At 41.2% G+C, this 72089-nt stretch overlaps 7 protein-coding genes and 1 pseudogene across 7 annotated transcripts; all 8 read left to right on the top strand.

The window, feature by feature from the left end:
- The first annotated feature begins 1027 nt into the window (after positions 1 to 1027).
- On the top strand, positions 1028 to 2005 carry LOC129339394 (olfactory receptor 14A16-like; annotated as a pseudogene).
- Positions 2006 to 10138: 8133 nt separating this feature from the next.
- Positions 10139 to 11134, top strand: LOC129339393 (olfactory receptor 14A16-like). Its single transcript, XM_054993976.1, has one exon. It carries the CDS (start codon positions 10151 to 10153, stop codon positions 11132 to 11134), a length of 984 nt encoding a protein of 327 aa, XP_054849951.1. The 5' UTR covers positions 10139 to 10150.
- Positions 11135 to 18676: 7542 nt separating this feature from the next.
- LOC129339392 (olfactory receptor 14A16-like) lies at positions 18677 to 19630 on the top strand. The gene has a single exon (XM_054993975.1). The coding sequence runs from the start codon at positions 18677 to 18679 to the stop codon at positions 19628 to 19630; it is 954 nt and encodes a 317-aa protein (XP_054849950.1).
- Positions 19631 to 28782: 9152 nt separating this feature from the next.
- On the top strand, positions 28783 to 29670 carry LOC129338883 (olfactory receptor 14A16-like). Its single transcript, XM_054993418.1, has one exon. The coding sequence runs from the start codon at positions 28783 to 28785 to the stop codon at positions 29668 to 29670; it is 888 nt and encodes a 295-aa protein (XP_054849393.1).
- An 8101-nt stretch (positions 29671 to 37771) lies between these two features.
- On the top strand, positions 37772 to 38755 carry LOC129339391 (olfactory receptor 14A16-like). The gene has a single exon (XM_054993974.1). It carries the CDS (start codon positions 37772 to 37774, stop codon positions 38753 to 38755), a length of 984 nt encoding a protein of 327 aa, XP_054849949.1.
- Positions 38756 to 43887: 5132 nt separating this feature from the next.
- On the top strand, positions 43888 to 44847 carry LOC129339390 (olfactory receptor 14A16-like). Its single transcript, XM_054993973.1, has one exon. It carries the CDS (start codon positions 43897 to 43899, stop codon positions 44845 to 44847), a length of 951 nt encoding a protein of 316 aa, XP_054849948.1. The 5' UTR covers positions 43888 to 43896.
- An 8264-nt stretch (positions 44848 to 53111) lies between these two features.
- LOC129339389 (olfactory receptor 14I1-like) lies at positions 53112 to 54059 on the top strand. Its single transcript, XM_054993971.1, has one exon. The coding sequence runs from the start codon at positions 53112 to 53114 to the stop codon at positions 54057 to 54059; it is 948 nt and encodes a 315-aa protein (XP_054849946.1).
- Positions 54060 to 65701: 11642 nt separating this feature from the next.
- LOC129339388 (olfactory receptor 14I1-like) lies at positions 65702 to 66649 on the top strand. Its single transcript, XM_054993970.1, has one exon. It carries the CDS (start codon positions 65702 to 65704, stop codon positions 66647 to 66649), a length of 948 nt encoding a protein of 315 aa, XP_054849945.1.
- Positions 66650 to 72089: the final 5440 nt, after the last annotated feature.

The raw sequence follows: 72089 nt of genomic DNA, 5'->3' as shown, positions 1-72089 counted from the left end.
AGTTTTGCTGATTTTTTTGCTCTGTCTAGCTGCTCCCAGAACTCTCTCCTAGCTTGAATTTTGTGTTAGTAATGAATGCTGCTTCTCAATCTGACTATATGAACACCTAGAATGAATATTAGCAACTCAACTTTACAATCTGAGCAGAAATTGAAACAGGAGATTCCAAGATGGAAAGGGGTAGAGAAGAAAACAACTACTTGAAAAATGGCCTTCTCCCAGGTATTCAATAAGTTATCATATCAGATAATCAGTCTGTGTTTCTCTCTCTCTTTCTCTCTCTGTGTGTGCATAGAATTATTGCAGAATACTGTTAAAGTTACGCCGTTCCATCCGTCATAAACTTTTACTTAGCTATCTGAAAGTGTTGTACTGCACCTAAATCCTGATTGATAATTAAAGTTACTACACAGCCTGTAAGCAAAGATTAGCAGTGTGGATTAAATCAGGAAGGTATCCACTGGCCTTTCATCAGTTTCCATGCAATTTTCATTACACAACATTAATATATGTACAAGCTACAAAACCTCTGTGAGGTTTGGTATAGTTCCAGATCAAGTGGGCAGAATCTACAAGTATGGAACGTATATGAGCTTAGGTGAGTCTAGGATGAATGATTTCATATGAGGAGATAGTGATTGAGGACAGCAGAGAAATCTTGATCCCTCTCCGTTTTGTCCCTGATGCAGAATGTCTCATTTTCAATGCAAGGCTTCTTGCAGACCGAGATGAGGAAATGGAAACGCCAGTCTAATTTTAAACTGATATCAGTAGAAGAAAGGAAGGTAGCGTGGTACAGCCTGCTCTCATCAGATCTCAGAAGCTAAGAAGGGTCAGTACTTGGATGGGTGATCACTAAGGAAGACTCTGCAAAGAAGAAGCTGGCAAACCACCTCTGCTTCTCTTTTGCCTTGAAAGCCCCTTGCGGGAGTCTCCATGAGTCAATTGGAAATTCAGCACACACAAACGCACACAGTAGAATAAAATGGTTGCTCTGATGTATCCTACAGGCAGACTACAGCTGGATGCGGTGGCCATAATGCCCAATCTTACCACTACATCTGAGTTTCTGCTCCTGGAATTCTCAGACATCTGAGAACTACAGATTTTACACTTCTTTGTGTTCCTCACAGTATACTTGATGGCAGTGACTGGCAATCTTCTTATCATCATTGCTGTGGCCCTTGATCATCGCCTGCACACCCCCATGTACTTCTTCCTCTTGAACTTGGCCATTCTGGATCTTGGCTCAATTTCTGTCATGGTACCCAAAGCCATGGCCAATTCACTCATGAACACCAGATCAATTTCTTATTCTGCTTGTGTAGCTCAAGTTTTCTTTCTCTTCTTTCTTGGAGGGTCAGATTTTGCCATCCTAACAATAATGGCACATGATCGGTATGTTGCAATCTGTAACCCGTTGCAATATGAGACAATTATGCACAGAGGAGCCTGCATTCAGATGGCAGTCAGTGCATGGATTACTGGGATACTCAATGGTATATTACACACTGGAGGAACTTTTGCCATCAGCTTCTGTTCCAATGTGGTCAATCAGTTCTTCTGTGAAGTTCCACAGATTCTAAAACTCTCCTGTTCTGACATGTATCTAGTTGAAGTTGGCATTATTATGTTTGGCTCTTTCCTTGGACTAGGATGCTTCATCTTCATTATTATCACTTACATGCAGATTTTTGGAACAGTGCTCAGAATTCCTTCTGTGCAGAGTCAGAAGAAAGCCCTCTCCACTTGCCTTCCCCACCTCACTGTGGTGTGTCTGCTGATATTTACTGGTATCTTCGCCTATGTGAGACCTCACAGTAACACTTCATCTGAACTGAATGTGCTTTTTGCAATAATGTATGCTATACTCCCTCCCTTGTTCAATCCATTCATCTATAGCATGAGAAACAAAGAAGTTAAGACTGCGTTGCTGAAGCTCTCCAATTTAGGGCATTTTTCTAAATTCCTTGCTAGCAGACCTTTTCTGCAAAAATGGAGTTGAATGTGCAGAGAATTGTTTTTATACCTCACATGTTGGATGCAAGGATGATTTGGTTGTATTCTTTGAAGCTTACCAGAAGATGCTGAAAGAGGCAGAAGTGTTGAGTTTCCCCTTCTCCCTAGGATGCATCTGTGAAGATGACGATGTGATGGTGGATTAGGGGGGTTTCACATGGAACCAAATCCATCCCAAATACATAACCACAGTAAGAAAGAAAACATCAAAACCAATCCATCTGCTCATGGTTCCATTGGCACATCTAGCTCTTTTGGAAGGTTTCCTGTGTTGGCAACAAGAAATCCTAAATCCGGTCTAATAATTCCATTTGTGACACAGATAGCTATCTTGCCCTTCTAGCATATTCCACATTGTTATTTCATATTTCCCTTGCAGTCCTCTAAGTCAGCCTCAAACTGGACTTTCTCCCCTACCAGCCAGGTGAGTGGCAGAAGGGGGCAGATGCTGGGAGCAGGGGATCCCCCACCCCCTCCAGGGAACCAGGCAGTCTTATGATGATTAAATCCTAGCTTATATTCATGACGGGATCTACTTCAACAGTTATGACTCTTTTAATCATGATCCATTTTCTGTTGTTGTTTCAGACTAGGATATGGTAGGCCTTGGTTCAAATCCCTCTTCTGCCATATAGCATATTCGATGACTTTGGGCCAATTACTGTTTCTTAGCTTAGCCTACCTCACAGTGTTGTTGGTGGGACAGAGTGGAGAAGAGAGAAAGAATGCAAACAACCTGGGCTCCCTGGAGCAAAGGCAGGATAAAACTGTACTCAGCAATGTAATACAAATTAACAGTATTTTACTATTTCTGGTAAAATGAAACTTTGCGCAATATATATCTCCAACTTTTTAATGGTGTATATATGCATAGTACTCTTTCAAACCCCAAATAAAGAAATCATATGAATTTACAGGACAAAGAGAGGGAACATGGCAAAAAGCCTATTGCTTGGTCTAACCCAATGTTCTGGACTGGAGAAGATTCCATCTTCTTTTCTCCAATAAGATCAATAAGATTCAAACAGGCTGAACGGAATGCCGAAGAGGGATCAAATCTGAGGGGAGTTTACCATCAACAACCAGAAGAGTGGGGTTTGGAGGGAAATAGGACAGCAGGTATCCTGGCTAGGCAGGGAGTCCAGTGTATGGTTTTAGACAGGCCGGGTTTGTATGCTCTTCTCAGTTAAAAACAGTGAATTATGAAAACTGTTTAGTTATCATCTTTAAGTCTGAACTGCTGAAGGAACCAGAATGGTAACTATAATGTATGTCATGTAATATTTTTTAATGTGTGTTTTATTTCTGCTTGCTTATGTGGAGTTTTTATAGTTGTTACTGTGCATTTAAATGCATGCATCTGAGGAAAGAAAGAGGGGGTGGATGGGTGAGTGGAGTGTGCTCTGATCAGACAGCAGCTGTACCCAAGGGGACAAAAGGAACTGTAGTTTTTAGTCAGTGCTGAGGGAAGAAGTTTGCAGTCATCCTTTGTATATCTCAGAGAGGGTATTCTGGCCAAATCAGGCCACTTGTGTGGATCCAGTTCAATTTGTGTATTTATTCTGCCAAGTTCAATGAAACTGTAAGTGCCTGAGAGAGTCTGTATGTTTCTCAGAGAAAGGATTCTAGCTAACAATCTTTCTACACAAGGCTACACAACACATCTGACACGAGGATGCTCAAGTGTAGGGAAATGCAAAGTTAGCCAGGAAGCATAGTTTAAAAAGACTGAGCCGGCAGAGTTTGCTCCTAAGAGGGTTTGTTAATTTCATCTTTGCCTTCCCGAAGGCTCTGTCAATTTCACCTCTCTACAGAAGGGTAGTTTAAAAAGACAGACCCTGCAGAGATTGCTCCACAGAGCAAAGGGGAGGTGAAATTGACAGACCCTTTGGAGAGGAGTGAAGCATTCCTGTAGTTCTAGTTAAGCAGAAGAGATCTAAGGAGAAGCCTTTGGTGGCAGCAAAAACTTTTTCAGGAGGCAGCAATATATAGGTTATACAAACAAGATGTTCTTAAGGTATAAGCCTGAGTAAATTAAATAACACCTGAAACTCTGTGTGAATGGAAATAAAGGGAGTGTTGATTGGGACCAGCGTCCTCCTGAGGTACAAGTTGAAGGTAATGTAAGGAGGTGCAAAGCCAAAGGTTTAAAAGACTAAAAGCTAAGCAAAGTATTACATGGTGGTACCAAAAATATGCAAAATGTTATAGTAACCACATGTATAGTGCACCTACCAAGTTTGGTAACTCCACCAGTTAGAGTGGGAAGGCATTATTTATAGGTCATACATAAATATATGCATTTTGTTATATGTCACTCCTATGTTATTTTCACTCCTAATAAAACACTTCACATTCTGTAAGATCTGGAGGAAAGGGTCTGGATTTGTAGTTGATATGCTCTCTGGGACAGGATTAAATAAATCTGTTTAAGTTTGAAAGAAACCACACTAAACATACAACTTTATCTGTTGATGGATGGCCAGCTCGGTGCTGCCCCTGATACCTTGGCCAGGATCTTGGAGGCTGTTACTGGATGGTTAAAGCAGAATCGACTGAAACAGAATCCTTCTAAGACGGAGGTCCTGCACCTGGGCCGCGGGTTGTCAGGTTCTTGGATCCAGCTCCCAGAACTGTGCACCTGTGCCGGTGGTGGATGCTTAGGTGTGGTCCTGGATGCTATGGAGGCCGAGGTCACAGCAGTTGCCAGATTGGCATTTTTCCACGTCCGCTCTTTGGCCACTTTCCCCCTACCTCTTGACTCATGACTTAGCTACAATGATCCATGTATTTGTCACCTTCAGATTGGAGTATTGTAACTCGCTCTATTCTGGGCTACCCTGGGGCTTGCTCCAGAAGTTACAGCTGGTCCAGAATGCAGTGTCATGTGTTTTGACCAGGACTCCGTTCCAGTCACATATAACACCAGTATTGCTCCAGCTGCACTAGCTCCCAGTGGAATTCCAGATCAGGTTCAAGGCCTTGGTCTTAACCTTTAAATCCCTTAGCAGACTGGGACCAGCGTATCTATGGGAACGCCTCTAACCCTATGTTTTCCGGACGGCACTCAGATCAACAAACAAAAAATCCCCCGTGAGGCCAGTGGAATTCCGGATCAGGTTCAAGGCCTTGGTCTTTAAAGCCCTTAGCTTTAAAGGTTGAACCTCTGTTCTGTTAACATCTAATAGTTGGCCATCCGACCCCATGGATTGCTGTTTGGGTTGTGCAATATGTGTGCTGCTGTCTTTTAGAAACTGTATTATATATTTATTGATATTTTCATCTGGTTTTAAATTAACATGCTTATGTATTTTATATATGCTGTATTCCACTATGGGCCTGTTTGTGGGGAGAGCAGATTAGAAATAATGAGGATGAGGATGAGGATGTGGATGAGGATGATGGTAAGAACAAAAACTCCACTTACCTCATACACTTTATTTCATAAGGTTGACAAGCAGCCCTTCTGTAGTAACTATAATGGGAGGGTGCGGTTGCTGAGGTGGTTGCAACTTCTCGTCCTGATGGACTTCGTATTAGTAAAGTGTTTTAAAATAACAAGAGAAAGGCCTAGATCAGGGTTGTGACACCCAACGCACTATGTTCCATGTACAAATTACATACATTGTATGCTAGGAAGTTTCTTTGCCACAAAAAAATGCTGGGAGTGCCATTTTTAATTTCAGAAATGTAGTGTCTTTACCAGTTTTAAAAGTTTCCTGTTTTCAGTGGATATGTTAGGACACTGTTGTGAGGAACCTAACTGGCATACACAAATGAAAAATCACAGATCTTTTGCCTGGGATGTTTTTAGGAACTACAGGCCTTCAGCTCACAGAGCCAGAACTAGAAGTTCTGCATTAGAGTCTGAATATGTCTAAATCTCAGTAACTAGCCTTGTTTTCATAGATTAATAAGAAATCTGGCCACAATAAGGTGTACCTGTCTAGGTCTCACTGTGTCTCTATTCCCAACATTTCCATACTAAATCTAAGTATTTTCCAATATGACAGAGTCCAAAGGGCTTTCCCACAGCTCTGAAATATATCTGAAATATTCTTCCTGAGGCATCAGTTTGGGTTGCCAGTCCCACAGTGGGGGTGGTTGTTCCCTTGCTGCCACCCACCATCCCCCTCTACTAGTCACCAGGTTGGCAGGAGGAAAAGGTGCGGGAATGGGTCTTCTGGGTTGTGCTCCAAGCACAGTGCAACTATATCACTTTCAGGAGTGACATCATTAATCAGGCCGCGGGAGTATTCCTGTGGTTTGCACCTGGCCAATTTGGACCACAATTGGGCCGATTCTTTAAGAACTGGCCAGGCGCGAAGCACTGGAGCACTCCTATGGCCTGTGCAATGATGCCACTCCTGGAAGTAACATCATCACACTGCCCTGGGACTTTCAACCGGTGAATTCCAGGTCTTCACTCCCCCAGGAAGATACGAGGACCTGGCAACCCTGGCATCAGTGGATGGGGAGACCCAGCAGATCCAAGCATTGCTGACTGACCAGTCCACATGCCTGTTGAGGTGTTTTCAACAATATCCCTTGAACACGTGCCGAGTACGGGGCAAAGCGGTTCATGAACATCTCTCTGAACAGGCTTAATGTAAACCTCCTAAATGGCTCCCATCAGTTTTGCCAATGGTTGGGCACTCATGTTCGCCCATTGGCAAAACTGTTGGGAGCCATTTACAAGGGCCACAGAAACCCTAACCCTAATCTCAAAACTGTTCTAGGATCTTTCTTCTGGATGTGTGGTAGCAAAACAGAAGAAATGTAATACATTGATAGACAGTCATGGACATAGATATTGGTTGGTCTTACTTCATGTGCTCAGAAAAACAAACTGTGCTAATTATCTCTTGAGGTTAGTTACAAAAATAGGGGGGGGGGAATTATAGCAGAGAGAAAAAAAACTTCCCTATCAATTGGCAGTTAAATGAGTTGAGATCTTGGGAGTAAGGCACCAAGAACAGAACATAAATGGACCTTTGTCTCATTCACATAGCCTTGTTGATCATGATGGGGCAGAAATTAGCAGTGTACATTGTAGCAAGCCTCACAGCAGTCTATAAGGAATGACACAGGCATTTTAACTGCTGAAGAAGAAACAGAATCTATCTGACCTTCTCTAATTTGTCACGCACCATAATTAATGTTATTTATCCGTTAGGCCACATCTGCATAAATAATGAAGACCTAATACTCAACAACACTTCTACATCAGAAAATGAGACAGGGAACCTAAGATAAAAACTGCAGGAGAAGAAACACCATTCGTTGGAAAATTCTCTCTCTAAGGTATTTGGTAATTTTTGATACTGGAAAATCAGTATGTGAATGTAGAATGAGTGCCACACGGTGCTAAAGATATTCCTTCCAGTCTTCTGTAACATTTTACTATGGTATCTGGGAGTGTTTCATTAAACCCAAAACCATTTTAAAAAATTAAAGTTATATTACAAAGTTACAGGGTCTGCAATAGGCACTTACAAACTCATGTCTGTATGGGAACTTTAGCCTATGAATACAGGGGTGAAGCTTGATACCATATCTCTCATGTTTCTGAGAAATGGAAAGAAGCAATGAGTATGCAAAACATACACTTTTACTTAGAACAAGAAAGCTGGAGAGACAGAACATATTCAAACATTAATAGCTAAACAGGAGAGTACACACTAAAGGAGTGGTTGTTTCTGTCTAAATGGGACAAAAGGGAGAATACAAAATATGCTTTTCTTGTGTAACTAGGAGGAGGGCACTGAGGGAGAAAGATGGTCCTTGGGGAAGGCGGAGTCTGCTTTAGCTTTCTAAGGGTGTCTAAATCAGAACTGCTGGGTGAAATCATCCTTTTAATATTATTAGTCCTTTGGATCACTGGAGTTAGAATTTGAGGTTGGCAAAAAATCCAGTTTGGGTAGAATTAACAGGCGGGCTGCTGAGTGACTGGCTGGATGTGGGGAACCAGGGTGAGTTACCATTAAAAAGACTAAGGACGAGATTGGCCCATGGTGACATGATTCATGTCCTGCTTCTCTGGGTGACTCAGGGTACCTGCTTTCATTTGGGGTCAAATTCATTAGCTGAATATGGTTCTAGTGTAGAAACAGATTAAGTCCACCGACTTCACCATTGACATCACAACAGATGCCTATTACAATGTTACTACAAGAAATAAAACAGACCATGTGAATGATAAATATATGATTGATAAAAAGGTAAAGGTAAAGGTAGTCCCCTGTGCAAGCACCGAGTCATTACTGACCCAGGGGGGTATGTCGCATCATGGCATTTTCTTGGCAGATTTTTTACGGGGTGGTTTGCCATTGCCTTCCCCAGTCATCTACACTTTACCCCCAGGAAACTGGGTACTTACTCATTTTACCAACCTCAGAAAGATGGAAGGCTGAGTCAACCTTGAGCTGGCTACCTGAACCCAGCTTCCGCCGGGATCGAACTCAGGTCGTGAGCAGAGCTTGGACTGCAGTACTGCAGCTCACCAATCTGCACCACGGGGCTCCTCCTCCTATGATTGATAAGCAAGGAAAAATAAAAATATTACAAGTAATTCAATCACAAGGAAAAATATCTCTTAGCTGATGTATTATTAATTGGTATCCAAACTTAAAGAACAACTATCCAAAGAAGGTGGTCGATTATGAGAGAAAACAATGTTTGAACAACTAATTAGTGGAGAGTCAAAACATCTCTTGGGAAAAATATACAAAATTCTACTGCAGTATGCCACAGAATCGGAACAAGTCAAAAATTGTACAATAAAATGGATGCAAATCTTTTGGAGAAAATATTTCTGTGAGTCAATGGGAAAATTAAATTACAGGTTGTCAGTTGTTAAGACAGAATTGGGATAAAATGTTTTTAGATAGTATAAAATGTTTTTAAATGGTATATTACCCCTAAAGACATTGCAGAAGCTAATAATGATTATAGTGGAAGGTGTTGGAAATGTCAATATATAGACATAACATTCTGTCATATGTGGTGGACATGTAAGAAGGCAATAAAATATTGGACAAAATATATGAAGAGATGCAAAAGATATTAAAGTTTTGCTTTGAGCTGAATCCCAAAATATTTTACCTAGTAGTATTATGAAAACACACAGTGTTTTATCTTGTTTTTGTGGATTGTTTTTGTGGATTGCTTATATTATTTTATCCATTGTTTATTGTCTTTGCTGTTAATTGTTTTTCTTCACTTTCAATTTAAAACAATTTTTTTTAAAAAAAGACTAAGGACGAGATTGGCCCATGGTGACATGATTCATGCCCTGTTTCTCTGGGTGACTCAGGGTACCTGCTTTCATTTGGGGTGACATTCATTAGTTGAAAGCCCTAAGAGGGAAATGTAGCCTGCACAGACACCAGCCAGATAGAGTCCAGATAATTACCATGCATCCCTTTGCAATGCTGTCTCAAGGCTTTTCAGGGCTGTGTCGGCATATCATTTCCATGTACAAGATGGCTAGCCTTAACCCTTTAGGGATAGAGAAAGTACTCCGAAGTGGGGGGAACTTAGAGGCCAGTTTGCCAGGTCCAGTCCGTCTGATGCACAGGACTCCAAGGTCGGGGCCTCCCAAATGAGTCAACCCTGTCTGTGAAATTTCATCTATGCAGCAACAGCTTTACATGTGGAACTGAAGTGTGGATGGCAGATCAGAAAACTGTACACTGCACACTGTAATTGAGAAAGTCCATCTGTGCGCAAGTTGAATAAATTTAAAGTCCTTCTCTGAGATTCAGTATACTTACAGATCAAATATGCAGAGTCTATGTACATGCAACTTTTATAAGCTATAAGAGAAATATTGTGGAGGGCGGGGCTGGGAAAAGCCACTGTGATGTTGATCACCCCTCCAGCTTACAGACGTGCAACCTGTATTATTCCTTGCTCATTCAGCACAGGGCTATCTTCTAGGCTGGGCTGGTCAAACAAGGAAGCCTGATTCACTGTTCACTGATATAAGAAGTTTCACGATGCAATGAGAAGAACACTGAGAGAAAGCCCCACTGAACAGATCACGGTAGGATTCTGAGCAGATATGCTGAAGAGTGTTCTCTAAAACATTTCCTCCATAGGCAACCTGCAACTGGATATTGGGAGAAAAATGTCCAATCTTACCTCCACATCTGAATTTCTGCTGCTGGAATTTTCAGACATCCGAGAACTACAGATCTTATATTTCTTTGTATTTCTAGCATTATACCTGACTGCAGTGACTGGCAATCTTCTCATCATCATTGCTGTAGCCCTTGATCATCACCTGCATACCCCAATGTACTTCTTCCTAATGAACTTGGCTATTCTGGACCTTGGTTCAGCTTCTTTCCTAATACCCAAAGCCATGGCCAATTCCCTCATGAACAGCAGGTCAATTTCTTATTCAGGATGTGTAGCTCAAGTTTTCTGCCTCTTCTTCTTTGAAGGGTCAGATTTTGCCATCCTAACAGTAATGGCGCATGATCGGTATGTCGCTATCTGCAAACCATTGCAATATGAGACAATTATGCATAAAGGAGCCTGCATTCAGATGGCACTAAGTGCATGGATTAGTGGCATAGTTTATGCCATTTTACACACAGCTGGCACTTTTGCCATCACTTTCTGCTCCAATGTGGTCAATCAGTTCTTCTGTGAAGTTCCACAGATTCTAAAACTCTCCTGTTCAGACCTATATCTAGTTGAAGTTGGTATTATTATATTTGGCTCTGGCATAACAGCAGGAGGTTTTATCTACATCGTTATAACTTATCTGCAGATTTTTGCAACACTGCTCAGAATGCCTTCCTTGCATGGTCGTAAAAAAGCTCTTTCCACTTGCCTTCCCCACCTCACTGTTGTGTTTCTGCTTGTATGTAGTGGACTCTTTGCCTACGTGAGGCCTCCTGGTAACTCTTCTTCTGAGATGAATGTCATTTTTGCTGTGTTTTATGCCATATTACCTCCCTTGCTCAATCCATTCATCTATAGCATGAGAAACAAAGAAATCAAGACTGCATTGCTGAAGCTCACTGCTTTTGGACATTTTCCCAAAACCATCTCTGGCAAAAGTATTTCAATAAAACTGAGTTGGACAGTGTTCTCTAGATGATTTTATTTATTCATTTTGTGCCTTTGGGTATACCAGATATAATATACAGAAATATTTGGTTGGATTCTGTGCAGGACCAGCAGAAAGTGGTGGGGCAAGTTGAGATTTTTTGCTTCTTGTTTCTTCCAGTGCCCAACTGTGAGGATTGAAAATGTGATGCTGGGAATTAAGGGTTCCACATGGAACAACAATCATTTGATGCACATAACTGCAATTAGGAGTAGGAAGATTTCAGAACCACCTGCCCTTTTTTTGATGCCATGAGGTCTTCTAGTTCCAGTGGAAGGCATCTTACATTATAGATTCAACTCAGTAATTTCACCGGTGCCAGAGATTGGGATTTCGCCATTCCAAATAATAAGTTCCTAGTTTCCTAGGTTTTGCTATTTTGCATTCCTCAAGACTGGCACAAAACAAGTTGGGAACATATATTGTGAAGATCACACATTCTTGTGCATTTTCCTTGGAAACAATAACAGGAGAGAAGACATTAATTTCCTGCATGAAAAGCTGAATGTAAATTGGAATGCATTGTTATACTTTGTCTTAGGGTGTTTTTGGGGGGGGTGGGGGATATTTTCTATATTATTTTTTCTCTTGGTATTAATCACTGTAAATAAATAAATAAATAAATAAATATATAGGTTTTTTCCATTGGGAAGTGTAACATTTTAGACGCTTTGATCTACCAGGATGACTTGAAATGGTGCTTGCTTGATGGTTCTCTTTGAATGCCTTATTCTTATTTCTTTGATGGTATCATAATCCATGGCCAACTCACTGTTAAACTGCAGGTCGTTTTCTTATATTGGATGATTTACTCAGGTTTTTTCCGGGGGTAGCCTTTGAGTAGCAAATTATCTTTGCTTTGTGAAAACATTGTCTACATTATGAAACATTCAGATAACACAGCAAGGAATAGTTGAAAACAAGCTCTTCTGGCAGGCATTCTCCCACTGGCTGGGTCTACCCACTTGCTCTTGCATCTGTGCTGGTAGGAGAACAGCACGGGTGGATATGACATAATGTGATATGTTTACATCACATGTGATGTGTTTACATCACATACTACGGAATTTCCAGAGTATTGGCTGATGCACTGACATCACATGAATACATGTGATGGTTTACACTGAATCGTACTATTGGTCCATCAAGGTTAGTATTGTCTATTTAGATTGGCAACAGCTCTCCAGGGTCTCAGGTAGAGATTTTTCATTTCACCTACAACTTGATCTTTTTAACTGGAGATGTCACACATTGAATCTGGAACCAAGCATGTCCTCTAATACTCAGCCACAGTTCCCTAACCACATAATGTAACATAACTGGCAGCAGCTCTCCAGGATCTCAGGTGGAGATCTTCCATATCACCTAAAACTTTATCTTTTTAACTGGAGATACCACAGATTGAAGCAGGTGCTCTTCCACTCAGACATAGCCCCACAGCCCTTCCCCATCTTTGGGATTTGTCTGGACATGACATCAGCACATCATTTGATGTCATACCTACCCCCTTGCCCCCACCCCTAAAACTTCATGGATGCAAGACACACAGCCCTGAACTCCTTGGGGGGTGATGGGATACAATGCACCAAACAAAAGATAAATAAATAAGTATAGTACTTGTGGTTATAGGAGAAAGTCTTGGTAGAAACTGCTCATCTATTTCTTTATGCTTTTATTAGCCTTTTATGTATACCACACTCCCAATTTTAAAAAATGCTGTTCATACCAATGAAATATACAACCATTAAACATTCATCATAAAAGCAATCCATATTCCCGTAAGTGCAACATATGCTAAAATGTGTACCAACATGTGAACTATGTTCAACATAAATGCAGGAGATGAAGAGCGATGCATGCCCTGAAACGAAGCGTTAGGAAGTTAATGGGCTTTAGGTGCTACCTGGATCCAGGGCTACCCTTCTCCAACAGATGGGGAACCCCTACCATGTCCAGCCTTAGTTACACATGGAAACCTGTAGCTGAAACCCCACTCCACAATGATAGAGACTTGGCATGGCGGAAGGTTGCCAAGTACAAACGTAAAGAGCAATTCTAAGCAGGTCTACAAAGAATCTTGCTACACATCTGTTCAATGGAGCAGGAAAGTGATCTTAGGATTTCACTGTCAGTGATATCATTGGGATTGTGTCAATGTACAAAAGCTTCCCACCCCACTATCTGTGTGAACATTAGGTTCTCCTTGCCACATACCCAATGAGAGCTTCCTTTGTGCCTGAAGGAATGCAACATGTTCTAAGCCCTAATGCACCCTCACATTTCTAACCCTGCATCTAGCATGTCTTGGGGCCTACAGGCCAACTCTCAGGGCTGGTTCTGAACAAATCTTGTAGAGTTGCATTCAATAAATGTTTGAAAGAATGAAACCATAACTAGAGATGGGCACGAACCGAAATATGAACCAAAATTAAGCATGAACCAGGACAGTCCGTGGTTCACAAACCACGGTTAGTCAGATCCCATTTCTGACGAACCGCCATGAACTTTTAGGCTGGTTCATTTGGTTCATTTTTTGGTTCGTCACTGCAGACAGCCTGGTGCCCATCAATCAGTTTCCTAGGCAACAAGGAATGGACTTCCCGCAGACCTTCTGCTGACCCGGAAGTAAACTTCTACTGGCCTGGAAGTGACCTTCTGCTGACCTGGAAGTGACAATTTTCTGACCCGGAAGTGACGTTTTCATGAACCAAATGAACTGGTTTGCGAACCAGGGGCAGATTCATGAAAGTTCATGGTTCATGGTTCGTGAAATTTGATGAACCACGAACCATATGGTTTGGGTTTTTTCCAGTTCTTGCCCATATCTAACCATAACTCTGCAGGATATCAATTCAAGCTGCCATAATGTAATTCCCCTAGTTTAATTACAATGCCAAAACGCTACTGAGGATGCATGTATTACACTCAGGCAAGTGTTTTCCCCTTAACTACATATCAAGCTGCATTAAGAAGCCTAGCATGTTCCTGCAGAAGCCCAAAAGATTTCTTGCTGAGTTACTGGGTTACATTCAGCCAGCAAAAGGAAGGAAAGGTCCCTTTAAGCACCCAGGAGAAGCATGGCTGGAAATCATGGAACCTGCATGGACAAAAGTCTTATACAACTGAGAGCTACAGAAGGGAGAGGCATTGCATGACCCTGAGAGAAAAAGCTGACTGGATTCAACCTCTTTCTTCAATTGCATTTTTGACCTCCTTTTTGTATACCTGTCTTCACATTCCAACCCATTGTTTGTCATCATTTCCCAACATTACCTGGATATAATGAAAGTAATCTGCATGAGTGATCAACTTTCCACATTTAAGTCTCGTCTTATGTCATGTATTCAAACATTTAGAATACAGCAAATAATTTTTCCGTTTGTTATATATAAAAAAGAAGTAACAGATTTGTGGGAGTGGAAGCAACCCTAAATGGGATTAAAACTTTGATAGTAGGAATTTATGCACCAAATGAAGAAAAAGTCGCATATTTTAACTATCGTTTGGAGAAATTGGCTGAAAACGCCCTTATGAAAACTGCTGTTTAATGGGTGATTGAAATGGTGTGGTCTCTCTGCAAATAAATAAATGTTCTGAGAAAAATATTAAAAATACAGGAGGCAAATTACCAAAGGGTTTTTTCTAATATAACTGACAATATGACCTTGGAGGATATAAGGAGATAGAAAATGGAGATTCAGCAGAGTATACTTTTTATTCTGAAACACAAATCTTTTTCATGTATTGACATGTTCTAGGAATCGAGAATCTTAGTGGCCAAAATTTCTAAAGCTGAGATACTGCCAAAGGCTTTTTTGGATGACAATCCTGTAAGTATGAATTATAGAAATAAAACTAACATCTTTAGGTGGAAATTAAATGAAACTTTACTACAGAAAGTGGAAATTGTGGAAGATTGTAAAAAAAAGGTTAAAATTTTTTTTGAATTAAATATGAATACAGATTGACAAAAATGCTGATAAAAATATGGATCTAAAAATCAGGAAGAACTGCTGAAGTAAACAGCTTCTAAGGTTGAAAAAACAAAATATTTAGGTATTACGCTGACAGGGATTAATTGTATGTTATTTCAAAATAATTACAATAAGACAAGAAAAGAAATTAAAAAGGATATGTTAAGATGGGATAGGTTACAATTGTCTCTGTTGCAGAGGTTATCTATGATTAAGATGAATGTTTTACCTAGAATGTTGTTTTTACTTTGGACAATTTTTAACATCACAATGGTAAATGGATATTTCTAAATTTATATGGCAAGGGAAAAAAGCAAGAATCAAATATAAAATATTACAAGATATAAAGGAGAGAGGTGGACTGGGTTTACTGGATTTGAAGCTTTATTTTTCCTTCTCTTGTCTAATGTCGATGCACGAATAATTTCTGTTTATATTGCTTTGACAAAATGAACTTAAGTGCCAATCCCGATCCTTCACAGTTGGAAGATCATCAGTTCCCCTATTTTGCCTTGCCATCTTTGACAAAGATCTGAAATGGGACTCTGAAATAAGAACTGGTCTACCTGTTAGATGGCTTTGCTCTGTTTGGACTCATCTAATTCCTTCCAAGCACCCTTGAGCTGGTTTTGAGAGTGGACTTCCTTTAGACTGAATGGACTAAATATATCCATGAATGATGCCAATTTGTCTGTGTTAATAAGTATTTAGAGGGTTCCCTGCTGCTTTTGTACATAGTAATTCAGAGGATTATTGCCATACTAATACTGTACTGGCATTGGATATTGTCCATAGGAACCTTGTACTACTATATGTATTTTGCACTAGCACTTTATACAGCCCTGGGTGTTATTGATGTCTGTCTAATTGTAAGAAGAAGCATATACAGGATTGTATGAATTATGATTAAATGAGATATTGTATATATTATATCATGTTTAATGTATAGTAGTACACTGATATTCTTCTTAGTTTTCACGATTCATTGCTGGCAATTGTATTTTTTTCGTGATACTCTCTGGTTGGTTGGTGAATGTTACTGAGGGCTGGGCTGGTGAGCTGAAAAGCTGCTGGCGAGTCCAGGAAGACCAAGTGGTTGGGTCACTGCAATGAAAGTGACCACATACCACGCTTACGCTGGGCCGAGTGTTGCTGAGGGCTGGTGTCAATCTGAGAACAGGCAGCTAAAAGCTGCTTGGCTTTTCTTGAGGAGGGTACACAGACTAAAAAACCCCTTGCTGCGGTGCTCCCACTACTCACAAACCATCTGGCATGCAAACACTGTACTCTTGTAGGAACAAAGCTGAGACCCAGGCTGTGTGAAGGAACAAAGCCTAGCTACCGAGCCACTCACCACTGCACCAGGTGGCATGAAGGAGCTGAGGCTGCGAAAACCCCTCTGCTCCTTTCAGCTCACAAGGCAGCAACAGGCAGCTGGCTGAATGGAGCGGCCTTATTAGGTCTCTGTCTCCATCCCCACAGCATACTTGGATGCCCAGGAAAGCCCTGTCAGCCTCTGCCTCCTCTGGGGAGGCATATCCTAGCCCCCACCCCCAGCCAAGCAGTTGTTGCCGAGGCTGGGGAGTGCCGCATTGTCTACATTTATAATGAATTGGAAATCCCTTATTGACTTTCTGCATGAAACAGAAAAAAAATGAACTGATGATTTGTGGATTTGACTTATAAGAGGATACATTTGGGAAAAAATGTGGGGACATATAGGAAAGGACAGTATCACAATTTTAATGGAAGGTTACTAGATAGAAATTTACAGTGTAATGCTGGCAAGACTTACATCCTTGTAATTTCATTCAGTGGGTTTAGAAGACTATATAACTCAGGACAGGATTGCAAAGTGATCTATCTTTATGTTCTCTTAGAAGAGGGAAGCAATTTCCATTGATTTCCCTCAGAACACCAGATGAAGGGAGCACTATGGGATGACAGTAAGCGGGGATGTAGATGGGTGTACACCTCTGCATGTTTCCCCTGTCACCAGGGAGAGGGCACACCCCTAACAGCTGCTGAGCTGGGCTTGTCATTGCCCTGCTCCTCTCTCAAGATCACATAAGGAGATTCTCCGCTATGGGGAAATGGAGTCCATGTTAACCCCAAACAAATCCATGGTGAATGTCAAACTGCCAGCAAGAGTTGTAACAGGGTTAACAACCAAAAAACGAGGTAAAACCCCAGACCTCGGGTGGGAATCACAGACATGCAGTGAACCTTAAGGTGGTCTGGGCTGCTGCGCACTGAGAAAGTGCCGGGCATGCCTACTGGCCTGGCCAGCCACCCCTGACATTTGTGGGGGAACAAAGTCCACTGCAGATGTTTTGGCACTTTAAAAGGTATGGGCGGGGGGAGGGGGGAGGGAACAGCTCCCAGCCCCAGATCTAATCAGAATCAGGCCATCATGACATTTTTAAAACACTTTAGAATGTCAACAGAATAGTATTAATAGGTATGGATTTTGCTGTCATGATTGAGCTTATTTCACGAACTCAGCAACAAATTATGTTCATTACAAAAATAGGAGAAAAATAGGAGAGGGAAAAGGGAATTCAGCATCACTTTTGTAGTTAGATGAGCTGAACTCTTGGGAGTAAGTTGCTAAGAACAGAACAGAGAATGGGATTCTCATATAATGGCATTTGGGTTTTGGTAAGGCAGAAATTAACAGGTAAATTGTATCAAGTCTCTCAGCAAAATCTACAGAAAGACTTGGGTGAAAGTGTGTGTGGATTTAAGTATGTGGAGAAGAAACTGAACGGAACATTATCAAGGTTCTTGTACATTTTCTCATTGCATCATGTATTTAGTATTGCTGGTGTTTTCGCTCTGTCTCGCTGCTCATATAATGAATATTTGCAAACTCAACTGGACAATTTGAGCAGAAACAGAGACAACAAATCCCAAAATAACAAGTGGTAGAGAAGAAAATAGGACAACTTAGAATACCACCTTCTACAAGGTATTCAACATCAACAATAACAATAACCTTGGACAATTAGTATGTATGTGTGTATAGAATTGTTGAAGAATAGTGTTAGTTACTATTTCCAACAATCCGTAAATTTTTACTTAGCTATCTGAAAACCTTGTACTGAGCCCAAATTCTTGTTAAAGATTAAAGTTCCTACAGAGCTTTTAAGTCTAGATTAACGGTTTAGATTGGGAAGCAGGAAGGTCTCCACTGCCACTTCCTCAGTTTCTATGCACTTATCATTATGTACGTACATCAATGTATGCAAAAGCTGCAGACATGTAGGGACACTCTGTGAGGCTTAACAGTTCCAGATCCAGTGGCCAAATTCTTAAACTCAGAACTTGTGCAAGCTGAATGATTTCATATGAGGAAATGTTGGTTGGGAACATATATGATCCTTGTCATATTTTGTCCCTGATGCAGAATGTTCCATTTTCAGAACATTCAATAAAGGGCTATTTTGCAGACTGAGATAATGAAATGGGGAAAACAGGCTGATCTTTAACTGACATTAGTAGAATGGTTTCTCTGATATATCCTACAGGCAAACTGCAGCTGGATGCTGTGGGCATAATGCCCAATCTCAGCACTACATCTGAGTTTCTGCTCATGGAACTCTCAGACATCCGAGAACTGCAGATTTTACACTTCTTTGTATTCCTTACAGTATACTTGACTGCAGTGACTGGCAATCTTCTTATCATCATTGCTGTGGCCCTTGATCATCGCCTGCACACCCCCATGTACTTCTTCCTCTTGAACTTGGCCATTCTGGACATTGGCTCAATTTCTGTCATGGTACCCAAAGCCATGTCCAATTCACTCATGAACAGCAGGTCCATTTCTTACTCTGCATGTGTAGCTCAAGTGTTCTTTTTCTTCTTTATTGGAGGGTCAGATTTTGCCATCCTAACAATAATGGCACATGATCGGTATGTTGCAATCTGTAATCCGTTGCAATATGAGACAATTATGCACAGAGGAGCCTGCATTCAGATGGCAGTCAGTGCATGGATTTCTGGGATACTCTTTGGTGCACTACACACCGGAGGAACTTTCACCATCAGCTTTTGCTCCAATGTGGTCAATCAGTTCTTCTGTGAAGTTCCACAGATTCTAAAACTCTCTTGTTTTGACATGTATCTAGTTGAAGTTGGCATTATTGTCTTTGGCTGTTTCCTTGTACTAGGATGCTTCATCTTCATCATTGTCACCTATGTGCAGATTTTTGGAACAGTGCTCAGAATTCCTTCTGTGCAGGGACAGAAGAAAGCCCTCTCCACTTGCCTTCCCCACCTCACTGTGGTGTCTCTGCTGATATTTACTGGTATCTTTGCCTATGTGAAGCCTCATTCTTCATCTGAACTGAATGTACTTTTTGCAGTTATTTATGCTATACTCCCTCCCCTGTTCAATCCATTCATCTATAGCATGAGAAACAAAGAAATCAAGACTGCATTGCTAAAGCTCTCCAATCCTGGGCAATTTTCTAAAATCATTGCCGGCAAACCTTTTCTGCAAAAATGAGTTGAATAATTTTGTACAGATAATTGTTTTTATACCTCACATATAGCATATAAGATTGATTTGGTTGTATTCTTTGACGCTCATCAGAATGTCCTCCTGATAGAGGCAGAATTTTTTTGTTTCCCCCTTCTCCCCAGCATGCACCTATGAAGTATAAAAAATGTGATAGTGAATTCTGAGGTTTCACGAGGAACCATATCCATCCCAAACTGAAACCATTTTAAGAAAGTATTTGTTTTTTGCTAATGTTTGTCTTTGTAATCTTGCATTTATATACCCTTTGGTATTGTTTATTAAAATGTCCTTGATATTGACTTTACTAATCTCACATTATGTAATCCACCTTGAGTTTCAGTGAGAAAGGTAGACTATAAATGATATTAATTAATTAATTAATGAGCGAGCGAGTGAGCAAATGAAGCTTTTCTGCTGTGCATTTCAGCTTAGCATTTTAATAAACTTAAGCCTAACCCCAAAACTGTTGTGGTATCTTTCTTTTGGATGTGTGGTAGCAAAATAGAAGAACTCTAATATATTGATTGGCAGTGATAGACATAGATATTGCTCCCATGCATTTTGTCGGTCTTACTTCATGCACTCAGAAAAAGAAACTGTGCTAATTGTCTGTTGTGGTTAGTTACAAAAATAGGACTAATATTATAGCAATGGGGAAAGACTTCAACATGACTTGGCAGTTCAATGAATTGAGCTCTTGAGATGACCAGAACATAAATGGACTTTTGTCTCATTCATATAGCCTTGTTGATTACAATGTGACAAAAATTAGCAGTGTGCATTGTAGCAAACCTCACAACAGTCTCTAAGGAATGATACAGATAAATTGATGTATACATTTAAATAGCTGAAGAAGACATTGAATCTACCTTTTCTAATTTGTCATGCATCATAATTAATGTGATTTATCCCTTGGGCCACATCCACATAAAGAACGAAAACCTAATACTCAACAACACATCTACAGCAGAAATTGAGACAGGGAACCTAAGATGAAAAGGGCTGAAAAAGAAATAGTATTCCTTGGAAAACCCTTTCCAAGGTATTTTGGTAATTTGTGATACTGAAACATCAGTGTGTGAGTGCCACACAGTGCTAAAGATATTCCTTCCAGTCTTCTGTAACATTTTACTATGGTATCTGGAAGTGTTTCATTAAATCCAAATCCTTTTTAAAAAATTAAAGTTATAGTAAAGTTACAGTAAAGAGCTACATTGACTGCACTTTGTACAGACTTCCTACTTGCACCTATAGATCTATGTCCATTTAGGACCCTTAGCCTATGATTATAAAGGTGAAGATTGTTACCATATTTCTCATGTTGCCGAGAAATGGAAAGATGCAATGGGCATTCAAATCACATGCATTTATTTAGAATAAAATGGACAGCATACAAGAAAACAGGAGGGAGAGAATATATTTATTTATTTATATAGTCTTGTAAAAATAAGAAGCCATCTTCCAGGCTAGAGTGAAGTTGTAGAAAGCATTTCTTGTGGCTGCCTTAACTTGTTTTTCTAGTAATAACACTGGATCCAGTATAACCCCTAGGCTCTTAACCGAGTCTACGAGAGTTAGACGAACTCCATCGAAAGTTGGGAGTACAATATCCTTCAAGATCTCTGACTTCCCAACAATCATCACTTCAGTCTTGTCTGGGTTCAATTTCAATTTGCTGTTTTCACCCATTTCACCACTGCTGTCGGGCAGCAATCTAAGATTTCAACTGCATCCTGTGGGGACCTGGATACCGAGATACAGAGTTGGCTGTCATCTGCATCCAACTCTGTAGCTGCGAATGAGTTCTCTTAAAGGCTTTATTCACACCTTAATAGCAAAATTGGAGAGTATACCCTAAAGGAATGGTTCTTGCTGTCTAAAGAGGACAAAAGGAGGGTGAGGTTACATGGTCTGAGATTCTTTGAAGATGTGTAGGAAAGATGGTCCTTGGGGAAGATGGAATCTGCTTTAACTTTCCAAAGGGTGCCTGAATCAGAACTGCTGGGTGAAAAAGTCCTTTTAATATCATTGGTCCTTTGGATCACTGAAGTTCGAATTTGAGGTTGGCAAAAAAATCCAGTTTGGGTAGAGCTGACAGGAGAGCCACTGAGAGACTGGCTGGATGTGGGGAACCAGACTGGGTTACCATTTTAAAAGACTAAGGACGAGATTGGCCCATGATGACCTGATTCAAGACCTGTTTCTTTGGGTGATTCAGGGTGCCTACTTACATTTTGGGTAAAATGCATTAGTTGAAAGCTCTAAGAGGGAAATGTAGCATGCACAGACACCACCCAGGTAGAGTTAAAATAATTACCATGCATCCCTTGGGAATTGTATCCCAAGGCTTTCCAGGGATTTGTTGGCATATCATGTCCATGTACAGTATGGCTAGTACCCTTTAGTGGCAGAGAATGTACTACAAAATGATGGAACCTCAGGGCCAAGCTACACATGACGAATGACACTTGAATGGCCAGTGTATTTCTCCCTGTTCACTTGCCCTCCACTCAATCCACTTGCCGTTCAAGTGTCATTCGTCATGTGTAGCTTGGCCCTTAGAGGGCTTCTGCTTTGCTGGTTCAGTCCATCAGGTATACATAATTCCAAGGATGGGGGCCTCCCAAGTGATTTCTCTCTCTCTCTCTCTCTCTCTCTCTCTCTCTCTCTCTCTCTCTCTCTCTCTCTGGTGTCATTTTGCAGCAACACCTTTGCATGTAGAACTGAAGTTTGAGTAGCAGGTCAGGAGACTGTCTACTATGCCTTGCACAATTTCTATTCTATTGAGGTTTGGCATAGTTCCAGGTCAAATATCCAGAGTCTATGTGCATGCAACTTCTATAAACTTCTATAAGATAAATATTGTGGAGGTTGGGGTTGGGGTTGGGAACAGCCACTGACATGTTGATCACCCTGGCAGCTTGCCCATGTACAAACTTTGATCATACAACACAGGGCTTTCCACTAGGCTAAGCTGGTCAAACAAGGAAGCATGATTAAATGTTCAGTATAAGTTTCACAATGCAATCATTTTCATTTTGCGCCCTGACAGTGATGACAATCTGTTGCTTGCTTGCTTTATTTATTTATGTTATTTAAAGTCCACCTTTGATTTCTCTGATGTATCCTACAGGCACACTGCAGCTGGATGTGAGAGGGAAGGAGACATGATATAGCCTGATCAGATGAGAACTTGGAAGTTAACTAGGGTTGGAATTTGGATTCATGAGAACAAGGGAAAACTTTGCAGAGGAATGAATGAATGAAATTATGCCCTCAAGTCAAAGTTGACTTATGGTGACCCCTGGTGGGGTTTTCATAGCTAGAGACTAACAGAGGTGGGTTGCCATTGCCTGTATCTGCAACCCTGGTCTTTATTGGAGGTCGCCCATTGAATTACTAACCAAGGCCAGCCTTGCTTAGCTTCTGAGATCTGATGAGATCAGGCTCTCATAAGAGGGAAGGAGACATGATATAGCCTGATATTGTGAGATCTTGGGTTGGAACTTGGACAGGTGAGCACAAAGGAAAATTTGCAGAGGAAGGCAATGGCAAACCACCTATGCTTCTCACCAGGAGTTTATTTCTAGGGAAAGAGATGGCGGAACTCTCACCCGGGGCAAGGAGAGTGTTCCGCTGCCCAGCAGAGGCCCAATCCTGGCCATTTCAGCCCTGATCCTGGCCTTTGTGCTCTAAATGGGGCCAAAATGGCCAAAACAGCTCCGAAACAGCCCAGATTGGGGCAGAACCAGCCTGGAAAGGGCTGGTGTCAGGTGGGGGAGGGTTCCCCTGCCTGGCACCAGCTTGATTCTGGTCATTTTGGACTCAATCCAGGCTGTTTTGGGCCATAAATAGGTCCCAAATGGCCAAAATGGCCTTGAAACGGCCTGGAATGTGGCCGAACTGGCCTGGAATGCACCGGTGCTGGGTAGGGGAACCTTCTCTGCCCAGCACCAGCCCAATCCTGGGCCATTTTGGCCCTGACCCTGGCTATTCCTGCCCCAATGCGGGCCGTTTTGGTGCCATTTCAGCCATTTTGGGCCCATTTAGGGCCAAAATGGCCAGATCAGGGCTGAAATGGCAAGGTGAGGAAACCCATCCCCGTCCAGCACTGGCCTGATACAGGTTGTTTGTGGCTCGATCCATGCCCAAACAGGCCCCAAATGGCCCAAATAGGCCATTTAAAATATACCCACATGGATATTTTAAAGGGCTGCTGGAAAGCCGTTCCTGGGTGTTCTGGCTCAAAAAAAGCCCTGCTTCTCACTAGCCTTGAAACCATTCTTCCTGAGGAACCATAGACTTGTTGTGACTTGAGTGCACTTTGCACACAGAGACACAATGGTGGAGGATGTTTTGTCTGCATCATGCTTTAACTACATCATTATGTTTTATCTACATTATTACCTCCTAGGGTTGCAGCCTCTAGGTAGTGGCTGGAGATCTCCTGGAATTACAACTGGTTTCCAGGTCACAGGCATCAGTTCACCAGGAGAAAATGGCTACTTTGGGGGGTGGACTCAATGGAATTATACCATGCCAAGTTCCTTTCCATCCCCAAACCCCACTTTCTCCAGGTTTCTCCAGGTTTTACCACCCGAATCTCCAGGAATTTCCCAACATGGAGCTGGCAACCCTATTACCTGCAGATTTTTGGACCACTACTCATAATGTCTTCTGTGCACAGCTGGAAAAAGCTCTCTCCACTTGAATTTCCCACCTCACTGTTGTGTGCTGTCTGTATTCAGTGTAACCTTGGCCTATGTGAAGCCTCCTGCTAACACTTTTCTTGAGCTGAATGTAATTTTTGCTGTGTTTTATGCTATATTACCTCTCTTCATCCATTTATCTGTAGCATGAGAAACAAATCAAGACTGCATTGTTGAAAAACAATGGTTTTGAACATTTTCCCAAAACCATCTCCAGCAAAATTCTTTTAGCAAAATTGATTTGAACACTCTTCTCTAGATGATTTTCTTTATTGGTTTTGTACCTTGTGGAATACAAGACACAATAAACAAGAAACATTTGGTTGGATTCCGTGAAGCAGGCAGAGTTTTATCTCTTCTCTCTTGTCTCAGTACTCATGTGTGAGAACTGAAAATGTGATTCTGATGCTTAGGCATCCTGAGTGAAATAAAAACCATTTGAAACAGATAACTGGAATTAGAAAGAGGAAGACACCCAAACTGGCTGTTTATGATGCCATGAAGTCTTCCAGCACAAGTGGAAGGCATTTTATTTCATATGTCTGACCCAGTCATTCTGCCCCTCTCCCTTTCTCACACAGACATAACTCACACACACTTACAAAGCCACCTTCTATTGAATCAGACCACTGGCCCATCAAGGTCATTGGTGTCTACTCAGACTGGTAGCACTTCTCCAGGGTCTCAAGCAGAGGCCTTTCACATCACCGAATACCTGATCCTTTTAGCTGGAGATGCCAGGGATTGAACCTGGGAACTTCTGTGTGTCATGCAGAAGTTAAACCAGTTGGCCACAGCCCTTCTCATAGGGGGCTGAGTTCACCATCTCATCATTCAAAATTGGAAATTTTTATTTCTCTAGTTTTGCTATTTTGTGTTCCTTTAGACCAGCACAAAACAGGGTAAGAGACATATATTACAAAGATCACTAATTCTTATGCAATGTAATTGGAATGTAAGTTTGCATATATTTTAACATTTATTCTTTGTCTTGAGATTTTTAATTTTTTAATGTTTATTATTTTTTCTTACCCTGACCTGGAGAGCCCAGGAGAGCCTGATCTCATCAGATCTCAGAAGCAGGGTTGGCCTTGGTTAGTAATTGGATAGGAGACCTCCAACAAAGACCAGAGTTGCAGAGGCAGGCAACGGCAAACCACCTCTGATAGTCTTTTGCCATGAAAAACACACCGGGGTCACTATAGGTCAGCTATGACTTGAGGGCAGGATTTGTTTTTTACTTAGCAGCAGGAACAGCTATCTTCGGGATGCTCGGCCTCAGCTGTTCCCCAGATCCAGTGAGCATGGAGGTCTCCACTTCACAGGCAGACTCAATATCCTCTGAGGGGGGTGGCTGGCTACAGAGGCAGTTTGGGCAATGATTCATGGGCTGGTGGGATGGGGTGGTGATGGGAGCTGCTCTTGGCCTCATGGGGGGTGGAGAGGATGAAGGAACTGTTTGGAGGGACTGGGCTTGGGGCCCACTGTCAGAGCAGAACATTCTGCCCACCCTGCCCACCATGTGGGCAACAATTGAGTGAGATCAGCTGGAGATGCGTCAGGACTAGTAGGAGGCTATTGCCGAGGACAAATCCACCTGGCTTGCCTAGTGGCATCGGAGTCAAATACCACAGAATCCCTCCAGGATTTGAGCAGTCATCTGGACCATGTGGAGGGCCACCTGAGGGAGCTCGATGTGGCACCCTGCCCACCTCCTTGATCCTCCCTCCCCTCCCACATCCTGCCCGGTGCCCTCGGGCAAGTCATGGGGACAGCCCCAGTGAGGTGCCTGGGGGTCCTGGAGGCCTCTACACTGGTGAGAGCCACTGTGGCCCAGGCTAGCTGAGGGCCATACATCTGTCTTGGGGAGGGGGGTTGTTGTCCCATGGCACTGCTTCTGGATACAACAGCCTGTTGCCAGCTGCAGGATGGGGTGGGTCCCGGGCTGCTGTGCAGATGTCTCTGCAGGGGCTGAGGTGACTGGAAAACAGGGAAAGTGTCATGAAGTACAAGCTTGGGCAACCTGTATGCTTCCTGTGGATGAATAAAGTTTGTTTTGGACAATGAGTTCCTCTCAGCAAGCTTCCTTGCCTGCCAATGAGGACTGTCTCCCATCTTTGCCACAGGAGGCTACCCCATTAGACATCCCTAGGTTGGGGACCTCACCTCACCCTGACCCCGAGGGACAGACATGATTGGCCACCTGATAGGTGGGTCCTGCTGTAGTTGCCAGTACTACTAGGACATGCCCTACTGTTGGGGCACCTTACTGGCCCTACCCCATGCCAGGCCACACCTCCACCCTGTCCCCCCAGGCCAATTATGTGGGCCTCCACACCTCTGAGGGAGCATTTGCTTTAAGCATACCATGGAGTGACATGCACCTCCAGGTCCTGGGAAGTGCTCCCTGCCTGCCACTCAAACAGGCAGCCAACTTGGGCAGGGCTCCACGGAGTGTGTGCCTTGTGCTTCGGGGTTCCTGGTCCCGGCTGCCAACTCCATTGAGGAGGGGGTGGTGTTTGCGGGCCATGGGACTCATGGCCTGCCCATTGACTGTGCCATCACTTGTCAGTCATATGCCTGTTATGGCGGTGGTGCAGCCATTGGGAGAGGCAGGAGGGGTCATCAGGGGAACAGTGGGGCAGGTGATCAGGGCAGCAGCCATGTCAGGCCTTCTCAGGCTTGGGCACCAGTGTAGCTCTCATGGCTGGGTGCTTGGAAGTGAGCCAGCAGCACTGGTGTGATGCCAGTGCGTGACCTTCAGCGTTGGAGCAGCCCTGATTACACTTTTAATGTCTGGACTGAAATTCCCATTATAATTTTTTAATGAAATTATTTAATTAGTGGAGGTGGGGAAAGAGTGTTTTTTTTTTTTTAATGAAGGCTAGAAATCACAGGGGCTGAGGTGACTGGAAAACAGGGAAAATGTCATGATGTACAAGCTGAGAAATGTAGTTTCCTTCTTAAAAGTCTGGTGACAGAATGACATTGTAGGAATCAAGTCTTCTGGAGGAGATGTGAGATAGGCGGATAGATTGCAGCTGAACGAATCTCTTCCCCTCACCTTTTAAGTGCCAAGACATCTGTGGGGATCATGCCCCGTTGCAGATATTTTGACATTTTCAAAGTTACTTGCAGAGGGGGGGGGGGCAGGAGCAGCTCCACACCCCAGATCTGATCAGAATCAGGCTCTCATGAGATTTTAAAAACACTTTAAATTGTTAACAGTGTGGATAGTAGTAATAGGTATGGGTTTTGCTGTCATGATTGATCTTACTTCATGTACTCAGAGACAGACACGCTGTACTAATCATCAAATTATGTTTGTTACAGAAAAAGTAGAAACCATTCAGCATAGGGAAAAGGGAATTCATCATCACTTTGTAGTTGGATGAGATACTCTTGGGAGTAAGTTGCCAGGTACAGAATAGAGATGGATTCCTCATTTACACAACATTTGGGTTTTGGTTAGACATAAATTAGCAGGCACAGTATATCAAGTCCCATAGCAAAATCTAAGGAATGGCTTTCGTAAAAGGGTATGTGAATTTAAGCATGTGGAGAAGAAATTGAACGGAACATTATCAAGGTTCTTGTACATTATCTCATTGCATCATGTGTTTAGTATTGCTACTGTTTTTTGCTTTGTCTCGCTGCTCCCAGAAATCTCTCCTATCCTGAGTTTTGTGTTGATGTTGCTCATCAATTTGACCATATAAGCTCATAGAATTAATATTTGCAAATTTAACTATACAATCTGAGCAGAAATTGAGACAGGGAATCCAAAAATGCAAAGTGGTACAGAAGAAAATAGAACTAGTAACAACAAAAATAACAATAATAATAATGTTGGGCAATCAGTATGTCTTTGTGTATAGAATTGTTGCAGAATAGTGTTAAAGTTATTACTTCCCACCAACCTTAAATTTTTACTTAGCTATCTGGCAACCATGTATTGAGTCCAAATTCTGTTTAAAGATTAACATTGCTACAGAGCCATTAAGTCTAGATTAACAGTGTAGATTGGAAAGCAGGAAGGTATTCACTGCCCCTTCCTCAGTTTCCATGCACTTATCATTATATATGCACAACACCAATGCATGCAAAAGCTGCAGACATGTAGGGTCACTCTGTGAGGTTTAACATAGTTCCAGATCCAGTGGCCAGAATCTTAACCTTGGGTGAGTCCAAGTTGAATGATTTCAAATGAGAAGGTATTGGTTGGGAACAAGAGAGAGAACTTGATCCTTGTCACATTTTGTCCATGATGAAGAATGTCTCATGTTCAGCACAGTCAATACAGGGATGTCTTTTAGACTAAGATGGTGACATGAGTAAACCATGCTAATTGTAAACTGCCATTAGTAGAATAAAATGGTTTCTTTCATGTATCCTACAGGCAGATTGCAGCTGGATGTTCTAGGAATAATGCCAAATCTTACCACTACGTCTGAATTTCTGCTCATGGAACTCTCAGACATCCGAGAACTGCAGATTTTACACTTCTTTTTGTTCCTCACAGTATACCTGACTGCAGTGACTGGCAATCTTCTTATCATCATTGCTGTGGCCCTTGATCATCGCCTGCACACCCCCATGTACTTCTTCCTCTTGAACTTGGCCATTCTGGATCTTGGCTCAATTTCTGTCACGGTACCCAAAGCCATGGCCAATTCACTCATGAACAGCAGGTCAATTTCCTATTCTGCTTGTGTAGCTCAAGTGTTCTTTCTCTTCTTTCTTAGCGGGTCAGATCTTGCCATCCTGACAATAATGGCACATGATCGGTATGTTGCAATCTGTAATCCCTTGCAATACGAGACAATTATGCACAGAGGAGCCTGCATTCAGATGGCAGTCAGTGCATGGATTACTGGGATACTCAATGGTATATTACACACTGGAGGAACTTTTGCCATCAGCTTCTGCTCCAATGTAGTTGATCAATTCTTCTGTGAAATTCCACAGATCTTAAAACTCTCCTGCACTGACATGTATTTAGTTGAAGTTGGCATTATTATATTTGGTTGTTTCCTTGGACTAGGATGCTTCATCTTCATCACTGTGACCTACACACATATTTTTGGAACAGTGCTGAGAATTCCTTCTGTGCAAGGTCAGAAGAAAGCCCTCTCCACTTGCCTTCCCCACCTCACTGTGGTGTCTCTGCTGATATTTACTGGTATCTTTGCCTATGTGAGACCTCGCAGTAACACATCATCTGAACTGAATTTTCTTTCTGCAATAATTTATGCTGTACTCAATCCATTTATGCTGTACTCAAATCCTTGTTCAATCCATTCATCTATAGCATGAGAAACAAAGAAATCAGGATTGCATTGTTGAAGCTCTCCAATTTGGGGCATTTTTCTAAAATCACTTTCAGCAAACCTTTTCTACAAGAATGGAGCTGAAAAATCTTCTGCAAAGAAATTGTTTTGTACTTCTTGTGGAAGACAAAGGAGATACCATCAGTGGAAGATTGGATCTTGAAAACATTGAATCTGGCAGAATTGGACAAATGAGGAAACTATGAGAAGAAGTTGCAGAAGAATATATAAGAAGCTGGGAGAAATTTAAGAATTATATGGGGAAAAAGTGGGACATTAAAGGGAAAGAGTGGTCTTTGGATACTTTTTAAGGGGAGGATAGTGCTCTGTTACTTTTACTGAATATATAGAAATTTTAACATTATATTGGAAAAGGATAATATAGTTTGTGATAATATACCAGGCTATAGCGATGTATTTTGCTATAATACACTAGGTCATAATAAGACGAGATGTATAGGGTATACACCAGAGTATGGTATATTGTAGGACACTATATATTAAACGCCTAATTTAAGTTATAAGAGGAAAAAATGAGACAATATATCTTAAAGTAATACTGAAAATAACAATAATTCTGAATGTTATAGATATGGTATAGTAGATATATATATTATTTTGGATATGGAATATTATAGGTTATACTATTATAGAGTATGATATTATAGAGAGTGTATATGTTGAGCAATAGAATATATGATTCATTGCTGTAATATACTGGATATTATATAGTATTAAATATATGATACATATTGTTAGATTATATTATATGTTATTGGATAACTATGTTATATAGGGTTTAGGATGGTTGAGGGTTATATATTAAGAGGTAGTAAAGTTAATTGGATGAAGGGAATGGACAATTGTTGGAACTCAACGGAAAAGGGTGGGGGAAGGGTGGGGGATATTATTATATGGGGGAGATAAAATAATGTGTTGTATGTGTGAATTGATATAATGACCCATCCAATAAAAATTCTTATTAAAAAAAAGAAATTGTTTTGTACTTCATAGTATATATGAAATATTCTGTTTTGTTCTTTGAAGCTTATCAGAAGGTGCTGACAAATGCAGATGTCTTTGCTTTTCCTCTTTTTTCCCAGCATGCACCTTGGATGGTTAAAAATGTGATGATGACTGAGCATTGATGGTTTCACAATGAATCCATCACTAAAAATTAACTGCAAAAAGTGAAGGAAGAATTCAAAACCAACCCTCCTACCAGTGCTCCAGTTGGGCATCTAGCTCTCTTGGAAGGCTTCTTGCGTTGGCAAAAAGAAGTCATAAGTTCAACCTAATAATTTCATTTGTGACACAGATAGCTTTCTCAGCCTTCTAATGCATTCAAAATTGTTAATTCATGTTTCCTTTGGTTTAGCTATTTTGCAGTCCTCCTAGATTGCCCGAAAAAGGACAGAGTGCAATCATTGGGGGAAAAAACACAAATGCATGTGGAGCTTCATATGAAATTAAAATGTGTTCATCTAGACCTTTTGTACTTCATGTTGATCAGATCCTACCCTGTATTCATGAAGGGACATGCTTCAACCAGATATAACTCTGTAATACAGGGTTCATTTTCCATTGTTGTATAGAGGTTAGAGTTTCAAACTAGGATCTGGGAGGCCCAGACTTAAAGCACACTGGTTGACCTTCGGCCATCACTCCTTCTCAGCTTAACCTACCTCACAAGGTTGTTGTGGGGATAGAGTACAAAAGGGAGAAACAATGTACACAACCTGAGCTCCCTGGAGCAAAGGCAAGATAGAAATGTACTACACAACGTAATGCATCTTAACAATGTTTTGCTATTGAGTGGATATGGGTGGAAGATCTGCATTTGATTCTGAATGTGTAGTCTCATTCAAAGTAATAAATCTTTTTTTAACAGATAAGTAACAAATCTGGCCCCAATAAAGTATATGTCTAGGACCAGTGTGTAATCCTTCCCAATATTTCCATTTGAAATCATACTATTTTCCAATAGATGCATTTTCCAATAGATGCATTCCAAATGCATTTCCTACAGTTCTGAAATGTGTCACTTGTTTGACCCCTTTATCATCCATAGATGATGAGACATTACAGAGCAAGGCACTATAGAGTAACCAGTCCAATTACCTGTTTAGGCATTCTCAGTATTCAGCATTATCCTTTAAATTCATTTGCTGAGTGCAGAGCAAGATATTGTTTAACATCTCTCTGCACAGCCATTGACAAAGAAAAACAAAGTATGGCGGGACTACCAAGGTAAACCTGGGAAAATTAAAACCATTAGCAAAACTATTGGGTGACATTTTTTGCACCCTTCAGCTTAAAATTCGAAAAAATAAGCCTGACCCCAAAACAGTTACGGGATATTTCATTCAGATCTACGGTAGCAAAATGGAAGAATATTAATACATTGATAGATGTATTAATGCATTCACATGCATTCAGTCTTACTTCATGCCCTCAGAAACAGGCATGTTGTGCTAATTTTCTATTGAGGTTAGTTACAAAAAATAAAAGAAATAAGATAGCAGAGGAAAAATACTTCAACCTCACTTGGCAAATAAGTGAGCTGAACTCTTGGGAGCTAGTTGCTAAGAACAGAACAAAAATTTACCTCTCTCTCATTCATACAACCTTGTAGATTAGTATTTAACAGAAATTAGGAGTGTACATTTGATCATACCTGACAACAGCCCCTAAGGAATAGCACTGGCAAAAGGATAACTGAATTTAAACAGTGGAAGAAGAAATTGAATCTGATGTTGTCTAATTTGTAACAGATCGTAATTTATGTTCTTTATCCATTGGGCTACATCCACATAAAGAATGAAGACCTAATACTCAACCACATATCTCCAGCAGAAATTGAGACAGGGCTGGAGAAGAAATAGCATTCTTTGGAAAATTGCCTCCAAGGTATTCTGTAGTTTTTGAGGCTGGAAAATCAGTGCGTGAGTATAGAATGAGTGCCTCACAATGTTAAATATGTTCCTTCTGTGACATTTTTCTATGGTAACTGGAACTGTTTAATTAAATTCAAATCCTTAAAAAAATAAAATTACAACAGTTACACAGACTGCTCCTGGACGGGTGCCATGGATCCAGCCTTCCTGCATGTACCTGCAGACCCATGCCTGTTTGGGACCTTCAAGCCTATGAATACGTGGGTCGATATATGTCACATACGTTCCAGAAATGGAAAGAGCCAATGAGCATTCAAGACATAAACTTTTATTTAGAATAAAATGGACAGTGTCCAAGAAAAATGGAGAGAGAATGTTCAAAAATTAATTGCTTGATAACAGAGTATAACTTACAGGAGTGGTTGCTGATGTCTAGGACAAAAGGGAGAATACAAAATATGTTTTTCTCCTCTGATTAGAAGGGATGCCTATTTATCTGGTTTGAGATTCCTTGGAGAGTGTGTGGAAGAGATGGTCCCTTTGAAGGCAGAGCCCACTTTTGGTCCCCAAAGGTGGAATTTGGGGTTGGAAAAAATCCAACTTGGATAGAGCTACCAAAGCGACTACTGAAATGCTGGGTAGGTTTAGGGAACCAGACTGAGAGCCAAGCTACAAGTGATGCCTGACACAGGTTGGACACTTGTCAGCTTCCCTCAAGTTTTGATGGGAAATGTAGGCATCCTGGTCTTGCAGCTGTAATGGAGAGCCAAGCTGTAAAACCAGGATGCCTTCATTTCCCATCAAAACTTGAGGGAAGCTGACAAGTGTTCAAGCTGTGTTAAGCGTCACTTGTAGCTTGGCTTTGAGTCAAAATTAAAAGGGCAGAGGAGTCGGACTAGCTTGGCTGGTAGTGACATGATTCATATCCTGCTTCTTTCAGCAACTCTGGTTAAATGTTTTCATTTGAGGTGAAATTCATTAGCTGAAAGCTCTAAAAGAGAAATGCCACATGCACATAAATCAGCTTGGCAGAGTAAAAGTAATTATCAGGACTCCAAGACTGGCTCTTGACAGTGGTACCCCAAGGCTTTTGAGGGCAGTGTTTTCATATTATTTCCATGTACAATATAGCTAATTTTAACCCTTTAGAGGCACAGAATTTATTCCAAAGTGGGAGGAGTAGTGGCCAGTTTCTCTTTTCCAGCCCATCAGGACTTCAAGGAACATCCCAAGTGACACATCCCCATATGTGGGAGGATGAGGGGGGTAATCTATGCATCAAGAGCTTTTACATATGGAACAGAAGTGTGCAGAAGCAATCAGAAAAATGTCCACTGCCTCTTTCTCAGTTTCCATTCTGTTATTGACAAAGTCTAAATACAGAAAAATTTGATAAATTAAAGTCTCTGTGTAAGATTTATTGTAGTTCCAGATTAAGCATCCAGAGTCTCGATGTCCATGCAACTTGTACAAGTTTAGTTCTGGTCAAACTTATTATGTGGAGGTTGGGGTTGACTTGATCACCCCTCCAGTTCACTGCTATAAATAGCTTCACACTGCAATCAGAAGAACACTTCCCTTAGAGAAAACTCCCTTGAATAGTCTGAGTAGACCTGCTGAGGATTATTCTGTAAAACAGTTCCTCTACTCATTTCTACAGGCAAATTGCAGCTGGATGTTGTGGGCATAATGCCCAGTCTCACCACTACATCTGAGTTTCTGCTCATGGAACTCTTAGACATCTGAGAAGTACAGATCTTATACTTTTTGGTGTTCCTCACAGTATACTTGACTGCAGTGACTGGCAATCTTCTTATCATCATTGCTATATCCCGTGATCATCACTTGGCATTTATTTTTATTTCCCTACCTTTTGCTTTTTTGTGTCTTTCGAGACCAGTACAAAACAAGGTAAGAGATACATATTGTGAAGATCACAAACTTTTGTGCAATTCAATTGGAAACAAATGTAGGTAGTTAATATGTCTTAGAGCTAAACTACAAATGACACCTGACACTAGTTGGACACTTGTCAGATTCCCTCAAGTTTTGATGGGAAATGTAGGCATCCTGGTCTTGCAGCTTGACTCTCCGACTGCTATCCAATGGACTTTTCAACTGTCACTTGTCCAACATTCTGCCAAGCTGCCTATATTTCCCATCAAAACTTGAGGGAAGCTGAAAAGTGTCCAACTAGTGTCATTTGTAGTTTGGCTCTTATTTTATAGCATGGAATGTTTGAATATATCTTACTGTTATTCTTTGTCTTGAGATTTTAAAAATGTTTTATTATTTTAATTTTTTTAATTAATTTTTTATTCTGGTATTAATATATATGCTCTGACCTGGATAGCCCAGGCAAGTCCAATCTCGTCAGATCTTGGAAGCTAAGCAGGGTTGGTTGGCCTTAGTTAATTAATGGATGGGAGACCTCCAACAAAGACCAGGGTAACAGAGGCAGGCAATGGCAATAGTGTCCTGCCTTGAAAACCCCATCAGGGGTCACCGTAAGTCAGCTATGATGTAACAGCACTCTCCACTAACAATAATATAGGTAATTTTATAAAAATAAAAAGAAGAAATATATAAAGTATTTCAGTTGAGAAGTATGACCTGTCAGATGCTTTGATCTACCAGGATGACACCAAATTGTACATGCTTGCTGGTTCCCTTTGAAAGCTCTATTTTGATTTCCTTCATGGTATCATAATCTGTGGCAATCTCATTCCTACACAGGAAAATTTCTTATCGTGGATGATTTGCTCGAATGTATGTTTTCCTCTGAACTCAGCAGTGTGCATTCAGGGTGATCCAGAAAGGTATCTGCATAAAACCTTATTCAGAAAACAATTCCATCAGCCAGGATTATAGTGATCCTTTGTGTCTGAAACACAGAAGCACTTGCCATTCAACTTCCCTTGGCACCTGCACAGTTGGATTCATCCTCTAAATTAGCAACATTGAAAGGTTTGCATTGCTGTCTTTTGTGCCTGCACAGTCAGCAGCATCTATTTGAGAAATGATTGCAAGATTGCCTGAGTTAATGAACAAAGACACACAGGGAAACCTAGTAATAAACCTCAGTGAAAACCCTCCTAGGTTTACCCCTCATTTTCCTCAGTGATGATTTAAAATTCAGAGAAGATGGCAATAAAAGATAGATAGCAGGGTGTGCTGTCAAGGAGATGATACACTTGTGAGAAAGTGGTTCTTGTAAACATGCAAATAAACATTTCTGAATCCATTTGGATACATCCAAACTGTCTGCCAATTGGCTCACTCACAACTAGAGAGCAGCTCAAGGACATGAGCCCAACTGGCAGGTATTCAAGTATAAGTAGGTTTTGGCTATCCTGGATTTTTGTTTTAATGTCTGGACTGAAATTCCCATTATAATTTTTGAATGAAATGATTTTATTGGCAGGAGTGGAGGAACAGTATTTTCTTTTAGTTATTTAGTGTTATAGCGACTATTACAGAGAGGATTTGTCCAGTCTTCAGGATACAAAAAAGAATAGTTATATATAACTATTTATTCAGGATGGAAGAAAGCAACAGTGTTACAAAGCACTGTGGGAGACAACTTCAATTTCAGAAATGTAATGTCTTCAACTTGTTTCAAATTATTTCTTCCTTACTTTCAAATGCTTTATTAGGACACTGTAAGGGGAACCTAACTAGTATATACAACCTACAGTTCACAGAATCTTTAACTGGGATTTCTTCAGGTCTGGCTTAAGGGTTTTTCCTGCCCTTGTACAACTTCTTTATCCATGATGCTGGCCTATTGATCCCATGCTATTTAGCAGCTAAATTTAGTTACAAAGGAAGAAAGCTTTTGTAGGTATGGTTTTGCTGTCATAACTTTGCTGTTATTTCATGTACTCAGAGACATACACACTATACTAATTATCAAGTTATGTTTGTTACAAAAATAGAAGAAATAATAAAGCCCTGGGGGAACGGAATTCAGCATCACTTTGTAGCTAGGTAAGCTGAACTCTTGGGAGAAAATACAGCATATAGATCTTTTTTCTCTTCATAGACCTTTTTGTTTTGCTTAAATAGCAATTAGCAGTGTACATTGTAGCAAGTCCCACAGAATAATTTAAGACATGAACTGGGTAAAAGGGCATATGAATGTAAGCTGCTGGTGAAGAAATTGAATCTGATGTTAGCAAGGGTTTTACACATTTTCTCATTGTATCATGTATTTAGCATGTCTGTTGTTTTTTGCTGTCTTGTTGCCATCAGAACACTCTCTTATCCTGAAATCTGTGTTAATAATGAATGCTGCTTATCAATCAACGTGAGCATACACAGAATATTTTCAAATTCAACTAAGACAGGAGATCCCAAGATGCAAAGTGGTCGAAAAGAAAACAGAACAGCTTGAAATACTGCCTTCTCTAAGGTATTCAATAATTTATAATATTGGGCAATCAGTGTGTGTATGTGTGAAATTATTGCATAACACTGTTAAAGTTATTCTATCCCATCACCCATAACTTTTTACTTAGCTATCTGAAAGTGTTATATTGACCCTAAATCCTGGTTAAAAATTAAAATTACTACAAAGCCTTTAAGTATAAATTAACAGTGTAGCTGGAAATCGGGAAGATGTCCACTACTTCTTCCTCAATTTCCATACACTTATTATCGTCATTGCAGACATGTAGGGTCATGGAACTATATTACCTCTGTAAGGTTTAATATAATTCCAGTTCCAGTGGCCAGAAACTTAAGTGTAGAACTTGTGTGAGCTTGGATGAGTCCAAACTGAATGAGTACATACGTAGAGATGTTGGTTGAGAACAAGACAGAGAATTTGATCCTATTCACATTTTATCGATGATGTCCCATTTTCAGCATAGTCGTGACAGGGATTTTTTGCAGACAGAGATGGTGAAATGAGGAAATAATGGTAATTGTTAATTGACATTAGTAGAACAAAGGAGGGAAGATGGTATGGTAGAAACTGATCTTGTCTGATCTTGGAAGCTAAGCAGGATGGGTGCTTGGCTGGGTGACCACTGGGGAAGTCTCTGTAGAGGAAGAAACTGGAAAACCACCTCTGCTTTTCAGTTGCCTTGGAAACCCCTTTCTGGGATCTCCATGAGTTGATTGAGATGATAGCATATTCACGCACATGAGAATAAAATGGTTTATCTGGTGTATCCTACAGGAAGAATGCAGATGGATGTTGTGGGCATAACGCCCAATCTCACGACTACATCTGAGTTTCTGCTCATGGAACTCTCAGACATCCGAGAACTACAGATTTTACACTTCTTTATGTTCCTCACAGTATACTTGACTGCAGTGACTGGCAATTTTCTTATCATCATTGCTGTGGCCCTTGATCATCGCCTGCACACCCCCATGTACTTTTTCCTCTTGAACTTGGCCATTTTGGATCTTGGCTCAATTTCTGTCATAGTACCCAAAGCCATGGCCAATTCACTCATGAACAGCAGGTCAATTTCTTACTCTGCATGTGTAGCTCAAGTTTTCTGTCATTTCTTCCTTGGATGTTCAGATTATGCCATCCTAACTATAATGGCACGTGATCGGTATGTTGCAATCTGTAATCCGTTGCAATATGAGACAATTATGCACAGAGAGGCCTGCATTCAGATGGCAGTCAGTGCATGGATTATTGGGATACTCAATGGTATATTACACACTGGAGGAACTTTTGCCATCAGCTTCTGCTCCAATGTGGTTGATGAATTCTTCTGTGAAATTCCACAGATCTTAAAACTCTCCTGTACGGATATGTATCTAGTTGAAGTTGGCATTATTATATTTGGTTGTTTCCTTGGACTAGGATGCTTCATCTTCATCATTGTCACCTACATGCGGATTTTTGGAACAGTGTTGAGAATTCCTTCTGTGCAAGGTCAGAAGAAAGCCCTCTCCACTTGCCTTCCCCATATCACTGTAGTGTCTCTGCTTATATTTACTGGCGTTTTTGCTTATGTGAGGCCTCACACTAACTCTTCATCTGAACTGAATGTGCTTTTTGCAATTATTTATGCTATACTTCCTCCCTTGCTCAATCCATTCATCTATAGTATGAGAAACAAAGAAATCAAGACTGCATTGCTAAAGCTCTCCAACCCTGGGCAATTTTCTAAAATCATTGCCAGAAAACCTTTTCTGCAAAAATGAGTTGAATAATTTTGTACAGATAATTGTTTTTATACCTCAAAGTACACAAAAATGATTTGGGTGTATTCTTTGAAACTCATCAGAAGGTGCTGACAGAGGCAGAAGATTTTGATTTCCCTTTCTCCCCAACATGCACTTATAAAGTGTGAAAATATGATGATCCCATGCTTTGTTGGGGCCCCAAATGGGCCAGAATAAGTCTTATGCAAAACACTGCAGCATATCTGTGGCTGTTGCGATGATGTCACTTCACAGTGTGATGATGTCACATCATAGAAGTGACATCATCATGCAAGTTGGGGTTCATTAGTGTTCCTCTGTGTCTGCCAACTGAGAGGGGAGGAGGAAGTGATCAAATGTTTGCATATGTCACCCTCACACAGAACCCTAACAAGCAGCTCTAGTTACTTTGATGTAATAGAATAGCTAAGAATCAGTTTTAATAACTACCTGCTTCAAATTGTTCCTCAGAAATGAATTTACTTGGAAATCTTAAGACCACTTCTCGAGTTCAGCTCACTTCTAGAATTTTTAATGGCATTGATGTCAAAGTTAAATAACCAAAGGGGCTTTGAAGCCAAGGAAATCTAAAAAAAAAAAAAAATCTTTTATATTTTTTTTTCAATTTTTCAATTATACCAAGTTTATTCGTCCACTTTTTATCAAATATCTATCACCTTTCAACGGATATCTATCGGGTTACCTCCCCATCCCTTATCAGACAAGAAGGTGCCTAATTGCATACAATTACAAGGACATCAATAAACTGATATTACAAGTGTTCCAAACGGTCCAAAGAAAAGGTGCTGGAAAAGTACCGGAAAAATATAGTGCTGAGCAAAGACCGTTGATTATATTTATGGCGCGTTTCTTCCACTTGAGTGCAGTAGAAAGCAGTCTTGAAGCAATTTTAAATGGGCAGTGTCTCCCGGCGTCTGGCCCCGTACTTGACTGGTGGGCTGAAAGAAACGTTCTTATTGGGAGAGAATGCCCGACATGCGTGGCAGTACAACCGTTTTCAGAAAATTTAACACGACCATGGAAGGAACACTCCTGTTGGGGCGCCAAAGAATGGGCAGTTTGCACTAGGTGTCAAAATCCAAAATATCGTTTTTAGGCTATGGCATCCATTTTAGGTTGTAGGCAGACTACGAGTTTAGCCATCTGGAAAATCACTCGTTTCAAGTGTCGTATAAGACAGAACTGCATCAGAAGGTGAACTTGAAGGTCTCACCTGGATGGAGCCTTGGAGATGTTAAGCACTTTTTGAGAGCAGAGACTCATTCCTGAACATGTACATTGCTGCTGTATAATGAATACAGTTGGGTACGAACAGCAATACGAACTAAAAAAACCTACGAACAGCCCAATCTGCTGTTCACGAACAATCATGAGGCCCCATTCTAAATGAACAGGTGGTCGTTGCAAGCTTCGTTCGCTGTTCATTGCTGTTTGTCAAGCCAGACAGACTGGCACCTGCAATCAATTCCCATGGCAACTCAGGCAGGGATTGTCTGAACTCTCTCTGAACTCCTGCTGTTGCCCTGGAAACCCCAATCTAAGCCCAATTTAGCTTGATAGGCAGGTCTTCCTTCCAAGTGTGGACTGAAGCTCTAAATTTGTTACAAGAGGAAAAGACCAGGGGGGAGGGGAACTCCCAGCTCTGACTTTCAGGGAGAGACAGCTGCTGTTAGAGAAAATTTTTAAACATAAAAACTTATAAAAAACTGCCGATTGGTTTCCTCTGAAGCTTTCCACAAATTGAATCTGGAACCAAGCAGGTGATCCACCACTCAGCCATAGCCTCACAGTCCTTCCCCATCTCTGGGATTTTGTCTGGACATGACATCAACATATCATGTGATGTCATGTCTACCCCGCTTGCACCACTCCCCAAACTCCATGGATGCCAGACAGACAGCCCTGAGCTCCTTGGAGAGATGGTGGAATACAATGCATCAAACAAAAGATAAATAAAAACAAGTAAAGTGCTAGGGGTTATAGGATAGAGTCCTGGAGGAAAGTGCTTGTCTATTTCTTTATGCATTCATTTAGCCTTTTATGTATACCACATTCCAAATTTTTAAAAATGTTGTTCGTAGCACTGAAATATACAGCCATTACATGTTCATCATAAAATCAATCCATATTCCCATAAGTTCAAAGTATGTTAAAATCTGTACCCACATGTGAACTGTGTTCAGCATAGATGCAGGAGATGAAGAGCCATACATGCCCTGAAACGATGTGTTAGGAAGTTAAAGAGCTCTAGATGCTGCTTGGTTCTAGGGCTATCTTCCAACAGATGGGGAACTGCTACCACCTCCTGCCTGAGCTACATATGGAAATCTGTAGCTGAAACCCCACTCCACAATGAAAGAGACATAGCATAGCAGAAGAGTTTTAAGTACAAACTTAAAGGGCAATTCTAAGCAGGTCTACGAAGAATCTTGCTACACATCTGTTCAATGGGTCAGAAAAGTGTTCTTAGGATTTCACTGTCAGTGATATCATTGGGATTGTGTCAATGTACAAAAGCTTCCCACCCCACTATCTGTGTGAATATTGGGTTATCCTTTCCATCTACCCAACAAAAGCTTACCTTGTGCCTGAAGGAATGCAACATGTTCTAAGCACAAATGCACCAGTTTATTCCTAACACTACTCCTAGGATTCCCTGAGGTTTACAGGACAAGTCCGAGGGCTCGTTCTGAACAAATCTTGTTGAAATGCATTAAATAAATGTTTGAAAGAATTAAACTAACTTTTCATGAGATCAATTCTAGCCACCTTAATCTAATCCCCGTAGTTTAATTACACTGTCAAACCTCTACTAAGCATGCATGTATTGCAGTGAGGCCTGTGTTTTGCCCTTCATTACATATCAAGCTGCATTAAGAAGCCAAACTTGTTCCTGCAGAGGCCCAAAAGATTCCTTGCTGAATACTGGGGTGAATTAAGTCATTGGGTTACATTCTGCTACCAAAAGGAAGGAAAGGTCCCTTTGGCCACCTAGGAGAAGCATGGCTGGAAATCATGGAACTTGCATGGACAAAATTCTTATGCAACTGAGAACTATGGAAGGAAGGGGAGTTGGATGACCCTGAAAGAAAAAGCTGGCTGAATTCATTTGTTCAACCGCATTTTTGTCCTCCTTTTCGTGTACTTGTCTTCACATTCCAATCCATTTGTGTGTCATCATTTCCCAACAATACCTGGACATAATAAAAGAAATCTGCGATAGCGATCAACTTTCCTTGTGTGAGTCTGGTCTTATGTCATGTATTCAAACAGATTCAGAATACACCAAATTAATATTCTGTTTGCGTTTGTTATATAAAGAGAAGAAGCAACACCACCGAGGGAAAAGAATATCAGAAAGGCTTTTTAAATCAGGTGTGCTGGACTCTGGGGAGCAGGTCAGAACAGACTTTAAGTTCTTATGCTTTGTAGGCATGCACCACCTTTTGCATTCTGGAATAAAGAGCCATCAGTTACTTGAATTGTGGCAGTTCCTACAAGAAGATTCAATGGCTTCAGAGGGAGTAAAACCTTATGGGGAGAAATCGAATCTTTTGTTTAAAGAGATCCCTAACATGTTTTAAACCATCATGGTAAGAATGTCTTTTTAAGTATAGTTTATAGCTCTAGCGCTCATTTTTCCTTTTCCTCTGATTCACCTATCTCCTAATCTCTCTTGCCATTATCCTTTCCACTGGAACCTACAGGTAACATTTTTTAAAATGAAGGAGCTTTGATTCAAGTGCATCTTCCTCCACTTAAGAGGTAGCATTCTGACACAAGTTGTCCCCCTATCCTGCATTAAAGACATGAGAACAAAGTTATTGGTTAAACTAGGTTTATTAAGAGCTGTTTTGCATGTGTAAGCATTTAATTTATACTGAAAGCTACTCTGGGGCTGCTAAGATGGTGATCAGCATTCCTGAGTGATACCACCCAGGCTCCCCAACTCAGCTAGTATGGCTTCTTCTTTTGTTTATCCTACTTTGCCTAGATAACTGGGCAGAAAGAGGCCAAACTGCTTTGGGGGCATGGCTGATGCTCCTCAGTATCAGTAGAATCCCCTCTTTTGCTCCACGCCCAGTCTGCCAGCTGTCGACTGGAATGCTATTTAAAGTCTCCTTCCACGCTTAAATGCCTCTAGGTACCCACAAATGATTCTACCTTCATGCTTGTCACTTGTACTAATCTTGCTATCCTGGTTACAGCCTAATTAGGCAAATGACCATGTTTATTTATTTTGACTCTTACAATGCAAAGAGGTACTTCAGGCTGATTTGTGGGAACTCCAAAAAATCCAGCTTGGACCCTATGAGGTGACTTATTAGCTATCTACTCCTGCGTTATGAAGACAGAGCCGGTGGATGGGGAAGAAGCTGCAAATGTAATGGCAACATAAATCCTCACTCCTGTTACCTGTGGTTATTGGCCGAGCTGTTTGCAGCTGAATCCCAGAACTGCCCTCCTGCCCAAGTCTCATGCTCTGTTTTGAACAGGAAGAGGTTCAAAGGGGGATGCTGGAGGAGATCACTCTAGTTGCTAGCATAATACAATGCTAAGAGATTTTCTGCTGATGAAAAAGTAAAGAGGGGGCCCTTTTGATCACCAAAAAGTCTTAAGGTGGGCATCACAGGATTTGCATGAACAAAAGGCAAATGGGATGAGGATAGAGCAGACGGGATTGAGAGAAAAAGACCTTTTATGCCTGCATCTAAAGTGACACCTTTCTGCTTTCCTCTACCCGTTATATTGCTGTCATAGACTTGTTTCCATGTCCTAAAATGCTTGTTACAAGTTAATATTACATCACGTGGTCAAATGTCTATTAATATATACTCATTCCTCCCATCCCTGATATTGTCTGACTAATTTCAAGAGTTGAATTTATTTTTTAAAAAGACTGTATGTGAGGAATCAAACTGTAGATTGTGAATTAGAAAGCTATGCTATTTCTCTCCTCCATCTTCTATGCTTGGGTGATCTCTTTCTGCAGAACACGTATGCATGTAGAAGTTTCATGATGTAGGGTGCCTCCCTGGTACCCTAATTAGTGTTATTCTCTTTAAAAGTCTTCTCTTTTTCATCCTGCAGGTACCTCACATTTTGATATTGAGGCCAAAATGGCCAGTCTTAACTCCACATCTGACTTTCTGCTCCTGGAATTCTCAAAGGTTCAAGAATTACAGATTTTACACTTCTTTGTCTTCTTAGTAGTATACTTGATAGCAATGACAGGCAACCTTATTATCATCCTTTCAGTAGCTTTTGATCACCATCTGCACACTCCCATGTACTTTTTCCTAATGAACTTGGCCATTCTGGACATTGGGTCAGTTTCTGTCGTGATACCAAAATCAATGGCCAATTCCCTCTTGAACAGGAGGTCAATTTCTTATTCTGGGTGTGTAGCTCAAGTTTTCTTTCTCTTCTCCTTTGGAGGTTCGGACTTTGCCATCCTAATAGCAATGGCATATGATCGCTATGTTGCCATTTGCAAACCACTACAATATGGAACAATTATGCACAAAGGAGCCTGCATTCAGATGGCAGGAAGTGCATGGATAAGTGGGATACTTTATGCCATATTACACACGGCTGGCACTTTTGCCATCACCTTCTGCTCTAATATGGTCAATCAGTTCTTCTGTGAGGTCCCACAGTTACTAAAACTCGCCTGCTCTGATCTATACCTAGTTGAAATTGGCTTACTGATTCTTAGCTTTATTGTAGTGCTAGGATGCTTTATCTTCATTTTTTTAACTTACATGGAGATTGTTGCTACTGTGCTTAGAATCCCCTCAGTGCAGGGTCAAAAAAAAGCCCTCACCACTTGCCTTCCTCACCTCACTGTGGTATCTTTGCTTGTTTTCACTGGAATGTTTGCTTATGTAAGGCCTCCTGCTAACACATCATCTGATCTTGATATTGTTTTTGCAGTGATTTATGCTATACTCCCCCCACTACTCAATCCTTTCATCTATAGTATGAGAAACAAAGAGATCAAGACTGCTTTGTTGAAGCTTTTTAATTCTGGCCATTCGTCATCAGTCACCAACAGAACTATTCCATGATAATGGGGTTGCATACTCAACCTCATACAAATGTTCTCTTTGATTATTTGATTATTTTTAAACTTTGCAGCATATAAGAAACAATAATTGTATCTGCCATACAGAGTGATAGCTCAGCTTAATAACCCATTTTTTGTATCTGTTATTTTCATTATCTTACATTTGACTATCTAACATCCCAGGCTGGACTACAATTACTGGGAAAATCTGAAATCCATGAAAAATTTAATTGGAAATTAAAGTAAGAATGATCCGTTTTCTGAATTGTTTAGGTTGATCAAATCCTTCCCCATCTATTGTCTTTGGAAACGTGTATAACTAATATGGTTGGAGGGAAAGGGAAATGTGCATCTTGGGGTTTTTTTGGTGCAGTACATTGGGACTGGTCTGTCTTGCCCTGTTTTTCCAGTATAGAGAGCTGAAGGGCATTACTGACACTTGATGGTGTGATGAATGATGAACAAATGAAAAAATAGACACCAGTTATATAGAAATCACAACATTAAAAACCACTAGGAGAACATTTTAATCTGCCAGGACATTCAATTGCTCACCTAAGCGTAGCAGTTCTCAAGCAGAGAAACTTCAAAGTAAAATTACAATGAGAGATTGCTGAAATTGAGTTTATTTGCAAATTTGGAACAATGGCTCTCTCCAGGATGGAATCAGGAGGATATATATTTTTTCTCACATTTCAGATGCTAATTTTCTGCACTTCATACCCCTGCTCTATCAAGCTACTTACAATATGTATCTTCCTGACACTCTAATTTACAATGCCTCTCCCACCCTTTGCCTTGATTATAAGCATCCCTTCCATTTTCCACTCTTTGTATCTAACAAAAGGAACATTGATTCTTGAAATCACATACTCTGGAAATCAAGTTGTTCTTTAAGAGGCTACTGGACCAGAATCTTGCCCACCACTGGTGAGCCTCTTCCACAGCACAGACATTTTCCCATACATACAACCTTTCTCCAGTCACTCCATAGAAAATGACCACTTGATCTCTGTTCTGTACACCCCATCACTCCTTTGCTGAATCCTCTAATCGACAGCCTCAAAAATAAAGAAATGCAGGCAGTGCTTCTGAATCCTCTGGGAAAGAAACAACACTGTCCACTGTGAAAGCACATGATGTATAGCTACAGACAAGCATGGAATTGCACATAACAAGAACCAGTTCATGATGCAGACCTGTCATTTATTATTTGGCTACATTGCTGAATTGTCTGCAGTAACTTTCATCTCACATCCCACCCCTGTTTTTTTGGATGAAAAGTAAGAATATTATTGAACATTCAAATGAGGAGGGAAAGAGGAGAAGAACAGCTGGACCACTATCATGTCCTATTGAAATCTATGATTGTCTCTGGGAGGAATAATTTGTCTGAAAATGAAGGCATTTCAAAATTGGTCACCTGCTTCAGGATGATCATGGCATCTGAAGAAGGGAGCTTTGATTCCTGAAAGCTTATAACTTGAAAATCCTGTTCATCTCTAAGTTGCCATGAGAATCAGATCCTGTTGTTCTACTGCAGACCAGCACAGATAACCTACCCAAAAATGAAGGGAATCACAACATCCTTGACCAGGTTATTGTGACAAACTGCTGCTCTTGTTGCTATTTCCAATTAAAAAAATGTGCACGGGGATGCAATAAGTTAAACAGTGTAAGCAGCTACCATTATCTTTTTCTTGGGTTTCTGTTTGCACAACAGTTCTTGTGCAAGCAGAATTCTTGTGCTGGATCATATAACCACTGCATGCTCTGACACCTTATACGGCTTCAGTTCCTCTATTGCAGCAGGGACACATTTTTCAAGAAAACCTGCAGAGAAAGAGAGTAAAGGGAGAATGCTTAATTGCAAAATAAATAAATAAATAGAATATGATTTTAGAACCATACAAGTATGCCCTGAGGCATCCAAGCTTTGTACTCCTTTCGGAAGTACATAAGCACAAGCACATAGTACATAGGCAGCCCTCCATACCTTACTGTATATGTCTCCATGGTAATATTTTGGAAGGCTGTTATCCTCAACAAGTGATTTAACACATCTAAGGAGAATCACATCAATATAATCCGGTGCCTAGAAGATTACTCTCATTTTCACCCATCCAATGAAGATCGAGAAGAGAGCATCTGGCACTGTTACCAGAATTGGTCTCCTTGCAAGTTGGGGATAGGATTAGCAAGCAAGAAGATGTCTTGACAAGAGGGGTAACAAACAATTTTTATGGGGGCTCTTCCCTAAGGGAACTGACGAGATATGGGTGTTTTCCAAAGCAGAGGTGCAGTTTTATTTAAAGGGGGAAACACACACACAACAAGAGTAAATAAATGGTTTTCACAAACATACAAGAGTCCTAGGAAAGCAAAGAGAGAAAAATGGGAATAGATTGCAGGATCTGGGAGTGATAGTTATCAATCAGATGAGTAGAGTAGTCCATGGAGGAAGAGGGCTTCGAATGGCCAGCGTTCCTGACCAGGAGACTCAGGGCCAAGCTACACATGACGAATGACACTTGAACGGAAAGTGGATTGAGTGGAGGGCAAGTGAACAGGGAGAAATACACTTGCCCTTCAAGTGTCATTCGTCATGTGTAGCTTGGCCCTCAGTGGATACTGAGGCTTGGATCCATGTAAGTGTGTACAATTTGGCTGGGGCAAAGCCAGAATACTTATAGGGCAAAAGAGGTCCTAAGGCTGGAAAGTGACTTCATCCAGTAGAACAAAATCCTTAAAGGCTACTTCCTGGGAAGGACAAAAGGTTTGAGTACTTTGATTGGTACTGTTGAGGTATGACAAAAGAATTAGATAGACTGTTCCTGGTGCCTCAAAAAGAAACTAAAGTTAATTAAGTGTTCCCTGGAGTTAGTTAGTGAATTTAGAGTTTGATGAAATGTTCCCAGAGAACTTAAACTTATCAGAGCTGATTGATGGTCCTTAATTGCAGGATAGGATCTTACCTTGGATGTAATCAGTTGAGACAAAAGAGATTGGAATGTCCAAGGGGAGATGATAGAATTAAACCCTCAATTACTTTTCTTGTCAAGGAACTGCCTGCGTTGGGTTTCAGGAGGCAAGAGGCAGTGGTGTCTAATCACTAGGCATTCCATTTGCTTTAATACATGCTTTCCAGTCTCCCGGGCAGGAGCTAACAATGTTCTGCCTTGCTGGGCAGTTTGGCTTATTGGGGCATGAAGCACATTAAATTCAGAAGCTTATGATTTCCTAGCATAAGCAGTTATTAAAATGGCACCACCCTGAGTCTGGCAAGCTAACTTATCCAGTCCAGGGCAGCCCTGGGTGACAGAGAAGCCATGGAATAGCAGCTGCCAGAGGATGAGGTGATGCATAGACCGCAGAGCCTCACGATGCCAGCGATGATGCCACCAATTCAGGCCACAATGCTGCCATGAAGACAGCGCTCCTCCCTCAGGATGAGGCCCCACCCTATGGACCACCATTGGTCCCTCACCCACCATGAGCAGAGGCTGGGAGGTGGGGCTCCCACCCTCACACCCTTAGCCTCCAACCAGGCAAGGCCATCCCAGCCTGCGGCTTCAGTTCCAGTGGCTGAACAATGGCCCTGCCTGACACAGCTAGGCTGAGCCTGCCCAGGCCAAGCCTCCTCAGGGTGTGGATCTGGTGGAGGATGGAGAGTGAGACCCAGCTCTCACTAATAAGAGGCCATGTGATGCCAGGAGGCAGGCCCAGCTAGGATTAAGCACCAGGTGCCAGGTCGGCAGCCCAGACACCAGGGTTACCAGCACCTGAGGCAATCCTTGCACACGTGCTCTGCGTGCATGCGCCCCAGGCTGCACAATGATGTCATCATGTGATGACATCATCATGCAGCGATGCTGGGGCCATTCACCGGCAGGTGACTGGGGCAGTGCAAGGAGGCCACCTGCACTCCAAACACTGCCCCAGCCTCCAGCTGTCCCTGGACCGTGGCTGCTGCACCCACCTGCGAACATGTGGCGGTAGCAGTGGTGTGGGGCTGGCTGGTGGTGGTGCTGCATGCATCTCCACTCCAGGACACCCTCCAGTGCCCCCTCCGGCCCCTGCAGCCCCAACTCATGAGCTCAATGGTGGCGCCAGCCCTGCAGGTCATTCACATCCACTGCACCCCAGGTCAGCAGGTGGAGAAGAGGCAGATGCCTCAGGGATTAATGAGACCCAGTGTTGGGCGGGGGACAGGCTATTTTAAAAGACACTCCTCCCTGTGAACCAGGGTAGAGACAGCTGGCGTGGCTTGGCATGAGTAGAGGCATGATGCAGCAGCTAGGGGGAGGAACCAGATGGCATAACCCCTTTGCTACCACACACTGAGGCTTAGGACAGTGGAAGAGCAATCTGGCTGAGTGAGTGGTGCAGCAGCTTACGGAAAACCAACAAACCAATACATTTTCCCCAGTGCTTTTGGGACTCTTTGAGGTCTAGAAACCTCCAGATCAAACAACCTGGTCTGTAAGGTATGCATTAAATTTTGGATGTCACTTGCTATACAATTAATTAATCCATCTCTGCATAGTAATTACAGATCTAACTAATATGTGTTACATATGAAACAGGTAGAAGAGCAACATTTGTTTATAAATAAGGACAAGGAGCCATGTTGCCCATTTGTTAAATATGTCATTTGGAGTGGAATAGCATATAAGTTTTCCTTTCCTGTCCTCCCTCATTTTTGTTCATCTACTACCACATTAATCTCACTTCATTTACCAGCTAGACTTGGACATAATGGGAGAAATATGAAGTAAATGATAGACAATTCTTGCTCCTATCACTTTGGTTATAGCTCATGTACCTAAACATAGCCAACATGGGCTGCTGATTGGTTGTTTGCATCTGTTACAAAAATGGAATAAATACTACAGTGTATGAGGAAGTGTTCCAGCAATGTTTTCTGATCAGGTGAATAGAACTAATGGGAGAACTTCCCCAGAAGTCTGAGAATAGTTTAATTTCTTATCCAACAAATGCTGACAGCTTTTAAATTTCTGGTTTAAGTGAGAAATTGGAAATATACATTGTTGCAAGCTCCACAAGAATATCCAGCGGCATCAGTGAAGAGAGGTATGCAAGCAGCTGTAGAAGAAATTGAATTTTTTGTTGCACGGTATTCTCAAAAATTTATAAGGTATGCCTGCTCGTTTTTCCTTTTTTATTATGCTAGTCATATTGTCCATAAAAGTCTGCTAATTTTTTCTGATTACCCTAACTACTAATCCACCTGCTGTTCTTGTCTCTGGCACCGTGTGATCCTATGTAGAATTCCAGAAGTTGAAGCCTATTATGATCAATGGACATAGACTGGAGCAATTCTGCACAGGACTGCAGATTGTCCATCTTCAAGGAATGAATCTTTTGTATGGAGGGGCATAGATTCATGTGACTCTTAACATACAGCTGGAGAGGTACAAATAACAAAACAAGTGCAGCAGCAAGTGAGAAAAGGGGGCAACAATAAAGGAAACGGTAAGGAAAAAAGTAGTGCATCTTGTTTCCTGCCCCATTCATACTAATCCTTGACTTGTGCTGGAGATCCAGTTTGTGTGTTGTGGGGGGAGTATGAAGCACAATTTTTCCTTTTTGCCTCTTCACTCTTTCACTAGGGTCTCAGAAATTATTTCACTGAGATAGTAGAGCAAGAGGAGAAGAGAAAGAAGGCACTGCCTTCTTCTGTAGAGTTATACACTTCTAAGTCCAATAGGTTGGATCCTGGTGAAAAATGAAGGAGGAGGTCCTCTTTCACTACCAAGTGTGCTCGGGTACATTGGACCTGCATATACAAAGGTCTTGTAGGATAATAAGGAATGCAATTGGGTGAGACTGAGAAAAAAAACTTGTATGGATCCAAACCATGTTATTAATGGAGTTAGAAGAATGTAATTCAGCTTAGAATTGTACTATAAAGTGAGTACATGCTCATTCTTGCATTCCTTTTATTGTCATGGCAACTTTCTGGAGATGAACCTGTTCAAGCAGCCTTTAATTGATGAATCAAATGTTGCTTGGAGATCAAAAAAATATTCTCCACCTTCATTTCACTGACTGTTCTGCATGGTGGTGGTGGAGGGTGCCGTCAACTCATATCTGACATGGCAACCCCTGCTTGGAGTTTTCAAGGGAAGAGACTAACAGGTGGTTTGCCATTGACTGCCTTTGCATAGCCACCATCGTCTTCCTTTGAGTTCTCCCATTCATTTTCTAACCAAGGTGAACACTACTTGATTTCTGAGATCTAATGAAATCAGGCTTGCTGGGGCTATCTGGGTAAAGGTGACCATTACACATAATATACAAAAGTTCTATGCATGCATTATGCACAATAAAAGCCACACACACAAGATTGCAATTTTGAAAAGTAAAGCTTGGATCCTATGAACAAGTTCTATAATATTTCACTTCTTTTCCTGCTAGCACAAGATCAATGGTTTTCAGTGGGCTCTTGTAAGCACATTCCTCAGCAGAATCTGTCTAGTGCTTGGGAAGGAAACTTGCCTATAGATTCCAAGCCTAAACGTTTCATTGGCACTCTGTTAACGCTTGGAAGTTAATCCAAAACCATCTTCACAGTTAGGTAAATGTTGCAGATTAACTCCCCGCCCCATCTAACCTTTATTCTTCCAGTCTAAGAGGCTATTCTTTCATATGGCGTAGCCAACAGAACAAAATAACTTTTCCTAAGGCATCAGGACCTGTGACTAACCAGTGATGTCTCGAGGAATCTTCTGAAACCCAGACACTCAAAATTTTCTAGCAGATAGGATGAGAGGCAGGAGGAAAGGTGGCATGGTATAACCCAATCTCATCGGATCTCAGAAGCTAAGCAGGGGCAGTACTTTGATGGGAGACCTGATGGCACTTTATACATATACAAAGGATGAGAGGGGGCTAACGGTATAAACTCCAGGGAGAAAGAACTCTGTCCTTTCTTGAACAGCGATGATGATTAGGAATGAAAAAAAACTTAAGTATTAAACAGTTTCAGGTACAGGAGACACTTGAATGAAAAGCATGAGAATTGCTTGGAAAGTGAGAAGCCCAAAAATGGGTTAGAGCTACTGAATCCTTGAAATATTTACATTCTTCTGTCTCTCTACATCTTAAAACACCATCATAGAAATGTTATTTTTAGATCTTGGATTTCTTGCATTTTATTTTCCCCTTTCTTCCCAGGTATAAGTTTTTCTCTTTTTTATTAATAACTACAAATGCAAGTAAAATTATTTTCATTTTATGAAACGGGAGTTATGGTCTTCTGTCTGCATGCACAAAGAAAGCCGAACTTGGCCTGCATTTTATTGAGGTAGGCTCCTGCCTGGATCTGAGTTACTCTGACAAGTGAAATTCCTTAAATCCAAGGCAATTTGGGAGTGGTGGCTAGGAAAAGCCAAGGGGTTCTGAATAAGTCATTTTGGGCAGACATGACTAGAGAGTCCAGAAAACTAGAAACACATACCTCCACTGAGTGGCAACAGCAGAAAAGGAATAACATTTATTTGTGAAGGTGAGTAAACTCCTTACTGGCGTCTAGCACAGCGATGCCAAACATGGTACCCACTCATGTGTTTCCGGGTGCGCACATCTTATTTCCTCAAAGAACCAATTGTGGGTTTCCTTTACTTCACCAGAGCAGAAGATGCTTCAGAAGAGACCCAGAAGGCATCACATGTGTGTCTGCAGAGAGGACCTATACAAAAACAGCTACTTCCATTAGAGTATGACACTTGGCTTCAAATGTCCCAACATTTTGGGACTGGCTGTTCCACTATATGGCAGTCATGTTGTAGTGGTGCTATCTATTCTTCTAATTTCAAAAGTGCCTGCAGGCTCAGCTAGTTTGGGGATCCCTGGTCTAGCAATCTGGTTTCTGAGCCAGCTGCTTGAATGCCACATATTTTTTGTGACACTGTCCTCACCTCTGCCACATAGACAAGATTTAGAGATTTACAGCAAATTGAACATATAGGGTTTATGTTCATTCAGCATTGCCATCTGAGCACACAAATGGTGTCAAAATCTGAAGACAGGAGAGGGGTGTAGTATGTGGGAACTCAACTCTTCCCCTGTTTTGCCCCTGTTCAAATTGTCAAGATAAAGCTAATGGCTCCTAGATCAATAGTGGGTTATATGAGAGATGGGGATTCTCAGAACAAAAAAATCTGCTTAATTGTTAATAAATTAATAAATAATCTCTCTGTTTTGTCCAACAGGTAGCATGCAGCAAAATACAGAGGTCAAATGTCCAATTTTACCTCTTCCTCTGAGTTTTTGCTCTTGGAATTCTCAGATATTCGAGAACTACACCTTTTACATTTCTTTGTGTTTCTAGCAATATATTTGACAGCAGTGACTGGAAATCTTCTCATCATTGTTGCAGTAGCCCTTGACTATCATCTCCACACTCCCATGTACTTCTTCCTAGTGAACTTGGCCATTTTGGATCTTGGTTTGGTTTCTGTCATTGTACCCAAAGCGATGGCCAATTCTCTCATGAACAGCAGGTCAATTTCTTATTTTGGATGTGCCACTCAAGTGTTCTTTTATCCTCTTTTTGGAGGATCAGATATTGCCTTTCTAACTATAATGGCACATGATCGATATGTTGCTATCTGCAATCCATTACAATATGAGACAATTATGCACAAAGGAGCCTGCATTCAGATGGCAGTAAGTGCATGGATTAGTGGCATAGTCTACGGCACATTGCACACTGGTGGCACTTTTTCCATCACCTTCTGCTCCAATATTATCAATCAGTTCTTCTGTGAAATACCACAGTTACTGAAGCTTTCTTGCTCTGACTTATACTTAGTTGAAATTGGCTTACTGGTTCTTAGCTTTATTGTAGTGCTAGGATGCTTTTTCTTCATTGTTTTAACCTACAAGGAGATTCTTGCCACAGTGCTCAGAATCCCTTCAGTTCAAGGTCAGAAAAAAGCCCTCTCCACTTGCCTTCCTCACCTCACTGTCGTGTCTCTGCTTGTTTTCACTGGAATGTTTGCTTACGTAAAACCCCCTGCTAAAACATCGTCTGATCTCGATATCTTATTTGCAGTGCTTTATGCTATACTCCCTCCATTGCTCAATCCTTTCATCTATAGTATGAGAAACAAAGAGATCAAGACTGCTTTGTTGAAACTCTTTAATTCTGGCCATTCTTCAAGTACCAACAGAACTCTTCCATGATAATGGGATTATACACTCAACCTCATGACTGTTCTCTTTGATTATTTGATTATTTTTAACCTTGGTTTATAAACATTGCAACATATAAGAAACATTAATTGTGTTTGCCATACAAGCATAACTTGGCTTAATAACACATTCTTTGTATTGTTTATTTTCATTACCTTTTTAAAAATGTTAACACTTTTATTAAAACTGCTTTTAACTCCTTATAAACAATGATAACATTAAAGATAACAATAAAACCAGCAATGCAAAGTACAATATTAACATTCCTACATTATATGTCTGTTATTTTCATTATCTTAGGTTTGATTACCTAGCATACTAGGCCGGAGTAAATTTACTAGGAAAATTACTAAAAAAAACCCTGATTCAGGCTTGAATCAGGACAAAGGATATATCTCACATTTCAGATGCTAATTTTCTGTACTTTGCACTTCTACTCTATCAAGCTAATTACAACATGTATTATAACTAGCTTCCTGAAAAGCTAATGTATAATACCACTCCCACCTGCTGCCTGCATTATAAGGACCCCTTCCTTTTTCCACTCCTCATATCTGGCCATGGGAGCCCTGACTCTTGAAAGCTCATACCCTGGAAAACAAGTTGGTATTTAAGGTGCTACTGGACCTGAATTTTGCCCACATTAATGTGGTGAGCATCTCCCACAGCACAGCCATTTTTTCATATATGCAACCTTCCTCCAGTCACTCCACAGAAGTTGACCGCTTGAGTTCTTTCCTGTGAACCCTCACCATTTCTTTGCTCAACCCTCTAATTGACAGTCTCAGTGGGCTGCGCTTCTGAATCCTCTGAGAAAGAAAAAATGCTGTCAGCTGTGAAAGGATGTGATGTACTGCAGTAGACAAGCATGGAATTGCCTTAAACTGTGGCACATAGCAAGAACCAGTTCATGTCATTTACTATTTGGTTACAATACTGATTGTCTGAAGTAACTACATCTCACACCCTACCCCTGTTTTCTGGGATGAAAAGTGGGAATATTACTGAATGTTAAAATGAGGAGGGAAAGAGGTTTTCACACTTTCAAAGCAGTCACCGGACGCAGTCCCGCTTTTTGTCCTCTGTATCCCTGATTTCCCCCCCTGTGGACATACCGCAATGTTTTTTTAAGTCTGCTGCCGACTGGCAGCTGGCCCGCATTTTGCTAGTGTGAACACTTTTGCCCCCTTTTTGCTTCTCTCCCACCTCTCCTTTTCCCTGGGAGCTGATTGGTTTGTGCAGAATTAACCACTCCCACCCTCCTCAGCTCTCTGAACTCCTTGTCCACCATTTTTTTTTAGTAAAGTGAGGTGAAGGTCATAAGGCTGCTTCTCTATTGGTTTCCTTCCTCCCAGTATGCATGCACTATTCTATTTTTTTTTCAAAATCAGGAACAATTCTTAAACTTTCTGCTAATTCCCTGCTAGCTTTAAAAGCAAGGAAAGGGTTAAATAGCTGCTTTCTCCTTCCTTCCTTAGGGTATGCACTCACACACTTTTTTTTTTATAGATGGGAATGGGTTGCAACTTTGTATTATTGTAATGTTACTGCACTTTGTTCCTGGCTTTAAAAACCAGGAAAAGATTAAATAGCTGCTTTCCCCTCCCTCCCAAGCATGTTTCAGACTTTGCCAAAGAGGGGGAAAAAACCAAGCATTTTGCACACCCTTTTGGAAGCAAAGTCTCAGCTTGCCGGGAGGGGATGAATCGGCAGCATTTTAACCCTTTCTTGTCTTGATTTTTTTAAAAAATGAGTGTGGTACATGTTTTCCCCCAGAACTCTGCCACCAATTGCCTCTCCAGTGGGCAGAGGAGAGCCCAATCAGCAAAAGGGGGGGGGGGGTCCCAACACTGCAATGTTACTACGCATGCTCAATTTTTTTTAAAAAAAAGTGTGACATGAATTGCAAGGCCCCCAAACCCCAAAACTGCACTGAGGCTTCAAAGTGGGTTTGAAATGAAGCACAGATGTCAAATCGAAACTGCAGTGGACAGTGTGAAATGAACGGGTGCAATGCTGAAGCTACTGTGATTGCGGCAAATGCTCATAAATGGCGGTTTAAACCGTAAGTGCGAAAAGGGCCATACATTCACTGTAACAGTTGAAAAATGCTTGAGACAAGTGACTAATTAATAGTCATTATATAAATATCTCCATGATAAATATGTTTTGGAAAAGTGGGAAGGATTCATAGCACACTTAGAAATGTTATTAGTGAACACAGCAAAACCAATGCATTTTATAAGGTAAAATTATTTTGAATTAGGTAAGGATAGGAACTATCGAAAGTTTTTTGCTAGAATCTTTTGGGATGAAAAAAGGCAAATTGTATTTGAAGATTCCTAGTAAATAGTCAATCAGTGGGGAGGCAAAATAATAATATAGTTAAATCCAAATAAAGATCTCCTACAAATGAGTTCTTATAGTCTTGAAAATGTGATCAGCAACAATCATAGAAAGATTGAATAATATTATTTCCAGAAACATCAATGTAGATCAAACAAGATTATTAAGGAAAATATATTTATCTTTTAATATAATATTGCTCTGGAACATCTGTAATTATAAAAGAATCCATCCATTTGTCTGTCTGTTCATCCATCTGTCTAATTGTGGGAGGAACAATTGCTCAGGATATAAAGCTTGGGTCCTCAAAATTGGCCACTGGCTTCAGGATGATTGTGGGAGTCCCAAAGTTGAAAGGAACTGGAACTGCCTGGCCAATTCAGTCTCTTGAAAACTCCACCCAATTTTTGCACTGGAAGCGATGGTTTTCTCTCCCAGATAGAAGTCATGCAAAACTATAGCCTCAACATGGTACACCAGCTTCAGAATAATCATGGGAATGGCTATGCAATATTGAAGGGAATTGGGGCATCTTAGCCCAGAACATCTGGAGAAGCACACCCTCTTCCCACACTGCTATTTGCAGTGAAAGGTAATATTGTCAGTTTGTGACAGATGTCATGAAGCAGAAAATAAAGCTGGGGGGGTCTCACAACTGGCCACCAGATTCAAGGGGATCATAGGACCTGAAGTGCTAAATATTAAAGGAATTAGGACATCTCGGCACATGTAATCTCCAGAAAACTCCAGCCCAGCTCAGGTTTCTGCATTGAAAGCTATGGATGTTTCTAGAAGTCATAATTCATCAGAAAAACAAAGGCATTTCAAAATTGGTCACCTGCTTCAATATGATCATGGTATTTGAAGGAGGGAGAGGGCAGGCCGCCATATCCCCTGCTGCCTCATCCCGATTGGCTGAGCTGCCTACTTCAGCCCCCACCCATCAAGCCTTGTGCCATATTCAAATTATGGGCTGGAGCAAACTGGCCCATAGCTGATTGCTATGAACTTCACTTCTTTTTTTTTTAATTAATTTTTTATTTTTAAAACAGAATAGTGATACAAAAATTCAGAAAAAAATTAAAATTACAAGGACCATCCAAAATGTGATAAACATATGAGCCGCCACTCTGCTGGTGACATTGGCCCCACCCTCGGCTGTCTTGCCGGGTGCATCATGGAGGGCTTCCCTCTGCCTCACAGCTAGGCAGGGAGGATGTTGTGGTCACCTGCATCTCCTTATGCCTGCGGGCCATGCTTTCTCTGACTCTCTGGTTCTCCCTCAAGTCATTCCAGTCTTATTCTCCTCCCTGGCGACCTTGGGAGCCCTCTCCTTTATAGCACCCTGGTTCTCCACCTGTTCCCCACTGCGGGGACTGGCTCTGCTCCTTCCAGCCAGACCTGAGTCCTGGCTCCCCACTTGGTCATCCTGCCCTCCTTCTGGGCCATGCCCGGCTGGGCAGGGAAACCATCTCACTATGGCTGGCTGTCCCGGGTTTTCTCCCCACCTCCCATGTTGCTGGCTCCAGCAGCAGCCTCCCTGTGGTCTGGGAGCCGCCCATCAGCATCTCTGCCACTTTCAAGCCTGGCCGCGCCACCAAAGAGTCCAACTAAGTGGTGTCCTGGCATCGTGCTGTGGCAGAGCCTGACAGTGTAGCTTGCATCGCTGCTGTCCACCTTGTCTCCATCATCTCCCGCCTTGCCCCTTTGCAGAGTAAGGGTCTTCGGGCCGGGGTCAGCATCTGTGCCCGGGCCCAGATGTGTCCGGAGTGGTGGGGGGCTGCTCTGAACAAACATACAGCATTTAAAATGTGAATTTCAGGTGTTATTATTATTATTATTTACTAGAAACAAAGCCCGTTGTGGGGGAAAAATACAATGAGCTCTAGAAAGGGGAGGGTGGGCAGGCAGGCATTCACTCCTCCTCCATTACTGATCCCAACCAGTGAAGGAGGGGGATAGGCATTGCTACCTGCTCTACAACTGATCTCAGCAACATGAAGGGGTAGTGGGCTTTGCTACCTGCTGCATGTCTGATACAGACCAGGTAAAGGGGGGCAGACATTGCCACCTGCTCTGCACCTGATTACGGCTGGGTGAAGGGGGGCAGGCATTGCTGCCTACTCCAAGCCTGATCCCAGCTGGATGAAGGGAGGTGGGCATTGCCACCTGTTCCCTGCTGGGTGAAGGGAGGAATGAGCACTACCTCCTGCTCCTTGCCTGATCCCAACAGGTGAAGGCGGGTGATGGGCTTTGCTACGTGCCCCGTTCCTGATTCCAACTAAGTGAAGGGGGTGCAGGCATTGCCACCTTCTCTGCTCCTTATTTCGGCAGGTTGAAGGGGGGTAGAGATTGCTGCCTGCTTGGCACCTGATACCAACAGGGTGAAGATGGGGTGGGCATTGTTGCCTGTTCAGTGCCTTATTCCAGTAGGTTGAAGGGGGTGGACATTGCCACCTGCTTCATTTTTTGTCCTGGCTAGGTGAAGGGAAGAAGGGAATTGCCTTCTGATCTGTGCCTGATCCCACCTAGGAGAAGGCACGATGTGAACATTGCTAACTACTCCACTCCTGATCAGAGCTGGGTGAAGGGGGTGGTCAATGCCAACCACTCTGCTCCTGATCCCATCTGGGAGAAGGTGGGAGGGCATTGCCACCTCCTTCACTCTTAATAACTGCTTTGTTAAGGCAGGGGTGGGCATAACCTGCTCAGCTCCTATTGCCAGTTATGATAAGGAGGGGTGTGTGTATTGCCACCTGCTCTGCTCCTAATACTAGCTAAGTTAAGGTGGGGAAGTGTACATGGCCACTTGCTCCACTCCTAATATCAGCTGGGTTAAGGCAAGGGTGGGCGTAACCTTCTCAGCTCCTATTGCCAGTTATGATAAGGAGGGGGGGTGTATTGCCACCTGCTCTACTCCTAATAACACCTGAGTTAAGGTGGGTGTGGGCATCTGCTTCTCTCCTAATGCCAGTTGTAATAAGGTGGGGGTGGGCATTGCCACCTTCTTCACTTCTAATACCAGCTGGATTAAGGCAGGGCAGGCATTACCACCTACTCTGCTCCTGATCCCAGCTGGCTGAAGGGGGGCTGGCATTGCCACCTACTCTGCTCCTAATACCACCTGAGTTAAGCTGAGGGTTGGCATTGCCACCTCCTTTGCTCCTAATACCAGCTGGGTTATGGTGGGGGTGGGCATTGCCACCTTCTCCACTCTTAATACCGGGTTAAGGCAGGGGTGGGCATTGCCACCTGCTCTGCTTCTAATAACACCTGGGTTAAGGTGAGGGTCAGCATTGCCACCTCCTCTGCTCCTAATACCAGCTGGGTTAAGGTGGGGGTGGGCATTGCCCCCTGCTCCACTCTTAATATCAGCTGGGTTAAGGCAGGGGTGGGCATTGCTACCTGCTCTGCTTCTAATAACACCTGGGTTAAGGTGAGGGTGGGCATTGCCCCTCCTCTGCTTTTAACACCTGGGTTAAGGTGGTGGCGGGCATTGCCACCTGCTTCTCTCCTAATGCCAGCGGTGATAATGTGGGGGTGGGCATTAGCACCTTCTTCGCTCCTAATACCAGCTGGGTTAAGGCAGGGGCAGGCATTACCACTTACTCTGCTCCTGATCCCAGCTGGCTGAAGGGGGACTGGCATTGCCACCTGCTCTGCTCCTAATACCATTTGGGTTAAGGTGAGGGTCAGCATTGCCGCCGCCTCTGCTCCTAATACCAGTTGGTTAAGTTGGGGGTGGTGGGCATTGCCACCTGTTCCACTCTTAATACCAGCTGGGTTAAGGCAGGGGTAGGCATTGCTACCTGCTTTACTCCCAATACCAGCTAGGATAAGGTGGCAGTGGGCATTGCCACCCACTCTGCTTTTAATACCAGCTGGCTGAAGGGGGGCAGGCATTGCCACCTGCTCCGCACCTAATACCAGCTGGGTTAATATGGGGGTGGGCATTGCTAAGTGCTCTTCTCCTATTACTAGCTGTGTTAAGGCTGGAGATGGGCATTGCCACCTGCTCTGCTCCTAATACCAGCTGGGTTAAGGCATGGGGAGGGCATTGCTGTCTGCTCCGCTTCTGTTCCCTGCCTAGGCTTCCCACCAAGGCATGTTTTCTGGAGTGATATGGTGAGTTACCTGGGCTTTCCTTTCTGACATCGCCCTCTGGTGGTTCACCAGGGTATAAAGTGAGTTGTCTGAAACACGCTTACTCAGATAGGCCATCATTAATTTGGTCATTGCAGTATATTCTGCCATTTTATCTTCACAATTCCCACTGATTGGGCATTCCTCTGCCTTCCATTTGGTTGCCATTACTACTCTGGCTGCTGTCAGCTTATATCTAAACAATTCATGTAATGTTTTTTCAGTGTTTTCTAGGAAAATTCCTAACAGCATAGTAACAGGGTTCATAGCGAAGTTAATTTTTAAAATCTTCTGAAGCTCACCCTGTACGTCTTTTCATTTTTTAAAAATCTTTCTAAAAAGTTTGTTTATATCTTTTTGCATGTCCACCACATGTGGTAAAATGGACTTTCTGCTTCTTTGCACTTCCAGCACATCCCCACATACTTCTTATGCAAGGGCGCTTTGATTCTTGAAAGCTTGTACCTTGAAAATCTTGTTGGTCTCTAAGATGTCACTGGACTCAGATCCTGCGGTTCTACTGTTGACCAGAACAAATAACCTATCCAAAGCTGAAGGGAATCACAATATCCTTTCCCTGGTTATTGTGACAAACCACTGTTCCTTTTGCTGTTTCCAATAGAAATATGCATAGGGATGCCATAAGTAAGACAGTGCAAGCAGCTACCATGACCTTTGGGTGGGGAGGTCTTCTTGCACAACATCTCTAGAGCAAGCAGAAGTTTTGTGCTGGATCATATACCCATTGCATGTTCTGAATCCTTCAGATATCCAGCTTAAGTTTCTTTGAACTTGGGTTCACACAAACAAAAGGAAGAGTCGAGTGAAGCACTGGATTTTATTGATCTGGAAATTTTATGTTCACTTTAAACTATAGAAAGTGAAGACATCTGTTGCAACAGAGACACTTTTTTCAAGAATAACTGCACAGGAAGAGTGAGAAAGTAGAATGCTTCATTACAACCCCCCCCCCAGAATTTTTTAAAAAAACATACAGATATGCTCTGAAGCATCCAAATTTTGTACTCATGCCAGAAGTACATAGGCAGCCCTCCATACAGTGCTTTAAATGTCTCAATGGTAACATTTTTGAAAGCTCTTATCCTAAATAAGTTTATTCCAAAACACATCTAAGCAGACTCCCATGAATATAATCTGGAGTTTACCCACTGCCTAGAAAATTTCTCAAGACTGGGCTCTCATTGTCACCCTCCCGATGAAGATGAGAGAAAACAGGCCAATAATTTTCCCCAGTGCTTTTGGGTCATTTTAACGTCTAAAAACCTCCAGCTCTAACACTCTGGTCTGTAAAGTATGCATTAAATCTGTCTCTCCACGGGATGTACAGATCTAAGCAATATGTGTTACACATGGAATATGTAGAAGAGCAATAATTGTTTATAAATATCAGAGGATAAGGAACCATATTACCGGTTTGTTAAATAGGTCATTTAACAACTCTATCTTTCCATTCCAGTCCTCCATAATTTTTGTCCCTATAGTGACACATTGATCCCACTTCATTTGCCAACAAGACTCGGACATAATGGGAGAAATGTGAAGTAAATGATAGACAAGTCTTGCTCCTATCACTTTGGTTACAGCTCATGTACCTAAACATAGCCAACATGTGCTACTGATTATATGCTTACACTTGTTACAAAAATGGAAGAAGAAATGCTACAGTGTATGAGAAAGTGTTCCAGCAAGGATTTCTGCCCAGGTGAACAGAACTCAGGGGAGAACTTCCCCAAAAGACTGAGAATAGTTTAATTTCCAGTCCAACGAATGCAAACAGCTTTTAAATTTCTGCTTTAAGTGAGAAATTAGAAAGATACATTGTTGCAAGCGCCACAAGAATATCCAATGGCACAGATGAAGAGATGTACGCAAGCAGCTGTAAGAGAAACTGATTTTTTTGTTGAAAGATAGTCTCAAAATTTTTTAAGGTAACCCTGTTTTTCTTTTTTATTATGCTAGCCATATTGTCCATAAAAGTCTGCTATTTTTTTCTGATTAACCTAACTACTAATCCATCTGCTGTCCTTGTCTTTGGCACCATGTGATCCTACGTAGAATTCCAGAAGTTGAAGCCTATTATAATGAATGGACATAGACTGGAGCAATTCTGCACAGGACTACAAATTATTCCTTCTTCAAGGAAACAGCCTTTTGTATGTAGGGGCATAGATTCATGTGACTCTTAACATACAGCTGGAGAGGTACACATAACAAAACAGCAGGTGAGAAAAGGGGGCAACAATAAAGAAAACCGTAAAGAAAACAATAGTGTATCTTGCTTTCCTGCCCCCTTCATACTATTCCATGATTTGTGCTGGAGATCTAGAGTTTGTGGGGTGTGGGATGTGGGGTAGGTGGGGTGGATTATTGCAGCATGAAGTAAAGTTTTTTTCTTTCTGCCTTTTCACCCTTTCACTAGGGTGTCAGAAATTCTTTCATTGAGAGTGGGGAGCAAGAGAAGAAAAGGAAGACACTGCCATCCTTGTAAACTTATATATTTAAATATTGGACTTTGTAAAATTCAGTGGGTCGAATCCTCATGAAAAATGAGGGAGGAGGTCGTCTTTCACTACCAAGTGTGCAGGGGTACATTGGACCTGCATGTACAAAAGTCTTCTGAGATAATAAGGAATGCAACTGAGTGTGACTGAGTGAAACATCTTTATGGATCCAAACCATGACATTAATGGAATTACAAGGATGTAATTCATTTTAGATTGTGAATACATGCTCCTCACTTCATCCCTTAGATTGTTTTGACAACTTTCAGGAGACAAATCTATTCAAGCAGCCTTTAACTGAGGACTCAAGTGTGGCTTGGAGATCAAAAATGTATCCTCCACCTTCCTTTCACTGACCATTCTGCTTGGTGGTGGTGGAGGGTGCTGTCAAGTCATATCTGACTCATGGCAACCCCTGCTGGATTTTTCAAGGGAAGAGACTAACAGAGGAGGTTTGCCATTGCCTGCCTTTGCATAGCCACTCTTGTCTTCCTTTGAGTTCTCTTATTCATTTGCTAGCCAAGGTGGACCCTATTTGATTTCTGAGATCTAATGAATTCAGGCTTGCTGGGGCTATCTGGCTAAAGGTGACCATTATGTATACTATACAAAAATGCTATGCATGCATTAGGTGCAATAAAAGCCACACAGAGATATATGTACCTCAGATTGCAATTTTGAAAAGTAAAGCTTGGATCCTATGAAAAAGTTCCGTAAGAGTTCACTTCCTTTTCTACTAGTACTTCCATTTCCAGAAGACCAATGGTTTTCAGTGGGCTCTTGCAAGCGCATTCCTCAGCAGAAGCTCTCTAGTGCATGGGAAGGAAACTTGCCTATATAATCCAAGCCTAAACATTTCATTGACCCTCTCTTAACACTTGGAAGTTAATCCAAAACCATCTTCACAGTTAAGTAAATCTTGCGATCAAATTTCCCACCCACCCCAATCTAGCCTTTCTTCTGCCAGTCTAAGAGGTTACCCTTTCATATGAAGCAGTCAACAGAATGAAATAACTTTTCCTATTGCATCGAGATCTGTGAGTAACCAGTGATGTCTCGAGGAATCTTTTGGAACCCAGAGAGTCAAAATTTTCCATTAGGTGGGATGAACGGCGGAAGGGGAAGTGGCATGGTATAACCCAATCTCATTGGATCTCAAAAGCTAAGCTGGGTCAGTACTTGGATGGGAGATCTAATGGCACTTTTTACACACACACAAAGAATGAGAGGGGTCTAAGGGTATAAACTCCACGGGGAAAGAACTTTGTTCTTTCTTGAAGAGTGGTGATTAGGAATGAAAAAACGACTTCAAAATATTAGGTACGGGAGATACTTGAATGAAACGCCTAAGAACTGCTTAGAAAGTGAGAAGCCCAAATATGGACTAGAAGAACTGAATCTTTGAAATATTCACATTCTTTTGTCTTCCCTACCTCTTAAATCACCATCATAGAAATGTTATTTTTAGATCTTGGATATCTGGCACATTTTATTTTCCCCTTTCTCAGTAGTTTAACTTTTATTTCAGGTATATGTTTTTCCTCTTTTTTCTGCAAAGGCAAGTAGAATTATTACTTTGATTTTATGAAACGGGAGTTATGGTCTTCTGTCTGCATGCACAAAGAAAGCCGAACTTGGCCTATATTTTACTTGAGGTAGGCTCCTGCCTGGATCTGAGTTACTCTGACAAGTGAAATTCCTTAAATCCAAGGCAATTTGGGAGTGGTGTCTAGGAAAAGCCAAGGGGTTCTGAATAAGTCATTTTGGGCAGACATGACTAGAGAGTCCAGAAAACTAGAAAGACAAAACTCCAGTAGGTGATAACAGCAGAAAAGGAATAACATTTATTTGTGAATGTGAGTAAACTCCTCACTGAAGTCTAGCACAGTGATGCCAAACACGGTGCCCACTCGTGTTTCCAGGTGCTCACTTCTTTCTTCCTTGAAGAACCAGTTTCAGCTCTCCTTTACCTCACCAGAGCAGAAGATGCTTCAGAAGAGACCAGAAGGCATCACATGTATGTCTACAGAGAGGACCTATACAAAAACAGCTACTTCCATTAGAGTATTACACTTGGCTTCAAAAGTCCGAACATTTTGGGACTGGCTGTTCCACTATATGGCAGACATGTTGTAGTGGTGCTGAGTATCTATTCTTCTAATTTCAAAGGTGCCTGCAGGCTCAGCTAGTTTGGGGATCCCTGGTCTAGCAATCTGGTTTCTGAGCCAGCTGCTTGAATGCCACATATGTTTGTGACACTGTCCTCACCTCTGCCACATAGACAAGATTTAGAGATTTACAGCAAATTGAACATATAGGGTTTATGTTCATTCAGCATTGCCATCTGAGCACACAAATGGTGTCAAAATCTGAAGACAGGAGAGGGGTGTAGTATGTGGGAACTCAACTCTTCCCCTGTTTTGCCCCTGTTCAAATTGTCAAGATAAAGCTAATGGCTCCTAGATCAACAGTGGGTTATATGAGAGATGGGGATTCTCAGAACAAAAAAATTTGCTTAATTGTTAATAAATATTTTTATTAATATTTAATTAATTATTTAATTTTTAAATAATCTCCTCTGTTTTGTCCAACAGGTAGCATGCAGCAAAATACAGAGGTCAAATGTCCAATTTTACCTCTTCCTCTGAGTTTTTGCTCTTGGAATTCTCAGATATTCGAGAACTACACCTTTTACACTTCTTTGTGTTTCTAGCAGTATATTTGACAGCAGTGACTGGGAATCTTCTAATCATCATTGCAGTAGCCCATGACTATCACCTCCACACTCCCATGTATTTTTTCTTAGTGAACTTGGCCGTTCTGGATCTTGGTTCGGTTTCTGTCACAGTACCCAAAGCAATGGCCAATTCCCTCATAAACAGCAGGTCAATTTCTTATTTTGGATGTGCCGCTCAAGTGTTCTTTTATCCTCTTTTTGGAGGGTCAGATCTCGCCTTTCTAACTATAATGGCACATGATCGATATGTTGCTATCTGCAATCCATTACAATATGAGACAATTATGCACAAAGGAGCCTGCATTCAGATGGCAGTAAGTGCATGGATCAGTGGCATAGTCTACGGCACATTGCATACTGGTGGCACATTTTCCATCACCTTCTGCTCCAATATTATCAATCAGTTCTTCTGTGAAATACCACAGTTACTGAAGCTCTCTTGCTCTGACTTATACTTAGTTGAAATTGGCTTACTGGTTCTTAGTGCTATTGTAGCGCTAGGATGCTTTATCTTCATTGTTTTAACCTACAAGGAGATTCTTGCCACAGTGCTCAGAATCCCTTCAGTTCAAGGTCAGAAAAAAGCCCTCTCCACTTGCCTTCCTCACCTCACTGTCGTGTCTCTGCTTGTTTTCACTGGAATGTTTGCTTACGTAAAACCCCCTGCTAAAACATCGTCTGATCTCGATATCTTATTTGCAGTGCTTTATGCTATACTCCCTCCATTGCTCAATCCTTTCATCTATAGTATGAGAAACAAAGAGATCAAGACTGCTTTGTTGAAACTCTTTAATTCTGGCCATTCTTCAAGTACCAACAGAACTCTTCCATGATAATGGGATTATACACTCAACCTCATGACTGTTCTCTTTGATTATTTGATTATTTTTAACCTTGGTTTATAAACATTGCAACATATAAGAAACATTAATTGTGTTTGCCATACAAAGTACTGTCTTGGCTTAATAACACATAATTTGTTTCTTTTATTTCCATTACCTTTTTAAATTTTAAAACTTTTATTAAAATTGATTTTAACTTCTTATAAACAATGATAACAATAAAGCCATATGCTTCAAGGTACAATATTAACATTCCTATGTTATATGTCTATGTCTGTTATTTTCATTATCTTAGATTTAACTGTCTAGCATACCAGGCTGGATTAAAATTACTAGGGAAGTCTGAAATCCTTGCAAGATTTCATTGGGAATTAAAGTAAGAATGATCAGTTTTTTGAGTTATTTAAGTTAATCAAATCCCTCCCCACCTATCATTTTTGGAAACATTCGTATAACTAACATGATTGGAGGGAAAGATTCCTAGTAAATTGTGAATCAGTGAGTAGGCAAAATAATAATATGGTTAAATCCAAATAAAGAGATCTCTTACAACTTGAGTTCTTATAGAATAATATTCTCATGAAATGAAGTCTTGAAGATGTGATCAACAACAATCATAGAAAGACTGAACAGTATTATTTCCAGATACATCAATATAGATCAGACAAGATCATTAAGGAAAATATGTTTATCTTTTAATATAATATGGTCTTGGAATATCTGTAATTATAAAAGAATCCATCCATTTGTCTGTCTGTCAATCCATCTGTCTAATTGTGGGAGGAACAATTGCTCAGCTTGGCTCTTCAAAATTGGCAGCTGTCTTCTGGATGATTGTAGGAGTCCCAAAGTTGAAAGGAACTGGAACTGCCTGGCCAATTCAGTCTCATGAAAACCCCACCCAATTTTTGCTTTGAAAGCTATGGTTGTCTCTCCCAGGTATGCCATGCAAAACTATAGCCTCAATATTGCCCACCAGCTTCAGAATAATCATGGCAATTACTATGCAAAAATTGAAGGGAATTGGGACATCCTAGCCCAGAACATCTATAGAAGCACACCCTCTTCCCACACTACTATTTGCAATGGAAGCTAATACTGTCTGTTTGTGACACGTGTCATGAAGCAGAGAATAAAGCTGTGAGTCTCACAACTGGCCACCAGATTCAAGGGGATCATAGGACCTGAAGTGCTAAATATTAAAGGAATCAGAACATCTCTGCACATGTAGTCTCCAGAAAACCCCAGCCCAGCTCTGGTTTCTGCATTGAAAGCAATGGCTGTTTCTAGGAATCATAATTCATCAGAAAAACAAAGGCATTTCAAAATTGGTCATGGTATCTAAAGGAGGGAGAGGGCAGGCCGCCATATCCCCTGCTGTCCCATCCCGATTGGCTGAGCCACCTACCTCAGTCCCCACCCATCAAGCCTTGTGCTATATTCAAATTAAGTGTACTGGAACAAACTAGGCCATAGCTGATTGCTATGAACTTTACTTCTTTTTTTTAATTTTTTTTTATTTTTAAAGGAAAATAGTGATACAATAAATCAGAAAAAACTAATTTAAAATGTACATTGCAAGGACCATCTAAAAGTGATAAACATACAGCATTTACAATGCGAATTTCAGGTATACAACATATTCATAAAACTCAGGAATATTTTCTCTCTGTCCTAATGAAACTTGCCATTAAATCAACAGACATTTAATAAATTATATAAACAAGTTGTCTTGAAATAAAAAAAAATATTTTAACATTCACTATCAGATATTGAATGTTTGAAGTCAATATATTAATGTACTAATTCTTGAATAATTTTAAAATATATCTATAAATTATAATTGCTACAATAAAAAAGCGAGCAACGGATTTTAAAGATACTTCAAAAAGGTATAATAATAATCTAAACCTACATCCAAAAAACTATCTATAAAATATTGTCATGAAATATTTATAATACTAATTATGTTAATTATATTAATCTATTAGCTAATGTACATAACTAACTTAAACTATATCAAAATCTAAAGAAAACCAGCATTTCAATCTGCATACAGACCAAAACCGACAGAAGTCGTCTCTATCGCTTATCTCCCATCTTTATCTTTAATAGGTGTAATACGTTTCCCATTTTCTTTCGATTGCCTTCATCAGTCTTTTGTTTATGTAATTCATTAATTTGGCCATTACAGTATATTTTGCCATTTTATCTTCACAATTTCCACTGACTGGGCATTCCTCTGCCTTCTATTTGGTTTCCATTACCACTCTAGCTGCTGGCAGCATATATCTAAATTGCTCAGGTAATGTTTTTTTCAGTGTTATCTGGGGACATTCCCAATAGCATACTTTCAGGGTTCAAATTAATGTTTAAAATCTTTTGAATCTCACCCAGTATGTCTTTCCAATTCTTTTAAAAAATCTTTCTAAAAAGTTTGTTTATATCTTTTTGCATGTCCACCACATGTGGTAAAATGTACTTTCTGCCTCTTTGCACTTCCAGCACATCCCCATATACTTCTCATGCAAGGGCGCTTTGATTCTTGAAAGCTTGTACCTTGAAAATCTTGTTGGTCTCTAAGGTGTCACCGGACTCAGATCCTGCGGTTCTACTGTTGACCAGCACAAATAACCTATCCAAAGCTGAAAGGAATCACAATATCCTTTCCCTGGTTATTGTGACAAATCATTGTTCCTTTTGCTGTTTCCAATAGAAATATCCATAGGGATGCAATAAGTTAGACAGTGCAAGCAGCTACCATGATCTTTTGGGGGGTTTCTTCTTGCACAACATCTCTAGAGCAAGCAGAAGTTTTGTGCTGGATCATATACCCATTGCATGTTCTGAGTCCTTCAGATATCCAGCTTAAGTTCCTCTGAACTTTGGTTCACACAAACAAAAAGAGGAGTCCAATGAAACACTGGATTTTATTGATTTAGAAATTTTATGCCCACTTTAAACTACAGAAAATAAAGACATCTGTTGCAGTAGAGACACTTTTTTCGAGAATAACTGCACAGGAAGAGAGAAAAAGTAGATGCTGCATTACAAATAAAATAAAATAAAGCATCAGAATTTTTAAGCAAACTATACAGTGTCAGAGTGTCAGTTTGCCTGTCAGTTCTCTAGCCAGAGTTACGCCATACTAACATGCTATAATCTGTAGATGTTTAGTCTTCCTCCCTCTAGGCCCAGATGCAGCCCAGGCCGCATATATCCATGGGAGCAAAGAACTCTTATCAGCCCATTCCAGCCGAAGACCTTGACGTCCATGGTTTCCCATGCCTTCACAGACAGGACTGAGGGGGGAGGCTGGGAATGGGTGTTTGATGTATTGCTACTTTCGTTTCACGTGTCATTCTCAACAAAGCCTTCGTTCAGCCAAGGGTCTCCTAGTCCTTGGAATATGGACACTTGTATCCTGAGCATAGTCTTTCAATAAATCTTTTAAAACCAAGAAACCTTCTGCTTCTTCCAGAAGGGGAAGAGAAACTCTAGATAACTGGGATTCCATAGTCTGACATACAGATATGCTCTGAGGCATCCAAACTTTGTACTCTCTCCAGAAGTACATAGGCAGCCCTCAATACAGTGCTGTAAATGTCTCAATGGCAATGTTTTTGAAGGCTCTTATCCTAAATAAGTGTATTCTAAAACACTTAGAGAAGCAGAATCACATGAATATATTCTAGAGTTTATCCAGTGCCTAGAAGATTTCTCAAGACTTGGCTCTCATTATCACCCTCCCAATGAAGATCAGGAAGAGAGAAAACAGGCCAATATGTTTTCCCCAGTGCTTTGGGACATTTTGAGGTCTAGAAACCTGCAGATCAAACAACCTGGTCTGTAAGCTATGCATTAAATTTTGGATGTCACCTGATGTCCCATTAATTAATCTGTTTCTCCATGGTATTTACAAATCTAAGCAATATGTGTTACACATGGAGTATGTAGAAGAGCAATAATTGTTTATAAATATCAGAGGATAAGGAACCATATTACCGGTTTGTTAAATAGGTCATTTAACAACTCTATCTTTCCGTTCCAGTCCTCCATCATTTTTGTTCATATTGTGGCACATTGATCCCACTTCATTTGCCAACAAGACTCGGACATAATGAGAGAAATGTGAAGTAAATGCTAGACAAGTCTTGCTCCCATCACTTTGGTTACAGCTCATGTACCTAAACATAGCCAACGTGTGCTACTGATTATATGCTTACACTTTGTTACAAAAATTGAAGAAGAAATGCTACAGTGTATGAGAAAGTGTTCCAGCAATGTTTTCTGATCAGGTGAACAGAACTCATGGGAGAACTTCCCCAAAAGACTAAGAATAGTTTAATTTCCAATCCAGTGAATGCATACAGCTTTAAATTTCTGGTTTAAGTGAGAAATCAGAAAGATACATTGTTGCAAGCTCCACAAGAATATCCAGGGGCATCAATGAAGAGATGTACACAATCAGCTGTGGAAGAAATTGAATTCTTGGTTGAAAGGTATTCTCAAAATTTTATAAGGTAACCTGCTCATTTTCCCTTTTTTATTATGCTAGTCATATTGTCTATAAAAGTCTGCTAATTTTTTTCTGATTAACCTTACTACTAAACCATCTGCTGTCCTTGTCTCTGGCACCGTGTGATCCTACGTTGAATTCCCAAAGTTGAAGCCTATTATAATCAATGGACACAGACTGGAGCAATTCTGCATAGGACTGCAGATTGTCCTTCTTCAAGGAAAGAATCTTTTGAATGTAGGGGCATAGATTCATGTGAGTCTTGACATATAGCTGGAGAGGTACAAATAACAAAACAAGTGCAGCAGCAAGTGAGAAAAGGGGGCAACAATAAAGGAAACGGTAAGGAAAAAAGTAGTGCATCTTGTTTCCTGCCCCCTTCATACTAATCCCTGACTTGTGCTGGAGATCCAGAGTTTGTGTGTTGGGGGGCGGGGTGGATTATTGCAGTACGAAGCAAAGTTTTTCGTTTCTGCCTTTTCACCCTTTCGCTAGGGTGACAGAAATGCTTTCATTGAGAGCGTGGAGAAAGAGGAGAAGAGAAGGAAGGCACTGTTATCCTTTGTAAATTTATACATATATTCATTGGATTTCATAAAGTCCAATGGGTTGGATCCTGGTGAAAAATGAGGGAGGAGTTCCTCTTTCACTACCAAGTGTGCAGGGGTACATTAGACCTGCATGTACAAAAATCTTGTGGGATAATAAGGAATGCAATTGGGTGAATGAAACATCTTTATGGATCCAAACCATGATATTAATGGAGTTAGAAGGATGTAATTCAGCTTAGAACGACACTCTAAAGTGAGAACATGCTCCTCCCTGCATCCCTTAGATTTTCATGGCAACTTTCAGGACATGAATCTATTCAAGCAGCCTTCAACTGAAGAATCAAGTGTGGCCTGGAGTTTA

This window comes from Eublepharis macularius, chromosome 12 (genome assembly GCF_028583425.1).
Source record: "Eublepharis macularius isolate TG4126 chromosome 12, MPM_Emac_v1.0, whole genome shotgun sequence".
Classification (NCBI taxonomy): Eukaryota; Metazoa; Chordata; class Lepidosauria; order Squamata; family Eublepharidae; genus Eublepharis; species Eublepharis macularius.
The sequence above is the reverse complement of the archived record's forward strand: the minus strand, read 5'-3'. Positions and strand labels throughout refer to the sequence as shown.

Coding starts and splice junctions, on each gene's coding strand:
- LOC129339390 (XM_054993973.1), top strand. CDS start 43,897: ATGGCCAGTCTTAACTCCACATCTGACTTTCTGCTCCTGGAATTCTCA.
- LOC129339388 (XM_054993970.1), top strand. CDS start 65,702: ATGTCCAATTTTACCTCTTCCTCTGAGTTTTTGCTCTTGGAATTCTCA.
- LOC129339389 (XM_054993971.1), top strand. CDS start 53,112: ATGTCCAATTTTACCTCTTCCTCTGAGTTTTTGCTCTTGGAATTCTCA.
- LOC129339392 (XM_054993975.1), top strand. CDS start 18,677: ATGCCCAATCTCAGCACTACATCTGAGTTTCTGCTCATGGAACTCTCA.
- LOC129339391 (XM_054993974.1), top strand. CDS start 37,772: ATGCAGATGGATGTTGTGGGCATAACGCCCAATCTCACGACTACATCT.
- LOC129339393 (XM_054993976.1), top strand. CDS start 10,151: ATGTCCAATCTTACCTCCACATCTGAATTTCTGCTGCTGGAATTTTCA.
- LOC129338883 (XM_054993418.1), top strand. CDS start 28,783: ATGCCAAATCTTACCACTACGTCTGAATTTCTGCTCATGGAACTCTCA.